Source organism: Nicotiana attenuata, unplaced genomic scaffold (genome assembly GCF_001879085.1).
Source record: "Nicotiana attenuata strain UT unplaced genomic scaffold, NIATTr2, whole genome shotgun sequence".
NCBI classification, from domain to species: Eukaryota; Viridiplantae; Streptophyta; class Magnoliopsida; order Solanales; family Solanaceae; genus Nicotiana; species Nicotiana attenuata.
The window spans coordinates 236,115-308,203 of NW_017671032.1; the positions used below are offsets into that span (position 1 = coordinate 236,115).

Sequence of the window (72,089 nt, forward strand, 5' to 3'; positions counted from 1 at the left end):
CAATACACTAGTGGAATCAAAGGAAATGACTTGAATGACGATGAAATCGAGTTAGTATAATTGAAAAAGTTTGGGGAAACACTATCAAAAGGAGCTATGATTTGGTATCAAAACATAGCTCCTAACTCTATTGACTCGTTTGCTATATTGGCGGATGCCTTCGTGAAAGCACACGTCGGGGCCATAAAGGTGGCCACAAGAAAATCAGACGTCTTCAAAATAAAACGAAGGGATGACGAGATGCTAAGGGAGTTTGTCTCCTGGTTTTAGATGGAAAGAATGGAGTTACCACCGGTCTCCGATGACTGGGCAGTTCAGGCCTTTATGCAAGGTTTGAATGAAAGAAGCTCGATTGCATCTCGAGAGCTAAAGCAGAACTTGATCGAATATCCAGCTGTGACATGGTCGGATGTGCACAATTGTTATCAGTCAAAAGTTTGGGTTGAGGACGACCAGTTGGGAGCCCCCTCGGGCTTAGTTCATCCTAATAGATTCGCAGCCAAGCCCTTGAGGGACACAGACCGGGGATCAAGATTCAACAAAGAAAGGTATCAACCGTACGTCGAAGATCGAAGGGACATTTTGAGGCGTAACATACCTCGGAACGATCGAAGAGCAGATCGACGCTAAAGTTCCCGGGGACTCGTGAGCAAAATCGGGTTTGATAGGCACTCGGGACCGGTGGAGGCACCCAGATTATTAGAATACAACTTCAGTGTCGACACCTCGGGTATTGTCTCAGTCATTCGCAAAATTAGAGATACTAGATGGCCCAAGCCTATAGAGACCGATCCTTCTCAGAGGAAACCCAACTTAATGTGTAAGTATCATGGTACTCACGGGCACAGGACCGAGGATTGCAGGTAGCTCAGAGAGGAGGTAGCCCGATTGTTCAATGAGGGGCACCTTCGAGATTCCTAAGTAATCGGGCTAAGAATCACTTCAGGAGAGAGACGCAGGTAGGAAGAATGAGCTTGAAGAACCTCAACATGTCATTCACATGATCATCGGTGGAGTCGACGTCCCACAGGGACCTATATTCAAACGTACCAAAGTATCCATCACAAGGGAAAAACGGACTCGGGATTACATACCCGAGGACACCCTCACATTCAGCGAGGAAGACATCGAGACCTTATCTCCACCTCACAATGATGCATTGGTAATTTCTATCCTTTTAAATAAAGTTCATGTTAAATGTGTCCTCATGGATCTAGGTAGTTCGGCAAATATAATTAGGTCAAGGGTCGTAGAGCAGCTTGGGCTACTCGATCAAATCATACCGGCATCTCGAGTCTTGAGTGGCTTTGACATGGCAAGTGAAACAACGAAGGGAGAAATCATCCTCCCAGTCAACGTGGCCGGAACCATACAAGATACCAAATTTCATGTCATAAAAGGTGACAAGAGGTATAATGCTTTGCTTGGAAGGCCATGGATCCATAGCATGAGAGCGCTGCCGTCGACCCTTCGTCAGATGATGAAGTTCCCAACAAAGGATGGCATGAAAACCGTATATGGAGAACAACATGTAGCTAAGGAGATGTTTGCAGTGGACGACTTGACAAACCGGAGGCCAAATAGCAATTACAGACCGTACCCTTGATTGAGCCCGAGGGATAGATGATTGATGAACTGCTGATCAAGGACGAAGAAGAAGATTTCCTCACCCCCCGAGCCTTTGTTGCCCCTGAGGAATCGGATGCGATGAAGTCCACGATCAAAGAACTATAGCAGGCTGTACTGATTGAGCATCTTCCAGAGCGAAAGGTATACCTGGGGACGGGGTTAACCCCCGAACTCAGGAAAAAACTTATTCAATTTCTTATCAATAACATCGATTGCTTCGACTGGTCCCACTTAGACATAACAGGGATCCTACCAGAAATAACTACCCATCGACTAAGTGTCGATCCCAGGTTCAAACTGGTAAAGCAAAAGAGGAGACCTCAGTCCGAGGTAAAGCATGCATTCATCAAAGAAGAGGTAACCATACTTCTAAAGATAGGATCCATTAGGGAAGTAAAATATCCCGAATGGTTAGCTAACGTAGTAGTAGTCCCTAAAAAGGGGAATAAACTTAGAATGTGTGTAGACAATAAGGATTTGAACAAAGCATGCCCTAAAGCTTCCTTCCCATTGCCCAACATTGATCGTTCGATCGATGCTATGCCCGGCCACGAGATCCTTTCTTTTCTCGATGCCTAGTCCAGGTACAACCAAATTCAAATGAACCCGGAGGACCAAGAAAAGACTTCGTTCATCATGAAGTATGGTACGTATTGTTATAATGTAATGCCCTTCGGGCTATAAAAATGCAGGAACCACATATCAACGCCTAGCTAATAAGATGTTCGAACATCAAATAGGAAAATCCATGGATGTTCATATTGATGAAATGTTAGTTATATCCCTGCACGCAGAGGGCCATTTGACCCATGTGCAGGTGACGTTCGATATCCTAAGAAAGTACAACATGAAGCTCAACCCCGAGAAATGCGCTTTTGGAGTCAGCTCAGGCAAGTTCTTGGGCTTCATGGTGTTGAACAGGGGTATCGAGATCAACCACGATAAAATCAAAGCCATCGAGGAAAACACCGTAGTCAACAATGTGAAAGATGTGCAACGGCTAATCGGACGAATAGCTGCCCTGGGATGATTTATCTCAAGGTCATCAGATCGGAGCCATCATTTCTTTTCCCTACTAAAGAAGAAGAACAACTTTGCATGGACTCCGGAGTGCCAACGAGCCTTGGAAGAGTTAAAATGGTATCTCTCGAGCCCACCCCTGTTCCATACTCCGAAGGAGGATGAAACACTCTACTTGTATGCCGTGTCTGAGGTAGTGGTAAGCGGCGTGTTGGTTCGAGAAGAGCAAGGTACGCAATTTCCTATCTATTATGTGAGCCAGACCTTAGGAGATGCTGAAACCAGGTACCCATATTTGGAAAAGTTAGCTGTTGCATTAATAAGCACATCTAGGAAATTAAAACCATATTTCAATGCCATCCTATATGTGTACTGACTACGTACCCACTTCGAAATGTCTTGCATAAACCCGAGTTATCGAGAGGATTAGCCAAATGGGCCATCGAGCTTGGAGGATATGATATCGAATATCGGCCTCGGACGGCTATCAAGTCTCAAATTTTGGCGGACTTCGTAGCCGATTTCATGCCTGCCCTCACACCCGAAGTAGAGAAGGAACTCTTGCTAAAAAAAGGGTACGTCATCAGGGGTATGGGCCCTCTTCACAGACGGTGCCTCCAATGTGAAAGGATCCGGGCTCGGCATCATTTTTAAACCACCTACGGGTAGTATCATTAGGCAGTCTATCAAAACTTCTAAGTTGACTAACAATGAGGCCATGATTGCAGGTCTCGAACTAGCCAAGGGCCTTTGGGCAGAAGTCATCGAGGCAAAGTGTGACTCCCTTTAGGTATTAAATCAAGTAAACGGGAGCTTCGAGGTTCGAGACGATCGAATGCAGAGGTACTCAGAAAAACTTCAAGTGACATTGTGCCGTTTCATGGAATGGACACTGGACCATGTACCTCGGAAGCAAAATAGCAAGGCCGATGCACTTGCAAACTTGGGGTCATCGGTAGAAGAATGTAATATCGTCCCGGGGACTCTCGTCCAACTATAGAAGTCGGTGGTCGAAGAAGGCCATGCAAAATTAATTCAACAAGTTTAACGTGGAATTGGAGAAATAAGTTCATCGACTACTTAAAGCATGGGAAGCTCCCCATGGACCCAAAAGAATCAAGAACACTTCGAGCCAAAGCAGCTCGATTCTCACTCGACGAAATTGGAACGTTGTATAAAAGAACCTTCGATGGACCACTGGAAGTGTGTTTGGGATCTGGGGACACCGATTATGTAATACGATAAATCCACGAGGGAACTTGTGGGAACCATTCTGGTGCAGACTCTCTGGTTCGCAAGGTGATCAGAGCAGGGTATTATTGGGATACCATGGAAAAGGATACCAAGGAGTTCGTTCGAAAGTGTGATAAATGCCAAAGATTTGCACCAATGATCCACCAACCCGGTGAACAACTCCATTCGGTCCTATCCCAGTGGCAATTCATGAAATGAGGGATGGACATCGCCGACCCCCTACCGATGGCACCAGGTAAAGCTATATTAATTTTGTTTATGACTGACTACTTCTCAAAATGGGTTGAAGCGCAGGCCTTCGAGAAGATAGGAGAAAAAGAAGTTATCAACTTCATATGGGACCACATTATATGTCGGTTCGGGATACCAGCTGAAATAGCATGTGACAATGAGAAACAGTTCATTGGCAGCAAAGTAACAAAATTCCTTGAGGACCATAAAATCAAAAGGATTCTATCAGCGCCTTACCACCGAAGTGCAAATGGTCAGGCCGAGTCCACAAACAAAACCATCATTCAAAACTTAAAGAAAAGCATAGATGATGCCAAAGGGAAATGGAGAGAAGTATTGCCCAAGGTGCTATGGGCATATCGAACGACGTCAAAGTTGAGCACGGGGGAGATCCCATTTTCTTTGGTGTACGGGTCTGAAGCAGTGATCCCAGTTGAAGTCGGGGAACCAAGCGTCAGATTTCAGCATGACATCGAGGACTCAAATCACGAGGCTATGAACACTCCTCTCGAGCTACTAGATGAAAAGCGTGAAGCCGCATTAATTCGAATGGCCGCGCAAAAATAAAGGATCGAAAGATATTAGAACAGAAGGACGAAACTCCGATATTTCGGAGTCGGGGACTTAGTCCTAAGGAAAGTCACTCTCAACACTCGAGACCCAGACGAAGGGAAAATAGGTCCCAATTGGGAGGACTGTACCGTGTCCTCAGAGTCGTAGGGAAAGGATCCTACAAACTTAGCACAATGGAAGGCGAGCAACTACCAAACAATTGGAACATATCATTACTAAAACGATATTACTGTTGAGGTATGAATTTCTCCCCTTTTCCGTTTGTATTTAAAGCTAACTCCTTGCAGATATTCGGTTGGAAACATCGGGGCGCCTTTCAGCTCGAAGACCTTGGGTTTTAAAGCATGTGTTGCACTCTTTTTCCCTTAGATCGGGTTTTATCCCAAGTGGGTTTTACCAGCGAGGTTTTTCATGAGGCAACACCTATATGCTACCTAAGGAACAATCGACAAGTATTCAAGGCTTTTTTTCAATCAACCTCGAATACTGGGGGGCATCACCCTCGGAGAAAGATACTTTACGCCTAAGAGGGCCTCGATAGGAGAACTTTGTAATGGGCTAAACCTTCAAATGAACCATGTCCATATAAATTATGTCACGACCCAAACTGGAGGGCCATGACTAGCACCCGACCATACTTACCGAGCACCAACATACATTTTATCTAACCTTCTTTATTATCTTTTAGGGCTGACAAGATCAATATAAATGGTAGACATGGGTCATGGACAACCAACAATAAAATATGATGGCATGAACATACATAACATGGGATGACTAGACAATCAAGAAACTATATATAAGGTACGAGCTACCACACTACCATGAGAGACTATACAACAAAAACCAGCCGACAAGGCCTACCAAACAATACATGAGTCGACACTTGTCTATGAGCCTCTAAAAGAACATAAGTGTTGCAACATAGCCGGAACAGGGCCCCGACATACCCACAATATCTATAACAAAAATGCATACCAAGACCAAGGCAAGTCCGAAGAAGGGATCTCGCCAATCACCGCTGAACTGGACAACCTACTATGGTGGGGGAGCTGCGCCTGCCTGTCTATCAGGACCTGCAGCACGACATGCAGCGTCCACAAATAAAAGGACGTCAGTACGAATAAAGTACTGAGTATGCAAGGCAGGGAACCATAAGTACGAACAGTCATGCAAGCAGGGATAGAGAATAAACAACCTGTAACATCTGGGTACCTCTAAGGGCTACTGACATGAAATGCGTGATACACATGTATACATACATAAACTTTTAAAACATACGCCTCTGTGGGCATCATCATCATCATATCGTACCCGGCCGTAATAGGCTCGGTAAAAACGTACCCGGCCACGAGGAGCTCGGTAAAACCCAACTGATCAGTGGTTGCACAATAGGTGCCGTACCCGGCCGACTATAGCGCGGCTCGGTAGAGTAAAATAGATACACATATATAATGCATGCTCGACTCATGGACTCACGTTCTAAACCTTTCGGAGTGACGTAAGGTCGGTATCGTCTGTACACGTTATTAGGACTAACTCTTCACCATGAACCTTATAAGAATGAGGAAGTACCAATAACATTGATAACGTAAGAATAAGAGAAGCAACATCAACATCAATCGTTCCATAAGAGGGGAAACAATGTAAGTACTGCTAGCTTCTAAGAGTAGAGTATCTTTGGAAGCTCGTTCATTACATTATGTACAATCGGAGTCCTGCAAAAGAAGGAAAGGGATAGCCTCACATACCTTGTATATGCTGCCCCAATCTCAAGCTATGCAATTTTCACGACTCCTTAGTCTACAATAAGAGAAACGATACTACAGTTACCATTCAAGCGTCATAACTATTATGTATCGACCACAACCTATTTTACGATGAAACGGACAGCACCTCCCCTATATATATGACTTCACACAATTCCAAAAAATCACCAAACAGCCCAAACAACATCAATAATAATCATATTGAGCCTCCCAAAACATTCCACGCACAACCAAATCACTTCATACATACGACGGCCACCGTAGTCGTGTCAAACGACCCAGAAATGTTACGAAGAACTACCATCCCACAACCCTACATCTATATGGTGTTTCTCCACACCCTTCCTCCTCCAAAACTCCACAAAACAGTATTAAAACACGCAGCCCAACAGAAACACAAAACAGTCCACAAAACAGTCCGCTACAAGTGAATAACTCGAACTCACGGCTTCCGATCACCGTCCCGTGAGTTCTTACATGTATAGAACGAATTACCATGAATTCACAGCAGAATTAATGTATGAAAGATAGCAGTAAACTCACCTTACTTGTTGGATAACTCAGCCCTTATCTTGGTTCTTCAAACTCTAGGGTTTACTCCCAATTTGAACTTGAAAGAGAGGGAAAATCAATTAGGGTTTGTGGATACTTTTTGGGAGGAAGTTTGAAGGGGTTTAGGTCTGGTTATTTGTGAAATATAATGAGGGATATATTGCATAAGATAAGCCTTTTAATCGGCTCTTTGTCTGACCCGAAATTGCCTCTTTTTGGGCTATCATTAAACCAAGTAGGTGACCCACCTACTTGTCACCTAGCAGCTTGTGCAGTCTCGCAAAAATGTCTATATCTCTCTACTCCAATGTTGTATTGATAAAAGGTTTAATGCGTTAGAAACTAGACTCATAGATTTTCAATTTGGTGGGTAGATCACCCCGTAATTCCAAGCATATTGGGAGAAAAGCTTAATAACATTTGACCTAAAGTTTAAGTAAAACTATGAACTTAAGTTGCAACAACTCTTGTCGACTTTTGTTTCATAACTCGTTTGACTTCAAGATTATGATACGGATATTTTATGATTCGTATAACTTAAAATACGACCTCTTGAGAGTATTAAGCACCCCTTGATTTACCCAAAAATACGGCTGACAACATCCTTGATTCGTTTAACTTCTAATACTTGTTAACCACCCTTATACACCTTTGTATCATTTAAGACCAATAGGATTAATCTCTTATCATCTCAAAGATAATCTTTTCATGGATTTACGTCGACGACCTTATGGCATGAACTAACGTATGTGAATATGGGTTGTAACAAATTAATCGAGCCCCGACGACAAAACTTGTACGCATGTATCAACTAGTTAATGAAGCATTATGGTTATATCACAAACACTATACGGCAAAATCGGAGGGTCCAATTTCCCGTCATCGAGGCAGTCCGGAAGATCGCCTCGAAGCCTTGAGGCTGCAAAGATGCGCTCGAGTCTTCTTCTTCGGAGCTTATCGACACCAGGTTTGAAAAAAAAATTGGCCGAGACCAGAATTAAAATGGGGAGTCCCCAAGATGCGGCTAAGTCTGATAAAGCCTAGCCGGGCTACCCTGAACCATAATCGGGTTGTCACATCCAGCAGTCCCATCTCCACACCTTTACAGCTAATGTATGCCTTACCGTATTAACTTCCCCCCTTCTATATAAAGGGGATTCTTACTATTTTGTAGACAACTGATGTTGCTCCAACTACTCTACATGAAATATATGATAACTCTCTCTCTCTCTTTTCTCTCTAATACACTCTCTCGATATTGTTGCTCTATTTTATCATCTTCATACTTATTCTTCATTTATTGCTCATCATTGGACATAAAGAGCCTCCTTTAATATTATTGCATCTGTTAGCCCTTCCCTGACTGCCCCTGATAGCTCGAGCTCGAGCTCGGGAATCGACCCCGAGGCCCTAAACCGTCTAGCTCGAGGCCCTGAACGTCTGTCTTTCGGTTCGATTACGACTTCATTTTAGCTCGCATCTCATCCTTAAACTTTACATACATAGCATCAACTGCTCCACAACTACCATAAAAATAGATCACCTATTTTTAGAGTTCCATCAACAAATTTAATTGTTATTACCATTTTCACGGTAAACAGTTTGGCGCCCACCGTGGGGCTAAAAGTAATAGTGATTATTTGCTTGCTAAGTTTCATTACACAACGCAAGTTATCTTTCACACTTTTTCTTGTCTACAATCTTCGATTTCAGGTCAAAATGTCTGGCTCAGTGAACAGAGTAGAAAACGACGACCTCGAAAATCATGGGGAGAACGGCGTGGCCGTTCCGATCGTTGGCACGCCGCCACGGAACCCCAAAAATGCACTTGCGCCGACTCCAGTGGACGAAGGCTCGCGCGACGCCCAGCAGATCAATGAAACTTCACACACCGACAAGAGCATACAACAAGGCGACAAACAGGAAGCCCAAAAAACCCCAGCTCGGGAGGGACAGGAAGTTAGCCTTCATTTAATTTTTTAAATGTTGCAGGCACAACAGTTGGCTATCGCTCAGCTGCAAAGCCACCCTAAAACTCCCAGCACCGGGAACAACTCCCCGGCCGAACAGGTACCGGAGAGATTGAGAAATAATGGTTCGATAGCCGACCCTGCTATCGTAAAAATGCTCGAGGATCTTACCAGAAGGATCGAGTCGGCCGAAAAAATGATAGCAGCCAACGACAAGAAGGTCGAAACTTACAACTCCAGGGTCGACCAAATCCCGGGCGCGCCCCCGGTCATGAAAGGCGTAGACTCGAGGAAGTTCGTGTAGCGGCCGTTCCCGGAGGAAGCAGCTCCGAAGCCCGTTCCAATAAAGTTTAGAATGCCGGAACTCCCGAAATACAACGGGACCTCAGACCCCAACGAGCACGTTACCGCCTACACGTGCGCAGTGATGGGCAACGACATAAAAGACGACGAGATCGAGTCCGTCTTGCTGAAGAAGTTCGGGGAAACATGATGTGGTACAATAATCTAGCTCCCAAATCCATAGACTCATTTGCCATGCTGCCAGACTCCTTCATAAAGGCACACGCCGGTGCCATCAAACTAGCAATGAGGAAGTCTGACATATTCAAGTTCAGGCAAAGGGAGAACGAAATGATGCGAGAGTTCGTGTCTCGCTATCAAACGGAACGAATGGAACTACGCCCGGTCTCCGACGACTGGGCGGTACAGGCCTTCACTCAAGGCCCGAACAAGCGGAGTTCAGTCGCCTCGCGACAGCTGAAAGAAAATCTGATCGAGTATCCTGCCGTAACCTGGTCGGATGTCCACAACCGATACCAATCAAAGATCAGGGCCGAGGATGATCAATTGGGAGCCCCTTCGGGCTCAGTATACTCGAATAGGCTCTTAATAATGGAGTTAAAGCCAAACAAAGAAAGGTATCAGCCATACACTGAAGACAGGAGAAACGCCCCAAGACGCAACCCGCCTTGCAACGACCGACCGGTCAACTGAGGGCAGAATCCCCGAGGGTTCATTCACAGAGCCGAATTCGGCGGAAACACGGGGCCAACAGGGGCACCACGCCTATCGCAATACAACTTCAACGTTGATGTTTCAGACATCGTGTTCGCCATCGGCAAAATCAAGGATACCAGATGGCCCATGCCTGTAATCGGATCCTTCCCAAAGAAATCATAACCTAGTATGCGAATTCCAGAACACGCATGGCCACAGAATCGAGGATTGTCACCAGCTACGAGAGGAAGTGGCCAGGTTACTCAACAAAGGTCATCTCACAGATTTCTTGAGTGGCCGAGCCAAAAATCAGTTCCGAGAAAGAGAGGCGGCCAAGAAGAATGAAGCAAATGAGCCACGACACGTTATCCACATGATATTAGGGGGCATCGACGCTCCTCAAGAACCAGTGGTGAGAAAAACAAAAATATCCATCACCAGAGAAAAGCAAACCCGAGGATACGTAGAAGATGCCCTCACATTCATCGAGGAGGACTCCGAGACCCTGTCGCAACCTCATAATGACGCACTGGTAATCTCTTTCCTCGTAAATACATTTCAAATAAAACGTGTACTCGAGGACCTAGGTAGCTCGGCCAACATTATCAGGTCGAAGGTAATAGAGCAGCTCAGACTGCTATACTAAATTGTGCCCGCCACTCGAGTCCTCAACAGATTCAACATGGCAAGCGAGACAACAAAAGGAGAGATCACTCTCCCGGTCAGCGTGGCCGGCACGACCCAAAATGTCAAATTCCATGTCATCGAAGGAGACATGAGGTACAATGCCTTGTTCGGTACCATGGATAAACAGCATGAGAGCGGTACCGTCCACCCTCCACCAGATGATGAAATTCCCAAGAAAAGAGGGGATTAAAACCGTCCACGGGGAGCAACACGCGGCAAGGGAAATGTTTGCGGTGCACGACGTGACACTGGCGCCAGTATCTCCACTCTCGAGAGTGCCTAAGGATAATAGAACTACATCTTCGGCTAAGCCCGATTGAACACAGCGAAGGACCGTGCCAAGTCCTCGCCACAAACAACAGAGGCGTACCAGACCTTGAAACGTTGCCAAACGCATCCCGCGATAAGGTATAACCATCTCCCTTTTCAGTTTATATTTATACTAATCCTTTATACAGGAACTCGGTCAAAGCAGTCAAAAACGCTCACCCAGCCCGAAGACCCTAAAAAGCATCCATTGCACTCTTTTCTTTCGACCGAGCTTTTGTCCCGAAGAGGGTTTTGCCGGGACGGTTTTTAACGAGACAACATCTATATGCTGCCTAGGGGGAATCCAACAAGTCTTCAAGACTCCTTTTGTTATCAATCACGGGCACCGAAGGACATCCTTTTTGAAGATCATCCGCTCAGAAGAGCCAAAAAATGCCAAACAGGGTCCCAATGGGAAAATGACGTACCAAACCAAACGGTCAAATGAACCGTGTCCGCGCAGCCGAGCCCTCGATGATGGAAGCACATGTAATAGTGCCGAATAATCAAAGAATGCTTTTTGCCAACATGACTCATGATCCAAAGAAAACCTAGCATTTTCGCTAGAACGATTCCTCCATCAAAGAATGTCCCGAATACCCGGAGACTGGCGTCGATAATTCGGCACCCGCATGACCTCAGGGTCGAAACTCCTAACTAGTAAGCCCTCAATGAGGCAGCACGAAAATCATGAAATATCTCCAAAAAAGAAAGCATCCCGAATACTCGGAGACTGATGCCAAAGAACTCATCATACGCACGACCTTAGGTTCAGAATCTCCAAAGTCGTAAGCTCTCAATGAGGCAATTCTGAGCTCACGAGTAAGGACCCTCGAGCCAAAACGAACTCGATGACTCGAAGACTGTCGCTAATCGCCATTCAGCGAAATACCCGAGGCTGTAAGACCCCGAGCGGGCAGACTCGATCTTGTAAAACTTACAACACAAACTGTAAGACCTCAAGCAAGGCATGAATCATACTTCTACCAAGTATCAGCAGAAATGTAAGACCACATAAGGCATGAAAGTTTTGTAAGACCTTACTACAGGCATAAAATCGATCCCGAAGTTCATGCTATATATCGAATTTGTAAGACCCCTAAAAAGGCATACCTTCGATATAGACGCCGAAACTACTATGCTCTGGACCAAAAATTGGCTGCGGCCAAACATAAAACGACTACGGTCATACAGCTGCACTAGCCAAACTAACGCGACTCGGAGACGCCAGACCGTCGCTACAAAATCATAGGCCATTACTTCGGATCTACTTCGAAAAGAACCGGTTAAACAGGCTACCCTCGACGGGCAAAAGAGCTTCAACCATGTCAGCTCCAAATCATAAGGCTTTGAGCTACTCAGCCTACGAGCCAAACCTTACGAGGTGCTCGAACATCGCCACCAGCGAGTGGAAATTGACATTCTTCCCGAACCGACGACAGGTCATCCAAAATCATTGCAAAAGTCCTTAACGAGAGGAAAATAAAGCCCACATATGCCTAAGGACAAAGCGTAAGAGCCATTGTCGCCAGCCTAACGAGCCTCAGGGCCACACATAAGCCTAAGGGCAAAGCGTAAGAGCCATTTTTGCCAGCCTAACAAGCCTCAGGGCCACACACATGCCTAAGGGCGAAGCGTAAGAGCCATTGTCGCCAGCTTACACAAAAGATCACTTCGATCGAAGGCGTAAGAGCCATTGTAGCCCGCCCAATACAAACATAAAACTTGAGGGTCAACTGAGCTCAAGTCGTAGCCCGACTTGGAGACTCGATCCAAATGAGTTAAAATGTAAAGGCCACCGTCGCCGGCCCATGCAAACATAAAAAGCTTGAGGGATATATGAGCTCGAGTCAAAACTCGACACGGAGACTCTACCCGAAATAGTTGAGCAAAAGCATAAGTGCTCAAATGCCTACTTACACCAAAGGTCGCGTCGACTAAGCGCGTAAGAGCCCCCGGGCCTGCCTAATGAGCCCCAGGGCCGTATCACGGATCTGATGATTCTCACTAACTCTAAAACCAGTCCACCTGGCCATAAGCAAAACAAAAGGGGGTACAGAAGAACTAAAAAGCCGCAAAGGGTTTTTCTTTTCAGGTACATATGCGGAAAAATACATTCTCAATGTACAAACATACTCTGAAAAGGTACTACATACGGGATGGAGAGGTCTACGCCCCATCCCCGAGAGCTACGGCCTATCGGCCTAATCTTCACTCTCCTCGGCATCGGACAGGAGTAACCGAGCATCACGCTCGTCCGCCCTCGCTCGTGCCAACTCTTCCGAGAGAACAAAACCCCTGACGCTGATTTCCTCGAGAACCTTTCTCTGAGATTTTCAATGCGCATATTCTTCGATATTCTCTCCACGATGTAGTGTCCTTCAAATGAATCGCCATCTCCTGATCGACCTTAGTACGGTTCAGTACCGCTTCGGTCCGAGCATCAACGATCTCAGCCCTAACCTTCGAGAGTTCGGATTCAAGCTTCGTTATCATATCCACTTGAACTGAAGTGTTGCCACGAGCTAAGCAGAGTTGGACCCCGAGGGACGAAAGTTTAGCCAAGGCATCTTTATCCTCTGAAGCTTGGTCCTGTGCCCGAGATCTCAGCTCGCTACAGTTATTCCTGATTCGATCGGCCTCGCCCCAAAGACGCTCCAAGTCCTCCATCTTTTCTGTTGCTGAGATAGGTGAAGAGTTAACCTTAGAAGTTAAAAAACGAAACGCATGCTCAACCAGGACGGGAAGTTACCTACTCCATCAAATAACTCTCGTAATTCAAGCTCCGATACACCTCACATCGCCAGTATGCCAACTCGGCTTCCTTCTCCTCGCAAAGGAGCCTAGGATATCTACCCTCATCCAGAGCTTTCTAAAGCCTAGCTCCATGATGGAGCAGCTCGGACCTAATCCTGTAAAAGGCCTGCAAAATGAAAAACCCGGTAAGAAAGGGAAGAGGCGAATTCAGGAGGCCTATGACGAAGCTCACCTTAAAGTGAAGTTGGAGGACTTCCTCGAAGGCCGAACACATATCTGTTGATCTAGCCCCCTCGGCTCCGGAAGAATCAACCCCGATCAAAACACGATCTTTCGGAGGAGGTATCTTTCCAAAATGAGTAACCTCAGGCGCGACAGGCTCGGGCGATGTTTCCGTCTGAAAGGCCCGGCCCCGTTTGGCCTTGCCATGAGCGCCATCACTCTGCAAGTGCATTTCCAACTTATCATTGTCATACTTTGGCTAGAAAGCCGACAACCCCTCCTCCTCTCTAGAGGGGCACAACCTCGCCTTCGGAGGCTCTCCGATACGTGTGATAGCAAGATTAATACATAAAAAGGAATAATGTATCTCCAAATAAACAAGGGACAAGGGAAAAGCAATATACGAACACACCATGATATTTTGCCTCCTAACTGCCCCGAGACGCAGCGCGCCACCTACGCTCGTCACAAGATGAATGGGTCGCCAGCTTCCGGACCCAACTAGGCAGATCACGAACCTCGCCCGGCGCCCATGAAATTGCTATAGAAAAGAAGGAAGCACGATGACAAAGCTAGCTTTCACCGTGAATAAATCTGAGAAAGCTCGGGATGCTCCACTCACGCGTGTAGTTCCATTCTTCAGGGAATGGCATAAGCTCCACGGGGATAACGTCAACCGTCCGGACCCAGACAAACCGACTAGTCGACTCCCGATATCCATCTTCATCATCATTAACAACAAAAGGCATGGACGAATGGCACCGCAAGGTTAGTAGGCCTCGGTGGTGAAAGGGCCGGTACAACCTGACGAGATGGCTGAGCGTCAATTCAAGCCACGCCTTCTCCGCAAAAAACCTCATCATCAACGCTATTCGCCAAAACAACGGGTGTACCTGCGCCAAGGTAACCCGATAATTTACACAGAAGTCGAGCACGACCATGTCGAGAGGTCCCAGTGTGAAGGGATACGTATATACGTTCAGGAATCCTTCGGCACAATCCGTGATCTCCTCGCCCGGGGAAAGCACCTGTAATGCTGCCTCCTCTCCCCATCCGCAGTCTCTCCTCACCAACTCAACGTGCTCCTCCCTTATCAAATACATATTCTTCAAGATAAAGTCCCGCGGGTCCTGAGCACTAGGAGTGGAACTCTCCCCTCTCTGCCAGGCAAACCCCGAAGTAGTAGTCATAGCTTCGGCAAGACTAGAGGAACTAAAGCGGGAACCTATACAAACACTCTGGTGCTAAGGTAACGAAGGGATCGATGCCGAAATAGAAGGAAATATCTAAAAAAATGGGATCTCCCAAGAGGTGGAAGCTACCCCATATATACGTGGAAGAAGCAACGGTCCGCCTGCCCGAGAAATGCCCCAGGAGGCCAATGACTTCGAATGCAAGTCCCAAGGTGGTACCTGACCTCGAGGACCTCCATCAACATGAAGCTAGTCTTAAAGAAGCCACAACACCATCTCCAGTCCTGAGGTGGTACCCGACCTCGAGGACCTCCATCAACATGAAGTTCGGCTTTAAGAAGCCAATGCCATCATCTCTAGTCCCGAGGTGGTACCCGACCTCGAAGACCTCCACTAAAAAGATGTTAGGCTCCGGAAAACCTCCAACACCATTGAAGAGCTCAAGATAGTGGCCGAACTCGAAGGATCCCACCGAGAAGAGGAACAGGCACTTCAAGCTCCACCCATAAAGGCTCGACCTCGGGACACCACCTAAATCCGGATAACCCCTCATCTGGAAACTATCTACAACGACTTAAAAGGTTATCTACGCCAAACTCAAAACAAGTTTCCATGTTCCCAAAGCTAACTCTCACTCAGAGACCATTCTCAAAGGTTTCGGGGCTCAAGGTATTATTTTCATGTAACCCAGTGTGAAGGTCCCGACGGCCTGAGTCTATCGGACCAATTCAAGCCTGGTCCGAGGAACAATGGAGGTGCCATTTTTTATTAACCAAAGGCCAGAAAGAATACTCACACACGGGTTAGATATCGACAATGATCAGCAGAAGCATACATTTGGAATCTCCACAATGTTAAAGGAAATGGCAAGCATCAAAGACGAAAATCAAGAAAGTGTCTTTATATTCATAAACATTTGCTTACAAAAGCCCACAAGGGGTCCTTACATATGATTACAAAGGCCCACAAGGGGTCCCCACACAGAAACAAAGAAGTGAAAGGGTATGCGCCTAAGACCTATTCTACCCTCGAATGTTCATCTTCGGTAGAAGCATCCCCGAACGCCGCCTCCTCGAACTTGCATCCTCGAAGGTGATACCTTCGGCCGCCACCTCCTCTAGGTTCCCAGCTCGATCCCTTGGAATAGCATTTCCGAGGGAAAAGATGAAGAAGAGGAAAGAGGGAGGACGCAGAAAAGGCAGAAAAAAGAGACATAGCCCGCCGAAGTCAAAGGTTGAAGATCCAACGGGCCCCAGTCTCGACAGCCAGTTGTGCATTTTATCCCTTGGGAAAATAACCCAAGGAATGAACTGCCACACCAGGCAAGGGTAGGAGAGTGAGTAGCGGTATATAATCCGAACGCTCTTCCGAGCAACGGTATATAATCTGAATGCCTGTCTAGACCAGAAGAGGACGGCCCCCTATGTATCATCGTCTTGAGTCAATGACAGCAGTAATAGATGCCGTAATAACAACACCAGTAGCATCGAGACAGTATAGTCTCGTTCGACAGGGAGAGGCTCGGGCAAGAGGCCACTACGCAGCTGATAAGAATGCTGCCACACAACCTTAAGGCCATGAGCCCCAAACATGGTGGTTAATAATGAAGGAAGATGGTGAGAAGGTAGTGAAGAGAAACGGATGAAGGGATGAAAGAAAACACTTAGCTGAAGAAATAGCACCAGAACACCCCCCATTTTTACGGGGGAGATCGCACGACCTTCGATGCCTTAGAAAGACGCATCGGCAGGCGCAATCAATGCATCCTTGAAGACCGAATCGACGGCGGTACTGTCACTTTGAAGAACGGGAATCTGCAATGCATTGAATGGCACCGAAAAGACAAGCCCGTGGGATGTCCCAATTATCGTAAAGCCTCACGTCGTAGGTTGCATCACCATTATGGCATTGTCGTAGAGAGCCCGAAGAGTCGGGTGTCGAAATCATTTCCTATCGCTTTGTTCTAGGAAACGTGGAGACTATCTATATACGGCAAAATCGAAGGGTCCAATTTTTCGTCATCGAGGATGTCCGGAAGATTGCCTCGAAGCCTCGAGGCTGCAAATATGCGCTCAAGTCTTTTTCTTCGGAGCTCGTCGACACCAAGTCTGAAGAAAATATCGGCCGAGACTAGAATAAAAATGGGGAGTCCCCAAGACGCGGCTAAGTCTGACAAAACCTAGCCGGGCTACCCTGAACCCTAATCGGGGTGTCACATCCAGCCGTCCCATCTCAACACCTTTACAGCTAATGTATGCCTTACTGTATGAACTTCCCCCTTCTATATAAAGGGGATTCCTACTATTTTTGTAGACAACTGATGTTGCAACAACTACTCTACATGAAATATATGATAACTCTCTCTCTCTTTTCTCTCTAATACACTCTCTCGATATTCTTGCTCTATTTTATCATCTTCATACTTGTTCTTCATTTATTGCTTATCATTGGCCATAAAGAGCCTCCTTTAATATTATTACATCTGTTAGCCCTTCCCCGACTGCCCCTGATAGCTCGAGCCCGAGCTCGGGAATCGACCCCGAGGCCCTAAGCCGTCTAGCTCGAGGCCCTGAATGCCTGTCTTTCGGTTCGATTACGACTTCATTTTAGCTCGCATCTCATCCTTGAACTTTTCACACATCATCAACTACTCCACAACTAGCATAAAAATAGATCACGTATTTTTAGAGTCCCATCAACTAATTTAATTGTTATTACCATTTTCACAGTAAACAACTTTGTATCTCAAAGAAGTTTGCTATCAAACGAACTCTACACTTACAATCTTATGTAAGCGGCTCTAGGGCCAAAGTACCCCGAAAATACTCGAGGACTGACGCTGTCAGTCAATACATCCGAGTCATCGACAGTTCGGACTCATAAGACCTTAAAGAGGCACCCCCTCGGAACACCCCTCGAAACAAAGGCCAATATACTCGGGGACTAACTTTACGAACAAGTTCGGAAAGTTATCGGGAAACAAGTCCAAGTGACAAACCCAAAGGCTACGGCCATACTAAAGGCTACGTCCATATTAAAGACTACGGTCACAATAAAGGATACGGCCAAATAATGCGATTCGGAGGTGTCCGATTTTCGCTATAAATTAAAGGCCTTCAAACATTGAAAAACTGGTAAAATTAGGTTATCCCCGACTAAAGCAAAATATAAAGGGCTTCGATAAATTTGGCCCCCCGAGAAATTTATGGGCTTCGATAAATTCAGCCCTCGAATAATCCAAAGGCTTCGATAATACCATCCTTCGGAAAACCCAACAGGTACAAAAACACATGTTAAGGCATAACTAAAATTCCACTAAGTCTTTTAGCCAAAATGAGGGAAAAATTTTATAGCCATTTTAGAGGCCGAAACGGCCCAACTTAAAGAGCCTACGGGCCGATGTATAAGAGCCTAAGGACTAACTTAAAAGAGCTTAAGGGCCAAAAGCTTATAAGAGTCCGAGACTTCATTCTCACTCAACTCGAACTCAAAGGCCCCATTGTTCCGAACTCGCATAAAATTAATTTCAAGATTAGGTCAAGGACCGTCTAAAACCTTACGAGGTATTACCTTGAGCAATAAAAACCTAAGGGTTTATTACAAATCTGAACCGATGCTCGAACTAAGTATTTGAATCATCGAAATTTTCCACAAACGGGGATAAAATAAAATTCAACACAAATCAAAGATAGAGAGAAAAGATACTATGTATTCATAAGGGAAAGTTACAAAACATTTACAATGCCCACAAAGGGCCCACTCTCAAAAAAGAAACCTAATCTATTTGTGGGGTCACGCCCCCGGGAGTGTCGTCTCTAGAACCAGCATCTTCAGCGGCTCTATCTTCGGGAGTTTCCTCTCCTTTGGGAGTATCTTTTTTGCCTTCCTCGTTTGCGGAGCCACTCACCACATCCTCGTCATTGGAGGAGACGAGGAACCTAGCATCGGTTTCCCGCGCCTTTGCCTAAGCTATCTCCCCGGCAAGATCGAACCATCGAGCATGGATTTCTTCAAGAGTCTCCCTATGGGCTTGGCACTTAGCCAATTCATTCCTTCGCCTCCCTCGGTTGGAGGCCTCCTTCAACTCAGCTTGAACGGTCGCAGTTTCCCTCAAGTATATACAATGGATTTATCAGCCACATCATACGTCTTCTCAGCTTCGACTTTGGCCTGTACAGCTTCAGCCTTAGCCTGTGCAGCTTCGACCCTGGCTTTAACCTGCTCAGCCTCCAACCCCTCAATTTTCCTGGCCTGAGCCAGACCCTTCGCTTTAACGCCTCGGAGCTGAGCTTCAGCCAAGGCCAGTTGGGCCGTAACAACTTCCTTGTCGGCAGCAAGTTGATCCATGTTCTTCTTCCACTGATGAAAATCAGCCCAAACTTGATCTACCTCGCCCCGGAGCTGCCCAATCATATCTAGCTTTTGCTGCAGCTGAGATATCGAAGTATTAGCCTCCAAAGTAGGGCCAAGAAGGCCGAACTTTGTTAAAATCACAATTACCTGCTCATCTAGCTCGGACTCGCTTTTTTGAGTTTTGGCCAATGCGGTTCGGAGATCCTTAAGCTCCTCTTCCTTCTGGAAATAGAGGAGCCTCAAGGCCTTCTCTTCACCTGAAACCTTCTTGAGCTCAGCCTCACATTGGCTCGCTCAGCTCTAAACTTCACAATGACCTATAAGTGAAATGGAGACATATCAGTCAAAAGAAAAGAAAGGAAGAAAAATTTATAATAAAAGGGCAAGTTCTTACCCGGAAAAGGAGATGTTGAGCCTCTTTGAAAAAGGAGGATGCATCATTAAAGTCATTGGTATGCTCAATCCCAGTATAGCAACCCTGAAAAGGATCATCCTTGATGACCTTATTTGGGTCGGGCATACGCATTGCGTTGGCTTCTTCAATTGACCCCTTAGAATAAGTTGGAAATGAAAGGGAGTGACCCGTTGTCGCGGCCCCGATATCTTCACTCGGGGCGATCTCATTATCATTGGGGGTCTTAGCATTTATCCCCTCCGGTATAGTTTTTGAAGGCGGAGGGACAATCTCGACCTCAGGGGATGCAGGGGCCTTGCCCGTTTCTTCCTTCGGGGCATCCTCACCACAGGACGAGGTTTCCGGTTCAGAAGGCTTGGAGACCTCGAGTGTCTTCCTGGTTCGAGTCACCAGCGCCGACTCTTCATCATCATTTTCTCCATTATCCCGGGAGTCATGGGCCGAGTCTGCGCCCCTTTGAGCAAATCTTTTCCGCAGCCTTCGAGCGGGGGTTTTCTTGTCTTGAGAGTCTTCGGTTTTCGAGACCCTTTTTCTTTTGTTGTCCTTCTCGGACTTTGGATTTGAAGGCTTGGTTTTTTCCCGGGCGGAGCCGGCCTCATCTCAAATGCATCACCAAGGCCTGCACATGCATAGTGCGAGTAAGTAAGAACGCCGCCAATATATGGCAAGTGTTGAAACTACTGAAAGGCACTTACCGTGGTTCTTGGCCTCCCACTGGCCGCTGATAATTCACACCACTTGCGCTTGTCGTAGGATGAAGTGGCAGCTAACTTCCGGACCCAATCCTCGATGTCGGGCACCGTTGGAGGCGCCCAAGCATTGGCTTCCAGAAGAAGGATAGCAACGTTATGAAACATAGAAGCAGAATATAAATAGCTACAGGGAATACGAACTCCACTTACGGTTAAAGTTCCACCTCTCCAGAAATGGCATTTTATCCTCGGGAATGACGTTCGAAGTTCTTACTCTAAAAAACCGGCTCATCCAACCCCGATCTTTGGGTTCGTTAGTGCTGGCAAAGAAGGATTTCGTTGTTCGCTGTTGTAACTTGATGATCCCTCGGAATAACTGGGGCCGATACAGTTGAATCAGGTGGCTGAGGGTGAAGTCCAAACCCTTGGCCTTTTCAGAAAAATATCGCAACATGACCACGATACACCAGAAGGAAGGGTGAATCTGACCGAGGGTGACTTTGTACGTTTTGTAGAAGTCGATCACTACCGGATCGAGGGGACCCAGTATGAAGGGGTAAGTGTAAACACTCAAATACCCGTCCTTGTGGGTAGTAATGCTTTCATCGGGGCTCGGGATCTGAACCTCAACCTCATCTCCCCAGCGACATTCCTCCTTTACTTCCTTGGTGAGCTGCTTCGTTGTCAAGCTAATGTATCGGGATACGTGCTCGCATCGGCCTACGACATTAGGAGGATTCTCGATACTGAAATCTTTCTTAATAATGCAATTACCGGGGGTAATTTCCTTAAGCGTTGGCGGCACCACCGGTTTGGCCGGTCGGGAGGCAGAAGAAGATGATGCTTTATCCTTTTTAGGAACCGTCTTGGAAGTTTTGGCCATGGTTATGAGCTAAGTGTTACAGGTGCACAGGGATGTGGTGTTTCCGGCTAGAGCTTGGCGTTTTTCCGGTGCTTCAAGAGGCGGACGGAATGAGTGATTGGAGAAAGCGAAAAAAATGGGAAAGGATTGAAGTAAGAGTAAAGTATTTTATTTAGAGCAATCACCTCATATTTATAGAAGGGCAGCGACGGTTCGGCGACATTGGAGGCCGACCAATACTGGCATGCATTCAATGCTTTTGGGGAAATGGACCGACGGGACGTTTAGATCACTTCGAATGCTTGCATCATGGGGATGACATAATCACTAAGGACTTCGGGAATCCAAATCGTTTCATATCATTTCATTCTAAGAAACGCGGGGACTATCTGTATACGGTAGAAATTGGAGACCTCGATTTCTAAGACTGGATTATACTCCGAGTCCGAATTCTGGAAGTTTGAAGTAAGAATCAAGCCAGGCCCGAATGAGCGCACCTCGAGAAGCAAATCAGGGTCCCGTCATGATCTACCTCAAGGGCAGTACAATTTCGAGGGCACTCAAGAAAGAGCGTGAATTTCTCAAGGACACATGGGTCATGGCATAAATTTTAGGATAAGGTTTGTAGGAAACAGTACAAGTCCGTACTAGGTCGTTATACAGTTATACCAATAGAATTCTTTACCATAATTGGAAATTTATTGTATTAGGATTTTCCCCTCGTATATAAAGGGGGCCCCTATCATATGTAAAAGGGATCAATTTCTCTGCAATAGAACATTCTGCCCTGCTTTTCTTGCTTGCCGTGCTCAACAATTGTTCTTCAGCTTTATTATCTTTACTTTATTGTTCTTAGCTCACCTCGAGGCCCCTGAGATAATCGAGCTCGAGGTCCTTATTGCTCTAACAATACCGGTTTGGTTCATCAATTCTTCTTACTTAAGCTTAATATTATTCGTATATTCACTAGTATTGAAATAAATCACATATCCTTAAAATCACAAATTATATTTAATCGTTACTCGTATTTTTCGAGGTAAACAATTTTCTTATATTCAGAAGCTGCATGGGAGATTTGAGTCATCTCGAGGTGTATAAACTTGACTAGACTGTTTCTGTCGTAAGAACTAAAACTGTTAATATCATCATATAATTAAACTCACCACCATTTGTCACGATAGCTCAGCCAATAATGTAGTAGAAATCATCGGTGTTATAGTTGGGTAAAGAGACCATATAAAAGATGAATAAGAAAAATGCTTCTTTTTCTGAAAAATATATATCTATAATTTACTACACGCTTAATGGAGAACATGGTATTTTAATAGTCACCACATAGTGTTTTGAGGCTTTGTAAGATTCTGTCAATTGGGCACAAAAAGAAAGTGATGGAAATCCAAAAAACATGCACCTGCGAGGCTGTTTCACTTACAGATTCGACACATACCTGATTAGAACTAACACTTACCTAAAGCTTACGCTCCCCTCTCATAATACCTAACATTGAGAGAACATACTTTTTGTGCTTATCCAGCTCAGATGTCCTTTTATTAGGTATTGGGAATTCATAGACCCAATTAATTCAGATTTGTCTCGACTAGGACTCTATTGGCTCAACTAATTCATATTCGTACTGGATGGCCTAGGGATAACACGCAACCCATACATAATCAAAAGGTTTTCTATTGCTAGATTTCGAACATGAGATATTTCGTTAAGGATAAAGGGAGACCAACCATCCTACGAAGTATGACATGATTGTGCATGCTTGTAGTACTAGTAGTAGAGCTAGAAAGTCAAATTTTTTCGGCAATCTCTTCTTTCTGTTTTGTAGGCACTTGATTGCCTCCACCTCCCAGAGCTTTATCAGCCATAGTTTGTGCTGATGACCCCTATGAAATGTACTAGGCAAATTTTTGCAATCTTCTTTTATTCCCTTTAGATTGGCAACCACTTAGTTCCATGAAATAACATCATAAATACTATAGTTAGCATTCAAAGGATGATAAAAGGTCAGTGAATGTTCCTTGTTTAATAAATTTCACTTACAGAAGAATGCCTTACAACACTAAGGATAGAAATTTTGAAAGGAGAACTAAGATTAAGTTGTAGTAAGATACTTTTGTTGGGAGTGTGTGAACAAAGTTCCACATGGAAAGTAGAAAAGAAAAATAAGCTACTTATAAGGAGTTAGATACTCTTAAAGGTGTGAGGCCTTTTGGGGAAAACCGTGCGTGCTTGGCCTAAAGCGGACAATTTCACACAATGTTAAGAGTATCTCTGAGCTGTTTTTGCCCAACAACTGGTATTAGAGCCAATAGTTTGGCAGGACTATGGAGATGGAGGAGTGAGGCGTGGGGGCCCGGGTTAGTACTTTTGCCCTTCTATGGGGTTTACGACCTTTACCCGTAGCTTTGAAGACACATACATAGCCTTTGGGCTTCGATGACCGCAAATACACAAGATCATACAATCTCTCACGGGGTTGTATTATGCTTACTCATTTCCTACCTTGCCTGGTACTGATATACATATGCTCGGTGAGTATGAGAGATATTTCACAATGGTTGTTTTCGTGTTGTGAGGATAACTAATATTTGCACGACGTGTGTGTCCGTGCAGTTCTATATGATATTGGCATGATGGTTGTTTCCGTGATATTTGATATGAGATTGGCACGACGTGTGTTTCCGTATAGGTGAGAGTGAGAGTTCATGGCATGATGGGTGTTTCCATGTAGGTGAGGATGAGGGTCATGCATTTTATTACGTTTATCCTTTCCTCGTATAAACATATGTGCATCTTTCCATACTCGTTGTTGTTACATCTATGCTTTCTACCTTGTTTGTTATTGCTACATCTGTGCTTTCTACCTTGTTTGTTGTTGTTACATCTATGCTTTCTGCATTGTTTGTTACTGTTGCCTTGTTGACTTGTTTGTTGGTTGTTACTATTTATGTATGGATTGCTATCATGGGAATGGGCTGCACACTGCAACGATATTATGGCCATTGCCCGGGTATCACACTGCAACAGTATTATGTTGGATTCGGTTACACGCTACAACTAGTATTATGATGGATCGAGTTGCACGCTGTAATGGTATCATGTGGGTTCGGGTTGCATGCTGCAACGGTACTATGTGGGATCGGGTTGCACACTAAAATGGTATTATATATGATTTTGTTGAGTTGAGCGAGTAACATGTAATATGCATATTTGTGCATTCATACACGCAACCTACATACTTAACACCTCTATACACTTTTTGATACATTATTACATACACATGGGACTTGTTAATGCACTGTTGAACAGTTGGGAGTGTCAGATTGATGTACAAAAAGAGTAACCCCCATACCTTGATATATCGGAATCATGTAACGGCATACGTAAAACTTATAAACAGTAATTAATATTGAATTGGAACCTTATCATGTGTATATACTCTACCCTCATGTAGGAGTATTTGAGTTAGTGCTAATGGGTGCATATCTTCTTTCGCATATGGATTTGGTGTATTCGGTACATGTTTTTGTCCTAGAAAGTTTGATGAGCATTCCGTCATCATTTTTCCCCTTAAAGTGTACCTTATTGTTGATATCCGTTCATTCTTTGACTTGTTTCTTGCTATTTTCTTCCTATTATTTTGTATGCTTATAAACTTCACATGGATAATAAGTGAGTATATTTTGTCCAAACCTCGTCATTGCTTCACCGAGTTTAGTGAAGATACTTAGTGAGTATATTGGGTTGTTCGTACTCATACTACACTTATGCACTTTGCATATAGATATCTTGGAGCTTAGCGGTTGCGACATTCGAGGATGCGCATTGGAGACTCCGGCGTTCCAGTTATTAGCTGCCATTTATTCAGGTTGCTTAGATTATTATTTTCCTGTTTTTGAATATTCAATTAGATTTGTATTTCTTCGCACCACCATTGTAAATCAAAATTGTACTGGCTCATGACTAGTACTATCAGTCCATGGGAATAGTTATATCAAATTTTAACATTCTTTTTCAATATTTATTGAATGATTTCGTCTTAGTCTATGTTATTTATTGGTTGGCTTACCTAGCAGATTGGGTTAGGTTCCATCACGACTTGGTGGGATTTTGGGTCGTAACAAAATGGTAGATTACAACTAGAACGCTAGAACATCTTCATTGCTAGCCTTCGACTTCCACAATAGCTTAGCTCCGAAATCTGCCGCAAGGTGCTAATGCATATTATGAGTATAATCGATCACATGTACTCAGTAAGAATCAAGACTAACCTCAACGAAACAAAGGCGGGATTTAGTCAAAAGATACCCACTTTATATGACATATGCACCTCATAAGCCAGTACAATAATAGAGAAATAGCTAAGACACAACCAAGGAACATCAGATATCGATAATAAGGTACTCGATATAAGAAGAATGTAATAAACATGCTTTTCCAAATAACCAAATCGAAGCATATACAAATGTACCAAATACGCATCTGAGGAAAACTTACACCAAGTAGCTTTAACTCGAATACTTCTACCTGAATGCAGAGTGTTTATGCATGATATAGACAATATTTCGCATCAATTTCGAAATAGCAACTATATGAATGATCCTACATGTGTCTAAGATGTCCATGCATGATGAAGACTCAATATATACATCAATTTGACACCTTTCAAGTGCCCAACAACCCACTAATAAGTCTCATGCATATATATATATATGATGCATGAATATGCATATGCCGATGATATGCATGTATGTTTCTACATGATTCTAGAATGCCAATGCATGCTATGACATAAATATTCACTTAAGTAATTCAAGCTTGCACCTTTATGCCCAACTAATCAACGAATACCATCACAATTTGACACTTGTTAGTGTCTACCAATTGCGCCACCAAGAGAGAAGCATGGGAGGGAGACCCTGGGAGAATGGATCTATATCCACACACTGCACAGTAAAAATCTCATGCCATAATGTCAAGATCAATAATCCCAACCATGGAATCGTGATGGCGCCTAACACAGCTGGCTAAGCAAGCCAAGACTTAGCAATAATAAGCAAAGAACCTTTAACAGTTAGCAGCATTATAATAAATATAAAGAGATAAAACTCATAAATACACAACAGGGTTACGACTCAACATTGTCTAAACCTCTTCCTGAGATTTGGTATAAAAAGTATATGAGCTACTACGAGTACTAAATATAAATTCTACAAGAAAGTTCAATACTGTCTGGTGTAATAAACACTAATTTAAGGATATTAGGGGGACTCTGTGAATAACATGCATCACCGCCTCAAGTCTCCTGAATAGCCCGACATAATCTACTCAGCGAGCGATGCTGGGACCAACACCGTTATCTATACAAAAAGTACAAAAATGCAATATGAGTAAAAATGACCCTATATACTCAATAACTATCGAGACTAACCTGGATGAGATTGTGACGAGACTATGACAAGACACTTACTATAAACTTGTATAAGTATTAACCAGAAAGTAATATCAAAATAGAGAGATGGGTTAATTCTAGTATGGCGAAACGCACAACATAACATAACATAAAAGAGAACTAAAACGTATAATTCGCCAAGGAAATATTAACACGAACAAAAAAGGATAGGCCACCAAATATTCAAGAACTAGCCTCACACTTATATATATGACAACAAAGACTTTAACAAGTCATAAACACGAGAACAATAAAAAGGTGAAACAATCTAACATACCATAGTAGAGTAAGACAGGAAACGAGTAAAGGCATAAGGCAAGTAAAGGCATGAGACAGGTAAAAGCGTGAAGCATGTAAGGCATCTATATAATAACATGTAAGATCATGTAACAAGTAAGAGAATACAATGAGTAAAGGCATGAAACAAGTAGAAGCATGTGAAAAATAAGAGATGTAACAAGTAAAAGCATATATCAGTAGAAACATGTATCAAGTAAGAGCATGTAACAAGCATAAGCATAAAACAACTAAGTACATGGTATAATTAAAGGCATGAAATACACTAGTTCACCCAACATGCATAAATCCATACATATACACTCGTCACCTTGAATATACACCATCCCTACACATAGATGACGTAGTAATTAGACCAATCACATCCTAATCCCTCAAATCGAAGTTAAACACGATAATTAGCTCTTTACGGAACAAAATCAAAAATCCAACACAACTTTTTCTTCAGAACAAGCCTCCAAACCCCTCTAATCTAGTCAAATAATACCCAAATAAGTCAAAACAAGCTTTAAAAACTAGCCTAGGATAAAAAAGTTCGATCTTTACAATATTTGGAAAAATCAATAAAAAGTCAACTCGGGCCCCTTGCTAAAAATTTGAAATTAAGACCAAATACCGATTACCCATTTATCCCCAAGTTCAAATATGTAATTTGTTTCGAGATCAAACCTCAAATCAAGATCTAAATCTCTAAAATACAAAATCCTAAATTGCTACCCAAAAACCTTATTTCTACTCTATGAAATCCCACATTTATGGATTAGATCTATGGAAAGTGATGGATTTTTTTTTCCAAATAAGTTAACGTTACTAACCCTTGAAGTAGGGAAGAAAATCTCTTCGAAAATCGCTTCCCACAATGCTTACGTCTCAAAAATTGATTAAAGTGAGTAAATCTTGAAAGCTCCTATTTTACCTAGCTGCAGATACTGAACTTACGAACTTTTGTTTGCAATTGTGCAGCTATCAAATGTGAACCTGAAGTCGCAAATGCGAAGTGCCATCGAGGCTCAGATGTTGCAAGTGAGACACAAACATCGCAATTGCGAGGATCGCAAAATCGACTCCAACTTTGCAAATTACGAAGCTGGCCCTTTCCCTTCCCATTTCACAAATTCGAGGCTTCCTGTGCAAATGTGATCCTCGCATTTGCGAGAAGTTCATCGCAATTGCAATGACTGTAGCACCAAAAACACCAAGTCTTGAAAAATCATTTTGAAACAAATCTGAAAGTCACTAGAGCCCCTCGAGCCCACTCCAAATATCCAAATAAGTATAATAACCTCATATGAACTTGCTCGTAAGCTCAAAATATCAAAATAACATCTACAATAAAAATCAAGCATCAAAACTCAACTATTACAATATTCATAACTTCATATTTTAAACTTTTCACAGTATGTGCATAAATAGCCTCATATCACTCAGGACCCCAACCAAATATGCGCACAAGACCAAAATAATCATGCGAACCTATTGAAATCGTCAAAATACCGATCCAAGGTTGTTAACAAAAAATGTTGACATTTGTCAACTCCAACCATTTTCAAGTTCAAATTTAACATTTTCTTTGAAAAATCACATTTAAATCTTTCTAAATCCATAACGGACAATGCACACAAGTCATAAATAATCAAATAAAGCTATATAAGGTTTCAGATCATGAAACGGGGAGCTAGAACTCAAAACGACCTATCAGGTCGTTACATTCTCCACCTCTAGAAGAAAATTCATCCTCAAACGAACATAGAAATGTAGTTGAACTGGCAAAAAGATGCGGATATCTACTCCGCATATCGGACTCAGACTCCCAATTAGCCTCCTCAGTCGGCTGACCTTTCCGAAGCACCTTCACGCAAGAAACATCCTTATATCTAGGGGATGTGCATTTGGATCGGATATCCGAAATCCGAATCGATCCGCTCACTTTCAGATTTTGAAATTCGGATTTTGGGTCTTTGGATCAGATTTCGCATTCTATTTATTAGGATTTTGTATACCCGGATCGGGTTCGGATTAGTATAATTTTAACTTGATCCGACCTGAAATCCGAAATTATTAGGGCATGTATAAATACTAAACTTTAACTTTGGATAGCCAGTACTTCCTTTACATTTTCCTCCAAGTTATTACCTTTACGATAGTTGAATTTAGCTACATTGGAACCATAGTACCCTCATAACTGCATAAACCTGAATTTTTCTTGATGTATTGCCTCTTCTACAAAGAAAATATAAGTATGAGTTTTGCAGCTTAATGAGAAGCATAAACACTCGAATCTCCGAAGAAATATTTTCTTAGAGATGCAATGCTGATAAAAGGGATGAAAAGCAAAGAGATGTTTCTATTAGCACAGAACACAGAAGAAGCAGATAAGGCAGATGCATTAGCCAATTAGATTAGTAATAGCCTTAAAAATACGTATAATCCGACCCGAAAATACAAAATATGTATCCGATCCAAAGTTTAAAATTCGATTTGATCTGATATTAGTTCGGATCGGATTTAGATTGTATTTTGTATAACCCGAAATCCGAAATGTGCTAAAACCGATCCGATCTCATCCATGCACAACCTTACTTAGATCTCAACTTCCAAAACTGCCGATCTGCAATAGCTACTGGCTCTTCTTCATATGACAAGTTCTTATCAAGCTGCACTATGTTGATATCCAATATATGCGACTTGTTTTCATCATACACCTGAAGCACACAAATGTGAAATATCGAATGTACCCTTGCTACGCTGGGAGGCAATGCAATCATATAATCAACCTCCCCAACTCTCTCTAACACCTCAAATAGGCCAATAAGCCTCGAGCTCAACTTGCCATTCTTCCCAAATCTCATCATAACCTTCATATGCGAAACTTTCAAAAGTACCTTCTCACCCTCCATATAAGCCACGTCATGGACCTTATTGTCCGCATAACTCTTCTACCTACTCTACATTGTCCGAAGGCTATCCTAATTGATAGGGTCAAGAGAGCCAAGCATTGAGAAGGTCCTTCAGGGACCAAGTAGACTAAGAGATGTTCTTTACTGTTTTCTTTTAGCTTAGATTAAGATTTCGATGTAATAGGGCTAAATGCCATAAGTAACTTTATTATTATCAATTTAGTAAAAGTTTGTTTTGACTCATTTTTTGGATTAATGAAATGAAGCAAGTGGTTGCATCAATTTTCTACATGTCTCTCGCTTAGGCCTACCTCAGGCATGATGATGTCCCAAATTAGGACGTGAATTATTGCATGACTTTGTGAAACATGTTTAAATATTGCGAATATTTTATGATTTCACCTTGCTAACTTGATTGCGTTTTTGCTTTTTCTTTTCTTTTTGATCATTCCCCTTCCCAAAGTTTGGTTCGTGCATACTAGTATCATCAGCATACCACACCAGATCTAGAGGATATCCACTGAGCAGCCCCAAAGGCAATGGTAAACAAAAAGGGAAGATGGATGATTTAAGTGGTATCAGGAAAGACAATGCTACTATAGCGGAAAACGTTAAAACTTTAGATGGCCGAAGTACTCCGGGACAGAATGAGTTGATCTTACGTTTGGAGCAGAAAATCCTGGAACTACAAGGTGAGCTTGAGGAGGTCCGAAATTTGGCAAACCTCTCGCTTACTCTCAATGTTCCCAACATTAACCAGCAAAACCCGACTACCCAGAACCAAACACCACCGCAAAAAATACAAAACAAACACCCACCATCAAAATCCTCCCGCACCACCCTAGTATCCTGCACCTACCCAGAACCTTAACCCACCACCAGTACCAACCCCTCAACAACACCACCATCATCCATCCCAATACTCACAAACCACTACTTATCACACTCCCCAAAATGCACCACAACCTACTCCCGATCCCAAAAACTCGACCAACAACTACCCATATACCCAAGTTCCAGGAACCCATCAAAGTCATCCTATATAGGTAGAAACCTTACCTCATAACACATAGAACACCCTATACATACCCGAATCAACCGAGAAGGACGTGCTTATTAAAAACATGGCAGAGGAACTCAAGAAGCTCACTGGTAGAGTGTAGAGTGTTGAAGGTGGTAAAGGCGTTGAAGGTCTAAACTATGAGAACCTATGTACCCAGCCGGATGTGGAACTGCAGGAAGGTTATAAACCTCCCAATTTCGAAATGTTCGATGGTACTGGTGATCCGAAGGTTCATTTGAGAACATATTGCGATAAGCTTGTAGGAGTGGGGAAAAATGAACAAATTCGCATGAAACTGTTCATGTGAAGCCTCACATGAGACACCTTGTCTTGGTATATCAGTCAAAACCCAAAGAAGATGGTTAGTTGGGTGAGTATGGCATAAGATTTCATGGATAAATTCCGGTTCATCACAAAAAATGCACCAGACGTTTTTCACATTAAAAACCTCAAGAAGAAGCCAACAGAAACCTTCTGCGAGTGTGCTACTCGTTGGAGATCAGAGGCCGCAAAGGTAAGTGTGGCACTTGAAGAAGAACAAATAATTAAGTTCTTTGTTAGAGCACAAGATCTGCAGTATTACGGAGGTTCATGGTCATTGAAAATCACATGTTCTCCGACATCATCAAGCAAGGAGAAAGAATAGATGAAGGAACTAAGAATTGGATGGTGACAAATTTCAAGGCATTGCAGGCCACAAATAAAGCTTTGCAATCAAGAGATATTTCGAAGAAGAAAGAAGTGGGTGCTGTGATGGTAGCCCAAGGCCCTAAGTCTCCCCTCATATACCAAGCACCTCTACCCACATATCAACCCTCATCGCCAAGATACCAACACCCTGCTGCCACCTACCATACCTATAATACTGAACATGCATATTACCATTCACCACCGCCCGCCCGCCAAAACTACCCGAAGCCACGTCCAAATTTTGACCGCAGACTTCCTAGATAATACACCCCAATTGCTGAAACTATAGACCAATTGTATGAGAGACTAAAGGCCGCTGGTTATGTTATTCCCTTTCTTGCTGTTGTTATGGAAAATTCCTCCCAGTGGATCAACCCCAAAAAACATGTGCTTATCATGCATGCATGAAGGGTCATACTATTGAGAAGTGTCGCATGTTGAAAGACAAGATTCAGACGCTAATCGACACTAAGGTCATACAAGCAAAGAAAGCGGCACCAAATTTTCGTATCAACCCTCTCCCGAATCATAGAGGTGAGGGAGTGAACGTGATAGAAACTGACAAAAAATGGGATCAAGAGGGGTTCATTGGACTTATTCGAGAGTGAGATGCTCCTAAAACATCTGCGTTCACCCTCACGCCAGTTGTGGTACAAACCCAGACGCCATTTGAAGTCGAGGTAACTACACCCTTCACTATGATAGTAGCTCCCACACTATCTTACAAGTCTGATGTCGTCCTGTGGGATTACGTTGCGGAGGCAAGAAGAAAGGGAAAAGCAAAAAATTGAGGAAATAGGTGTCGCGCAAGGTATGACTAAAACTGGCGAAGCTTATACACCTAAGAACCTGGGAGGAACAAGCAAGGAAGTTGCACCTAAGCCGCCTGTTGTTGAGAATGGCACTGACGATCTTTAGAGAAAGGTGCAAACAAGGGAGTACTCTGTTGTTGACCACTTGAACAAAACTCCCGCTCAGATATCCATCTTATCACTACTGCAAAACTCGGACGCACAAAGGAATGCTTTGATCAAGGTGTTGAGTGAAGCTTGTGTACCCACTAGCATCACTAGTAGAGAGATGGCTAAAATGGTCGGACATGTATTGGAAAGTTACATAATCACTTTCCATGAAGATGAATTACCACCAGAAAGACTGAGTCACAATAAGGCATTGCACATTACAGTGCAATTTTAAGATAAGTTCATCGCCAAGATCTTGATAGACGGGGGTTCGAGTCTTAAGATATGTCCACTGGCCACTCTAAAGAGACTAGGTAAAAGTCTGCATGAGATATGAACGGGAAACATGAATGTGAAGGCATTTGATGGATCTCATAGAGCCATCATTGGAGAAATCAATCTCATTCTACAGATGGGTCCGACCTGGTTTGATATCGAGTTCCAAGTGCTAGGCATATCTACTACTTACAATCTATTGTAAGGACAACTCTGGGTATATACCGCCGGGGCAGTGGCCTCAACTCTGCACCAGGCTGTGAAGTTTGAGTGGAATCATCAGGAGGTGATCATCTATGGAGATGGAAGCAACCCTATCTACACCAACCAGACCGTTGCAGTTATCGAACACAGAAGAAAGCCGGATGGAGAAACATACCATCGTATTGAACGAGTCAACGCAATTCAAGGACCAATGGTTAAGCAACAAAATAGAAAGCATACTGTTGTGGATGGGGTATGAACTCGGCAAGGGTCTCGGCAAAAAGTTTAAGGGGATGACCAAATGCATTAACCACAATATCATGGCACGACTTTTGGACTTGGATATGAATACACATGGAAAGAGTACCAGGATCGGACACCAACATGGCATGCTCCTTATTATTCACTGGAACAACCCGTACCACCTCTGCACCAGACATTCCATCAGGCTGACATGATATGGGGATCTAATAAAATGAGGTTTTGGCTGGCATGGGGAAGTTGTTTCTAGATGAAGAAAACATGGACTGTAGTGCAATTGTTGAGGGGGAGAGGAGGAAGACCTTACCATTCAAACCATGGAAGAAGGAGTTGTTCTCAAGAACTCGACCGCTACACCATCCCTGACCCGTCGAGATCCTGGATAGCTTGGAAAATAATCATGAATTATTTTCAAATAGTATTAAGCATTCGAGACATATTTCAGTATCTTGTTTTGAAATAATTACTTGAGCCATCGAGTTGTACTTGTTGAAATTTTTAAAAGTTTTATTAATGCATTACTACTTTTTATATTTATTGTTATATTTCTATATTTCTTTTCAGCATATTTATTACATATCCTCATGAACCTACAATATGACACGTATGAGACAACGCAACATAAAGACAATGATTCGGAGGATCTAGAGGATGATATAATACCTGAGGTTGCTAACGAAGTAGAGGACTTTGAAAACAAACCAAAGTCTAATTTGGAGGAAACTAAGACCGTTTACTTAGGGGATTCCGAAACGATCAAGGAAACGCGTATAAGTATTCATCTATCACCGTCGGAGAAGGAGGAGTATATCATATTCCTAAAAGAATATGAAGACATCTTTGCATGGTCCTACAACGATATGGCTGGGTTAAGCACATCCATAGTAGCTCACAAGCTACCCCTCAATCCCATGTGTCCATTGGTAAAGTAGAAGCTCAGACAATTCAAGCCAGATATGAGTTTGAAGATAAAAGAGGAGGTCACCTAGCAAATCAAAGCCAAGGTTCTCCGAGTGATCGAATAACCGACTTGGTTAGCCAACATTATGCCAGTTCCAAAGAAAGATGGGAAAGTTAGAATATCTGTCGATTACCGAGATCTAAATAGAGCGAGTCCACAAAACACAGGTTTCCATGCACTAACATTATGGCAGAATATGAAGCCTGCATCCCGGGACTCAGGTTAGCCATTGACATGAACATTCAGGAGCTACTGGTAATCGGAGATTCAGATCTGTTGGTGCACTAGGTTCTAGGAGATTGGGCTACGAAGAACACTAAAATATTTCCATATTTGCACTGTGTACAAGAGCTGATTAGGAGGTTCACAAAGATAGAGTTCAAACATGTTCCAAGGATTCAGAATGAGTTTGTAGATGCATTAGCCACTTTGTCTTCCATGATACAACACCCAGCCAAGAAGTTCATTGAACCTATCCCAATAGGAATTCCTAAGCAGCCAGCTTATTGCACTCATGTTGAAAAAGAGATTGACGGAAATCTGTGGTTCCACGACATCAAGAAGTACCTGGAAAAGGGAGAATACCCAAAGACCGCTACCCATACTCAGAAGCGCACGATTCGCAGATTAGCCGATCGCTTCTTTCAAAGTAGAGGATTTCTGTATACAAGAACTCCTGACTTGGGATTACTCCAATGTGTCGATGGCAAGGAGGCATCCAGATCGCTTGAAGAAATACATGCCGGAACTTCCGGACCCCACATGAATGGTTTCATTCTGATACTAAGAGAAGGATATTTCTGGATGACTATGTAAACGGACTGCATCAAGTATGTTCATATGTGTCACCAATGCCAGATACATGCTGACATGATACGGGTACCACCCAACGAACTTAATGCAACAAGTTTGCCCTGGCCCTCCGCTTGGGGTATGTATGTCATCAAACCAATCGAGAACGCTGCTTCAAACGAACATAGGTTCATTTTGGTGGCCATAGACTACTTCACAAAATGGGTTGAAGTCGTATCTTATAAAGCCTTACCTAAGAAGGTTGTAGCAGATTTTGCCCGGGACCGCATCGTTTGTCGATTTGGAGTACCAGAGTCAACCATTATTGACAATGCCGCTAATCTCAACAGCGATTTGATGAAATCTATGTGTGAAACATTCAAGATCAAGCATCTGAAGTCTACAGCATACAAGCCGCAAATGAATGGAGCCGTAGAAGCCGCCAACAAGAACATCAAGAAGATATTGAGGAAAAGGGTTGACAATTATAAATAATGGCACGAGAAGCTACAATTTGCTCTACTTGGGTATCGTACCACAGTTTGCACATCAACTGGAGCAACTCCCTATCTAATGGTTTATGGTACTAAAGCCGTTATTCCCGCCAAAGTGGAAATCCCTTCCTTAAGAGTTATACAAAAAGCCGAGTATGAACAACTAGCTCTCATTGACGGAAAAATAATGAACACGGTATGTCAAGGTCAACTCTACCAGAATAGAATGGCAATAGCTTTCAACAAAAAGGTCAGGATGAGGTAATTCGCGCCGAGGCAATTGGTACTAAAGCAAATCTTCCCACATCAAGATGAAGCAAAGGGGAAATTCTCAACTAACTAGCAAGGCCCTTACATGGTTCACCGGGTGTTAATAGGAGGAGCCCTTATACTTGAAGAAATGGATGGAGAGATTTGGCCAAAACCTATTAATTCAGACGCAGTCAAGAGATACTATGTTTACGATTATATTTGCACTTTATATTTGATGTAACTGAACCATGCTTGACCTGATTCCCATTTAAGAGGGGATACGTAGGCAGCCCTGTGGGTTCGGTCAAATCATAATAAAATCTTCTTTTACCCTATGGTCAGAAATTGGAGCAAGATCTCGAGTTTGCCCGATCTCATCATGATTGGAACCGCCAAGGAATGTGTTTACAGAAGTATGCATTTAAACTGGGGCAGAATTTTGAGGAGGACCCTCAAAATTCTGAAGCAAGGAAGTGCAACGTCTCAAAATACATCACAGTCACCAGTTCATCTAAATTATTTGATCTCGTGCATTATCACATGTTTCAAATAACAACACTTCTACAATATTTTGTCAAGTGCGTGCATTTTTTTCAAAAATTTTGTTTCTATGGCAGTCAGACATTACCCAGGGTGACTCAAGCAGGGCCTCAAGACAAGAGTAAAGGCAAAGCAACGAATCAAGAGCACGAACCAACCGTCCCCACACAAAACTCACGATTTTTCTTTGGATACAGGCATAATGAACATAATAGGAACGTCCGCAAATACATACGCATAATAGGATAGCAATCTTGATAACGATAAACGTCGCCAAACGTGAGCACATCAATCTAAGAAATATTTTATCCTCTCGCACTTAGTCATTGCTTTTCCCGCATAGGGCTAAACACTGCCTTAATCATTGCATAAGGCTAAGCACTGCTTTCCTTTGCATGTGACTAAACATTGTCTCTACTCCTTGCATAGGGCTAGACACTTCCCTCACCTTGCATGAGATTGAGCATTGCCTCCATTATTGCATAAGGCTAAGCATTGCCTTTCCTTGCATGAGGCTAAGCACTGCCTCCATTATTGCACAAGGCTAAGCACTGCCTTTCCAACATGAGACTAAGCATTGTCTCTACTCCTTGCATAGGGCTAAACACTGCCCTCACTATTGCATAAGGCTAAACATTGCCTCTCCTAGCATAAGACTAAGCATTGTCTCCACTCCTTCCTTAGGCTAAGCACCGCCTCCATTATTGCATAAGGCTAAACATTGCCTTCCATTGCATGAGACTAGACACTGTCTCTGCTACATTTCATAAGACTAAGCACTGTCTCCTTCCTTCAGATAGGGTTAAGCATTGCCCTCATCTCATACAAGACTAAGCCTTGTCTTGTCTCGTCCCCGCATATGACTAAGCATCACCTACTTCCTTTATCAAACGATCGATATTACAACACACTTGCATTACATGGGCTGAAACATTGCCACATTGTCCGCAAGCGTCATAGTCCAGAGGCACCATCCTCATAGCCTAAAGACACCATGCCATGGCCTGATGATCTCTCAAAATTGCATATCATTATTCAAAAGAGTCATAGTCCAGAGGCACCATCCTCATGGACCGAGGGCACCATTCCATGGCCTTTAAATCCCTTATCATACACTTTATGGCCCAGGACATCATAGTCTAAGGTCATCATCCTAAAAGTCCAAAGACAACTCTCATGGTTAAATTTTTGCAATAACCCGTATATATCCGTATGCATCGTGTTTTCAGTTTTGCAGGTAACACAGGAGGTAACCATTATACAAACAGGAGCAATTCTCGCTCCGGTTTTCGTTCACAACATTCACATCCATGACTATCTCAAACGTAACCGATAGCCATTAATTTATAGCCCTTTGTCCCATAACTGCTCAAATACTCGCCTTATACATCTATAACATTAAAAAATGAATCCATAGCTCCACTTAAAATTATCCATTACCCACGTCAATATCACATCCAAAAGATCCTTTTCGAAACATACGACAACTTTGATAATAACTCCATCGGTTTCGTTCGTCATTGGATCCAGAACTACACACGACTTGATTCCCGTAACACTAGGGATATGCAGGCAACTCAAAAACCAGGGTTTGGCCCCCATTTTATCAAAACACATCATTCGTCACTCAATTCGGACAAAATTGGTCATCATTTTCTTTAGCTGACAACTCTTCCATCATTCCTGGGTAAAGATGGGCAGTTGTTAATACCCAATTTTGCCCTCATAGTATGTATACTTTCAAAACAGCATTTTGCATCATTACATAATTTACAATAGTTATGCAAGTATTTTCTATAATGTTTTATAATTTTAAAATCTTTAAAATTAATCTTCTTGCATTTAAATTACTTGAATATTTGTTAATTACCCCTTAAATTATTTTGTGATGACTTATCTATCCAAAGTTATTATATGCATCACCATATATGTTTCAAAATATTTTACTTTATTTTATATAAGTATAATTATATTTTTAAGCTATTTATATAATTTTGCAATAATTGCCTTTATGCTCTGCATAAGTACATCATATTACATTATTTGCACCCAAATAGCATTTTTATATTTTTGTAATTTTAAATTATTATATTTAGGCATGTTACTACACAAACAGTATTTTTATTATTTGTTAATTACTTTTTATAAATATATTCATAATATTTTCATGTATTTAACTTGTAGCCTAATTTGGACTCAATTCTGGACCAAATTAATGGCACAAATGTCCAAAACCTCTAAGCCCAACATCCTTTGGCCTAGACCAAACGACCCCTCGCCCAAACCCAATCAGGACCCGTTAGAAACGACCCGCCCCATTTTCTTATAACCGTAGCCGTTGATCTCGCAAGATCAACGGCCCATAATCACCCCTCTGCTTTTAATTAACCAAACCCCTAAAACCCTAAACCATTTTCCCCTAAGTTGAAACCCAAAAACACTCTCAATCCTCCTTTTATTTCTTCTCTGAAACCCTAATGTCCGCCTCCCTTAATTCTCTGTGACTCTTAACCCAAAATGCAATAAATCCATGATTCCCTTACCTTATACGTTTTGTCAGCTTGTTACTTACGTTATTTTGGCAATACCTAGTACTTGCCTATTTTTGGGAAGTACCAGGCCTTGAGTTATGAACAACCATCCTCAATCTTCGAGACTTAGACCATATTTCATCTATATACACTCACCACTGGATTGTATGGGTCCGATTTACCAAGATCCTCAGCCAGTCTTTGATTTCCATCAAACTAGGGTTTGAAATTTCATTTTTTTCCTTTACTGGTTCTATTATCAATTGCATGTGATTCTTTTTCCTTATTTTGTGTTTGATTAATATTTTTCCATGTTAACTTGCTTGATTCTACCACTACATAACCCCTCCCCAATTTCTCCTTTGACGGACCTCATTAACTATTGTTATTACTACTATTCTCCTACTCTCACTCATTCTATATTATTCCTAGACTTTGATTTTTAGTTGGCTGAAAGCCAAGGACATCAATTCGGTTTATTAGCCTCCACTAGTGCAAGTACTGCTCGGAGCCCACTTCGAGGCTCTTGTGAACTCTGAAGCACTGGAGATTTGGGGTTTCATCGTTCTTTAGTAATCGCAGCCATTCCTCATTTTTTGTTTGCTTTGTTTGCAACTGATTAGTACTTTATACTCTCGTAATCTTACTTCCCTCTGATTTTGTTATGTGTATTAGCATTACTATGATTCCTTCGAGTTTAATTTTATGCCACTTCGTGTATAGACCTACTTGTTTTAATGCTTTCCTATAGTTTCAATTCTGTTCTAGTCTTGATTTTCACATGGTTAGCTCAGTTGATTTATAACTTGTTTGATGTTTATCGCATTTTGTTTGGATTTCTTGGAAACTATGTCATTGCTCAGAGTTGCTTCCTTCCTGTTGAATCCCTTATGCATCACATGTTGTTTCTCTGCAAATCATGTGATGACACTACCTAAATGCTTAACGTAATGTGCTCTTCCTTGATATTATTAGCCTTAATGCATGCCTGTTGTAGATGTCCAACCTGATTGATTGCTCATCTTCATGTTTAAGTGTAATTGGTTACTTAAATACTATTGCTTCTCAGGAATCCATGACTTAGAATCTCTTAGGGACCTAATGCATGCCCAAAACTTATTGGAATGTGTCTTTGCTGAGTCTTTCATGTACACCTGCTATTTCCCTTGAATCAACTTGTGATTATATGAATTCTATATGCCAATACTGTTACAGTTCAAGAGTAGTTTTATTACCTGTATGGCTGAATTTAACATCCCTTAGCTTAATCATCAGAATCATTTGGGCCTGGTATGTTAGACCTGCCTTTGGTTTTGAGGGTTCGAAGTATTTTTTCTGTACTTGGAGTTTGGGCCTACTGTCCGCATGAAGTCCTAAGCCTATTTGAAGGCCCAGATGTATTGTTGGGTTATCCTATATATGTATTTGGGCCTGTAATTATTTAAAGTGATTTCTAATAGCTTATAAAACTGAATGATGGGGGAAATTAGGAAAAAGGGAAACGGGTATGCTTTATTCTTACATAAAGTGTAGAGAACATGTCTATACGGTATATGTGCTCAATTTGTTGTTTTTGTTTAACGTTCTTTATTTCTGCACACATAGAAAACTATTCCTATAGGAATCACGCACACACCTCACTTAACTTGTCACACATGTTGGCACAAGTATTTGCTATACGTGTCTCCATGTCTACTACTGTGCACACTTAGTCAACATGCCTGTAGGATGCAATAGCACATGCGTTACTAACCTAGATACCATGTTTATAGGACTTCAAATAATCAATTGGTCAAATTGCTTATATTACTTTAGTACACCGCCAATCTAGATATCATGACTATATTATTCTAATCTTTTAATCAACTATTTATGTTGCTTTCATTACATTGCCTCGCCTAGATGACATGTCTGTAGGAATAAAGTGTTATAAAATCAACTTAATTGTCAATTGTCTGCCTAAGGTGCACGCTTATAAAATCAGTATTAGTAATCTGGTAACTCGTATCGCTTTATTCGCTCACCAATAATTAGAAGTCATGCCTATAGGACTTGCGATGCTTTAACCTGCCTATACGCTGCTTATATAATGCTAGAATCCAGAATCACCTAGAACCATGCCTATAGGACTTCAAATTTTTATTCTGAAAATATACATTGCCTGAACTACCCGCGTGCATTTGTTATTTATGCGTGGAGGCTAATTGACATTACCTGAAGTCCTATCTGTTTTGAATGTCGCTTAGTTTTATTATTTTTGAGCAACCTAAGTTGAGTCTAGAACCACCCACATAATGGTCCAAAGCCTCATGGACCATAGGCATGGGACGGGTAGCTCACACATAGGGTACGACATAGAATTGAATTAGAACGTTTTTAGGTAAACAACTTCAACATAGTAATCCAGTAGAAGGAGATGATAGTCTGTGCCTGCTGAATAATATGAGCAACTCCTACCTAAAGGAAGTTGCGAAGTATTATTCATGTTGCATGGGGTGATCCTTTAGGCTAAAAAACTTAGGAACCCCCTTTTCCTTTATGCTCGTAAAGGATTTAGTCATTGACCAACGCAGTTGTAATCCTGGTGATCTTTAAAACTTGTATCAATCATTCATATATAGTTTAATGATATTTGTCCTTACACTGGTTTATGTTATAATAGGACTTTCAACTTTCATATATTTCATTACACGCTCGCCAAGTTCAATCATGTAATCCACATAGTTTTAAAATTTGGCCGGGAACCACAGTTGTGGACCTCAAAGAGTGCCTAACACCTTCTCTTTGAGGTAATTTGAGCCCTTACCCGATCTTTGGTGGCATTGAATAGTCAGAGTTATTTGCAAAATAGGTGCCCTAACGCACCTTAAAAAATTTTTAGGTGGCGACTCTTCTCTTTTAATACCCATTTAAAAGAGTTGTCACACGTCGAAATCCACTTTCGCGATAAAATAGGGCGCGACACCACACAAGTAGTGCATCCAAATCTTGACATGCCGTACAAGTAGTGCACCAAATCTTGAGCAGCACAATGACTGCAAATTCCAAATAATGTATATGATAGTTCTTCTCGTGGGTCTTCAATTGACTATATGCGTTGGCAATCACCCAACATCCTACATCAATACTATTCGAAGCCCAAAATGTAATGCATCATAATACGCAATATGAGGACCTGAACTTGTGGGGAATACCTACACTGGAGCTGCATTCAACGCAACCTTGAGCTTCTGAAGTATCTCCTCACACTTATCAGACCATCTGAAATGAGAACCCTTTTATGTCAACTAGGTAAATGGGGCTGCAATAGATTAAAATCCCTGCACAAAGTGACGATATTAGCCTGCAAAGCCCAAGAAAGTCTAAATCCATGTAGCTGAAATGGGTCTAGGTCTAATATTAACTGCCTCAATCTTTTTAGGAACGAACTTGATAACATGAAAAGACACAACATGATCCAAGAACGAAATGGAGTCCAAAAAAGATTGAGGTTTGACTATGGTTTGACTTTATGGCTATCGGGTATGGATTTGATTTTGGGACTTGGAATAGGTACATTTTTCTAGAAATTTCTTAGGTTTGACTATGGTTTGACTTTATGGCTATCGGGTATGGATTTGATTTTGGGACTTGGAATAGGTACATTTTTCTAGTTGGAACTTGTATGCAATGTTTCGCATCATTTCGAGTTATAGGAATTGGACGCGTAGTGGTGTTTTTAGAAGTTCTTGAGCTACAATGTAAATTTCGTGTGTTTTGATGTCCGATTCGTGGTTTTAGAAGTTATTTTTGTGTTTTGATCGCGTGAACGAAATCGTACAATGTTTTTAGACTTGTATTGATGTTTGGTTTGGAGCCCCGAGGGCTCGGGTGAGTTTCCTACGCATTTAGGAGTGTTTAGAAGAGTTTTTGTTTTGCTCGTTTTTGCACAAATGCGAGTGTTTCTTTGTATTTGAAAATCCTGCATTTGCGAGGTGGGACATCGCATTTATGAGATATGCTGGGAACTATCAGGTTAACATTTTCGAACTCAGTGTACGCATTTGCGATTGGGCCTGGGCTTGGCTTGGTCGCATTTGCGATCACCATGGTTGAATATACGATATGTTCCACGTTCGCATTTGAGAACTTTTCATCTCATTTGTGATGTAAAAATGATTGTGATTGATGTCGCTTTTGCGATCATTCTTCGCATTTGCAGGGTTCGCATTTTGCGAATCCCAGGTCGCATTTGCGACAGTTGCGACTGAACATGAAAGCTAGGAGACAAGATTTTAGCCTCATTTCTCATATATTTGAACACTAGACCCGGTAGAAGGCAATTCGAATAGGGGATTTTCATCTACAATCATTGCGTAAGTATTTCTAATCAACTTCTATCTATATTTCATGATTTTATATTAGATCTAACATCAAGTTTATGAGAATCAAAGAGGAAAATTTGGGATTTTTGTCAAAGCATTGAAAAAGAAGATTCGAGTTTTGAGAGTCGATTTGGACTCGGATTTGAAAATAAAACACATATATAGACTCGTGGGATTATGGGTAGTTGGAATCTAACCTTGGACTCAGGTATTGATGGGGCGGGCCCTGGGTTGTCTTTTGTTGATATTTTGGGAATTGTATAAAGATCATACCTTTACTTATTGGGATTGTTTTCTCCTGCATTAATTGACATTATCAACTCGATTGTGGTTAGATTTGAGCCGAGCGGAGGTGTATTATAAAGGAAAAGCTATTGTTGAGTGTTGGTTTATCCTAGCGAGGTAAGTATCTTGCCTAACTTTGTATGTGGGGGGGGGGGGACTACTCTATAGGATTGGTTTGATTTCACTATTTGAATTACGTGGAAGACGTGTACATGAGGTGACGAGTGTGTACACGGACTTATATATGGAAACTTGACCTATTTAGACCCTTAAGCTTCTTATGTACATTTAATTGAAGTTACCTCATCATGTGATATCTTCCATTGTTAAATTTGCCCTTACATGCTCTATTTGAAGTTGTTAGTTCGTGTTTTGTCTTTTAATGCCAAATGTACTCTTATATGCTCTAATTGAAATAATTACCTCTTTTATTGTCATGTTTCTCTCTTTCGGAGTTGATTTATTCTTATTTGAAGTCATCATTACTTGTTATGACTTTCGTTGAGCTTATTCTCCCGTTTCATTGTATTATTGCAATTCTTGTGTTGATTACTTGTTGTACTCTCGTGTTATTGTTGCTGTTGTTGCACTCAGTGTTGTTGACCCGTGGGCTTTGTGTAGTTGAAGTATTAGAGTTGTTGGTATGGAAAAGTTGTGGCATATGGGCACATGTGGTGCAAGTTACTATTGTGTTGTTATGTATCTGGCACATGTGGAATTGTTGATATGATTGTCGGGGTGTTTGCATGTGAGTTGTCTGTGCTATTGTTATTATTTATATTTTCACGTGCGGCATGACAAGGCAAGCTATATATGTTGGGTATGCACATGCGGCGAGACAAGGCGGGATACTCATTATGTACGTATGGTGAGACAAGGGGGCATTTACTTTATTGTTGAGCATGCGGCAAGACAAGGTGGGCTATGTCGCTGATGATTTGTGATGGCCTGGGACATTGTTATTGATGATATTTGTGTGGTGGTGTGACTATCTTGTGTGAGTCATGCTTATTGACGGTTTTGTTGTGTTGTTTCCAATGTGCTATTTTGTGTCTTTAATCTTACTTGTTTAATCGAGCTATGATAGTACACTTGCACAAGCATACACCATAATCTACCACCTATACCAGTCCAGGAATATAATTCTTGATGTTCATTGATTATGTACGTGTATTCTCGTATACCTGCCTTCTGTGTGAGGACTAGACTGTTGGCACGTGAGTTGTCTTTGCGAATATGAGATACTGTTATTATTGTTACATGAGTTGTCCATGCGTATATGAGATATTTTTATTGTTGGCACGTGAGTTGTTTGTGCGGTATGAGGTTACTTTAACAGCCTTATTTTCCATTGTTAGATTGTATCAATACCTTGCACATGTTTATATTCTAGTAGGTTGTCACGACCCAAACCGATGGGCCGCGACGGGCACCCGGTGCCTTACCCAACCGAGTACCAACGTAACATATCTTTCTTATCTTACTATCATGGGTAATTGGGCCGAAAAGACCATCATGAAATAACCAGAATAAAACAAAAGGGAATACTAGACATAGGACGACCCAACATGATATAAAAACATATACATGTGACATACGGGCCTATAAGGCCGACATGATCATTTGTACAATCAAAACATAGGCCGACAAGGCCATACAAGTATCCATATACATGGCATCTGTCTACAAGCCTCTAAGAGTACATAAACATCATAAAGGTCGGGAAAGGGCCCCGCCATACCAATCAATGCATGTCAAAATCACACTGACCAAATAGGCAACTCGGGAGCAAGTGGAGTGCACCAACACCTTCTGCTGAGCCAATAGCCTACTAGGAGGACTCTCAACAAGTCTATCGGGACCTGCGGACGTGAAATGCAGCTTTCCCAGGAAAAAGGGACGTCAGTACAAATAAAGTGCCGAGTATGTAATGCATGAAAAGTAGTATATATAAGACATGAAAGAAACATGGAGTCAAGGACTTAACCTGTATGTCTGAATAGCTCTGTGAATCATGAAACATTTACAATGTCATGCATGTGCATCTAAATGTCATATCATGCATAGGTATATGCGTACATAACATCATCAAGCCTCTGAGGGCATCCCATCATATAATCTCGGCCTCTGTGGGCGAAATCATTAGCATATACCAGCTGATCAGGTGCTGGTGCGTATATAATGCCATAACCTTTCCCCATATCCCATATCCATATAATATATGCATATATAACGCCATCTAGTCATGGGTTGATGTACATGTATAAATGAATATAATGCATAATGAAGTAAGTCAATACGATCTCTCGGAATTTCATGAGACCCATGAACAGACGATATGATAGTAGGACATATGGGGAATAAAGAACATAGGCAACCCTCGTACTACTAAGAATAGAATCATTTGTGGAAGTCGCATGCTTGCTCGTTTCGATGTATCATATGGATCATGCCAAAAGGAAAGAAGTAATAGCCTTAACATACCTCAAGTTGTCAATGGAACTCAACAACAAGCTTACGACAACTAGCGCGCCAACCCTATAACAAACAACTTAGATGGCGCTAGTAAATCACGTATCTCAATGATAACTCAATTCTAAAATAAAACATGCAACATTTCCCCTGATTTTATTGCTCCCTCAAGCCTACTATAGGCGAGATAACAACACAATACAATCAGAAACTAAAAAACAACCTTACTACAATTCGTGACATTCAATACAACAAAAAACCCAAATATACCGCAACACGCTCAATCAGCAAGTTATGAATAAGCCTGAAACTGCAACAACAAGCGACCAGCTCACTACCCTACCACATGTGGCATTTCTCCACGCCCTTTTACCCTTCCAAACTCCATATATCAACAGCACAATTGGCCAACACGAGTGGACTGCAAAACAGTCCACTAAAAGTGGAATAAATCGAACTCACGACTTCCAATCATTGTCCCGTGAGTTTTAACTATTAGGAAAAGAATTTATCAACTTCCATGTTATTTAAAAGATTAAATACAGAAATTAGACATTTTCTTAACTATGAAATACCTTCCAAAACTCAAACTAGATAGAAAAAGAGAGGCGTTATAGCGATACTTACGTCGTAGGGATCGTTCTAATATTATGGCTTCTTGATTTCGTAATCGTTATGTTATGGGGGTTCTATGGCCGTGTTTACATGAAAAATAATGAAGAGAAAGCCGATTTAAAACCTATATATATCAACTATTGGAAAGTCAAATAGGTGTTAGCTTGGCACCCTAGCATTGGCCCTTCTTCCGACGCTTATATCTTTTTCCGAATCTAGTATGAACAAACAGATAATATTGTTGACTTCAATTAGGTATATAATATGTCCCAAAAAGACCTCATATAACAAACGAAATGTATTGCTCAAAAAGTTTAGCGACACACCTACTTGTCACCTATGCAATTTGCGCAGTCTTGCAAAATTGCAAATTTCTCTCTACTCCGATGTCGTATCGATGAACGGAAATAAGTTAGAAACTAGACTTATAGATCTTCAATTTGATATATGGATCATCCCATAATTCCAAGTATATTGGTAGAAACACTCTACTACGTTTAACCTAGTTTTCAGCACATTTATGAATGTAACTCGTGATGACCTTTGCCAACTTTTTTTCCACGACTCGCTTGTACTTCAAAACATAACACGCGACTATCATAAGCCTAAAATAACTCATAATATAACGTTCGTATCACGTTAAGAACCCTAGTCTAACCTCAAAGTTGATGTTATAACATTCCAAACATATCACCTTTTGACGAAACTTATTTTTCGTTTAGCTTCTAAGCTTTCCAACCCTCTTGGTATTTGTTATTTATGATCTTAAAGATTTGTAACCTCCAAGATAATATGATTAACTTACATTATGTACTATAAAAGAAGATCTCATTTATGAGCTTACATCAATTGACTTATGAATACTCTCACATATGAAGATATGGGGTGTAACAGTTCTCACGACCCGAGTTCTCCATCCGTGAACTGTCGTGACGGCACCTAGTCTCTACGACTAGGTAAACCTAAAACATGCGGAAAATGAAACAACAATGCGATGCTAACAATTAACAGGTATTATAATAAAGAAGTTTAAAATACCGCTTGGCATATACATTAATAACACTCTCAAACCGAACATAGCACTCCCAAAACCCGGAATCTCACGAATCACAAGCTAAAGAAGTACATAATGTTTCTAACTCCAAAATTCTAATAACGAAGAAAATACAGGAAGTCTATAATCTGAAGGGAGAATAGAGAGGGACTTCTAGGCCTGCGGACGCGGCAGATATACCTCGAAGTCTCTGGATCGCCTCGCCTCATAGTATGGCTGAGTAGAAGAACCTGGATCTACACACGAAAAACATGTGCAGGAAAGGGCATGAGTACACCATAGCGATACCCACTAAGTGCCAAGTCTAACCTCGGTCGAGTAGTGACGAGATCAGGTCAGGACCCTACCGGTTATACATATAGAACAAGGTAAAATAGTATGAATGTACAATAGGATCTCCCGGAAGACAGTTCCGTGGTCCCGTAGTCCAAATCGTAAATGTGCAGGGGGATCTCCTGGGATACCGTCCCGTAGTCCCAAATATAAATGTACTATAGGATCTCGCGGAATATAGTTACGTAGTTCTAAAGTAAACATGAAGGAGGATCTCACGGAATACCGTTCTGTAGTTCCAAAGTAAATACACAACCAAATCAATATACACAACCGTCTCAGCCAAAAGGTCTACAGTTCCATTCACTCACGAGATCACTCGTCCAAAAATTATTCAATTCCGACACCTAAAGCCCTATCAAAACCCAAAAACTCGATTGGGGAACTTTTCCCCCAAATTCCCATTTTTCCACTAAAATTCCTTGATTAGATTGAGAAAATTTCTAGAGATCGATGAAATATAAACGAAATAGGGTTAGGAATTGTTACCTACTAATTTCCTCTTCAAAAACTTCACAAAATCGCCTTCTCCCGAGCAAAAAATCTAATTTGATGTTATGAACTTCAAACCCTTGAAATTTCCTTTTTCTGCCCAGCGATGTCCGCATCTGCGCTCCCAGAACTGCACCTGCGGTCCCGCTTCTGCGGCTAGGGCTCCGCATATGCGGAATTTCATTAATTCCCTAAGCACCGCACCTGCGCACAATTCTTTGCAGATGCGGTTGCGCTTCTGCGGTTCTTGAGTCACATCTGCGACAATTGGTCCTCTTGCATCTGATCATACCTGCGAACTCCTTCCTTGCTTCAGAGGGGCCGCACCTACGGGCTCCCTACCGCAGGTGCAAAAATACCAGAAGCAACTACCTTCAGAATTGCCTAAGTCCACATTCTCATCCGTTAAGCATCCGAAACTCACCCGAGGCCGCCAGGACCTCAACCAAAGCTAAGACATCATACGAACTTAGTCGAGACCTCAAATCACATCAAACAATGCTAAAACCGCGAATCACCCTCCAATCCAAACCTAATGAACTTGAATTTCCAAAATCTACATCTGATGCCGAAACCAACCAAACCACGTCCGATTCACCCCAAATTTTTGCACACAAGTCATATTCAACACTACAGAACTACTCCAACTTTTGGAATCATATTCCGACCCCGATATCAAAAATTTCACTATCGGTCTGAAACTCCAAAAATTCAACTTTCGCCTTTTCAAGCCTAAATAAGTTATGGACCTCAAAAAAAATAATCCGGACATGCCCCTAAGCCCGAAATCACCCAACGAAGTTAACGGAATCGACGGAATTCCATTCTGTAGCCGTGTTCACACCGTTCCAACTACAGTCCAAAATTTAAGTCTTAAGCTCACATTTAGGGACTAAGTGTCCCAAAACACTCCGAAACTCAAAATGAATCATCCCAGAAAACCACATTAGCAGAAATAGACATGGGGAAAGCAGGTAATAGGGGTTTGCATCGTAAATTCTCAAATCGACTGGCCGGGTGGTTACATCCTCCCCCTCTTAAAACATTCGTTCGTCCTCGAACGAGCATAGAGACATACTTGAAGTGGTGAAAAGATGAGGGTAACGACTAAGCCTATCCTGCTCAGTCTCCCAAGTCGCCTCCTCGATCGGCTGACCCCGCCACTGAACCTTTACTGATGTAATTCTCTTTGACCTCAGCTTTCGAACCTTCCTGGATATAGCCACTGGCTCCACAACATAAGATAGATCCTTTTCCAACTGGACTGAACTGAAATCCAGCACGTGAGACGGATCGCTGTGATATCTCTGGAGCATCGAAACATGAAATATCGGATGAACTCCTGCTAAGCTGGAAGGTCAAGCAAGCTCATAAGCAACCTCCCCAACACGTCTCAACACCTCGAAGGGACCAATAAACCTCGGGCTCAACTTGACCTTCTTTCCAAATCTCATAAGCCCTTCATAGGAGAAACCCGTAGTAAGACCCGCTTTCCAACCATAAACGAAACATGGCAAACCTTCCGGTCTGCATAACTCTTTTGTCTTGACTAGGTTGTGCGATGTCTATCATGAGTAACCTTACCTTCTCCAAAGCGTCTTGAACCAAGTGTGTGCCCAATAATCTAGCCTTGCTCGACTCGAACCAACCCATCGGGGTTCTACTCCGCCTTCCATACAGAGCCTTATACGGTACCATCTGAATGCTGGACTGATAATTGGTGTTGTAGGCAAACTCCGCAAGCGGCAAGAACTGATCCCATGAACCTCCAAACTCCATCACATACACACGGAGCATATCCTCAAGAATCTGAAGAGTGCGCTCGGACTGCCCGTCCATCTGGGGATGAAATGGTGTACTCAACTCTACTCGAGTAGCCAAAACATGCTGTACGGCTCTCCAGAGCCGTGATGTGAACTGGGCACCTCTATCTGAAATGATGGATATTGGAATACCATGCAGACGAATAATCTCCCGGATATAAATCTCCGCCAATTGCTCCGAAGAATAGGTAGTACACACAATAATGAAGTGTACGGACTTGGTCAGCCGATCCACAATCACCCAAATGGCATCGAACTTCCTCAAAGTCTGTGGGTAACAACTACAAAGTCCATGGTGATCCGCTCCACTTCGACTCTAGAATCTCTCTCTGCTGAAGCAAGCCACCAGGTCTCTGATTCTCACACTTTACCTATTGATAAATGAGGCATCGAGCTATGGTCAACTCACGAATAGCGTGAACTGTGAGCCTCCCCTAGAATCAACTCACGAAGCCCATCAACATTAGGTACACATATCCACCCCTGCATCCTCAATACACCGTCATCACCTATGGTCACATCTCTGGAATCATCATGCAGAACCTTGCCCTTGAGGACAAGCAAATGAGGGTCGTCACACTGACGCTCTCTGATACGATCAAACAAGGAAGACCAAGAAACCACACTGTTTACCGTGAAAATGGTAATAACAATTAAATTTGTTGATGGGACTCTAAGAATACGTGATCTATTTTTATGCTAGTCGAGGAACAATTGATACTGTGAATGCATAGTTTGAAGGTGAGACGTGAGCTAAAATAAAGCAGTAATCGAACCGAGAGATAGCCATTCAGGGCCTCGAGCTAATCGATTTGGGGCCTCGAGGTCGAGTCTCGAACTCGGGCTCGAGCTATCTGGGTAAATCGGGGAAGGGCTAACAGATGTAGTAATATTAAAGGAGGCTCTTTATAGCCAATGATAAGCAATAAATGAGCAATGAATGTGGAATAAGTATTAATATAATAAGATATAATAAACAATGTCGAGAGAGTATCTTAGAGAGAAAGAGACAGAGTTATCATATATTTCATATAGAGCCTTTGGAGCAATATTTGTTGCCTAAAAAATAATTAGAATACCCTTTATATAGAAGGGGAGAAGTTTAGACGGTAAGGCACACATTAGCTGTAAAGGTGTGGAGATAGGACAGCTGAAATGACGCCTCGAGTAGGGCTTAGAATAGCCCGGCTATGCTTTGCCACACTTAGCCATGACAGATTTAGTCGTGTCTTGGGAACTCCTATTTTTGCTTTAGACCCGATCAATATCCTCTCAAAGCCGAGTGTCGATGGACTCCGAGGGAGAAGACTCGAGCGCATCTTTGCAGCCTCGAGGCGTCGAGGCAATCTTCCAAAATGCCTCGATGACGGGAAATCGGGCCCTCTGATTTTGCCGTATACAGATAGTCTCCGCGTTTCCTAGCTCGAAGTGATAGGAAACGGATTTGACCACCAACTCTTTGTGTTTCCTGTGCCGATGTCATATTGGTGACGCAACCTATGACGTGAGCCTTTGCGACAGTCGGGAAACCCCTTGGACTTGTCTTTTCGACGCCATTGAATGCACTGTCGATTCTCGTTCTTCAAAGTTGCAGTACCGCCGTCAAGTCGGTTTTCAAGAATGCATTGATTGCGATTGCCGATCCGTCTTCCAAAGGCATCGAAGACCGTGTGATCGCTCCCTCTAAAAGGGCGCGTTTTGATGCTATTTCTTCAGCTAAGTATCTTCCTTTTTTCTTTTTTCCGTCTCTCTTCACTTATCTTTTCACCATCTTTTTTTGTTGTTAACTGCCATATTTGGGGTTCATGGCCCTAAGGCTGTATGGCAGCATTCTTATCAGCTGCGTAGTGGCCTTTTGCCCGAGCTTCTTCATGCTGAACAAGATTATACTGTCTCGATATTGCTGCTGTTGTTGACTCGAGATGATGATACATGGGGGGCCGTGTTCTTCCAGCTTTAGAAAGTCATTTGGACTATACATCGCTGCTCACTCTCCTACCCTGGCCTGGTGTGGCACTTCATTCCTTGGGTTTTTTTCCCAAGGGATAAATTGGCACAAGCGGATGTCGAAACTGGGGCCCGCCGGATCTTCAGCCTTTGGCTTCGGCGGGCTATGTCTCTTTTTTCTGCCTCTTCTACGTCCTCCCTCTCTCTTCTTCTTCGTCTTTTCCCTCGGATATGCTATTCCATGGGATTGAGCTGGGAACCTAGAGGAGGTGGAGGTCGAAGGTATCACTTTTGAGGACGCAAGATCGAGGAGGCAACGCTTCGGGGATACTGCTACCGGAGATTAACCTTCGAGGGTAGACTAGGTTTACGCTTCGCATATCCCCTTTTGCTTTTTGCTTATGTGTAGAGACCCTTTGTATGCCTTTGTAATCATATATAAGGACCTCTCGAGGGCCGGTGTAAGCAAATTTCCATAAATGTAAAGATATTTTTTGACTTTTGTCTTTGATGTTTGCCATATTCCTTTTAATTTTGCGGGGATCCTGAATATGTGCTTCTACTGACGATTATCGAGATCTAGCTCGAACGCGAGTATTTTTCTCGGCTTTGTTTGATAGAAATGTCTCCTTTCTGAGCCCACCATTGTTCCTCGGACAAAGCTTGAAGTGGTCCGATAGGGCCGGGCCGTCGGGACCCTCAAATCACATGGAGATAGCACTTTGAGACTTAAAGCTTTTTGAGAGCGGTGTCTGAGTTAGGGTCGGCTTCGGATACCTGGAGATTTGCTTTGAACATGGCATGGATAACCTTTTAAGTCGTTGTAGATAGATCCTAGATGATGGGTTACCCGGATTTAGGCAGTGTCCTGAGGTCGAGCCTCTATGGGCGGAGCTCGAAGTGCCTGTTCCTCCTCTTGGTGGGAACCCTTCGAGTTCGGCTACTATCTCGAACCCCGTAACGGTGCTGGAGGTTTTCTGGAGCCTATCTTCTTTTTTGATGGAGGTCCTCAAGGTCGAGTACTGCCTCGTAACTGGCATTCGAAGTCATTGGCCTCCCGGGGCATATCTCGGGCAGGCGGGTCGTTGTTGTTTCCATGTATATATGGGGTTGCTTCCATTTCTTGGGAGATACCACCTTTTTTAGATAGTTGTCTTCTCATTTCTGCATTGAGTCCTTCGTTACCGTAGCATCGGAGTGTTTGCGTGGGTCCCTGCTTTTGCCCTTTCAGTATTGCCGTAGTCATGACTGCTACTTCGGAGTTTGCCTGTCAAAGAGAGGAGTGTTCTGCTCCCAGTGCTCAGGATCCGCGAGAGTTTATCTTGAAGACTATGTCTTTGATAGGATAGGAGCTCCTTGAGTTGGTGAGGAGAGACTGCGGATGGGGAGAGGAGGTAGCGCTACAGGTGCTTTCCCCAGATGAGGGTATCGCTAACCCTGCCGATGGATTCCTGAATGTATATACGTATCCCTTCACACTGGACCTCTTGACAGGGTCGTGCTCGACTCTTGTGTGAAATATCGGGTTACCTTAGCCCAGGTACACTCGTCATTTTGGCGAACACTGTTGATGATGAGGTTTTTTGCGGAGAAGGCGGGGCTTAAATTCACGTTCAGCCATCTCGTCAGGCTTTACCGGCCCTTTTACCACCGAGGTCTGCTAACCTTGTGGTGTCGTTCGTCTACGCCTTTTGTTATTGATAATGATGAAGGCGGAGATCGGGATTGGGCTAGCCGGTTCGTCCGGGTCCGGACGACAGACGTTTTCGCCATGGAGTTTATGCCATTCCTTGAAGAATGGAACATTATGCGTGAGTGGAGCGTCCTGTGCTTTCTCAGATTTGTTCATGTTGAAAGTTAGTCGTCATCGTGTTTCCTTCTTTTCTGCAGCGATTTCATAGGCGTCGGGCGAAGTTCCTGATCTGCCTGGTTGGGTCCGGAAGCTGGCAACCCACTCGACTTGCGACGAGCGGCATCTCGGGGTAGATGGGAAGCAAAACGTCATGGTGCATGTGTATATTGCTTTTCCCTTGTCCCTTGTTTATTTGGAGAGACATTCTCCCTTTTTATGTATTAATCTTGCTGCAGGTATAGGAGAGCCTCCGAAGGCGAGGCTGTGCCCCTTCAGAGAGGAGAAGGGGTCATCGGCTTTCGAACCGAAGGATGTCAATAGCAAGCTGGAAATGTACATACAGGGAGATGGCACTTGTGGCAGGGCAGAACGGGGCCAGGCCTCCGAGACGGAAATATCGCCCGGGTCTGTCGCGCCCGAGGTTTCCGTTTCTGGAAAGATAGCTACTCCGAGAAATCATGTTTCAACCAGGGTCGATTCTTCCGGGGCAGAGGGAGCTAGATCGACAGATGTGTGCTCGGCCTTCGAGGAAGTCTTCCGACTTCACTTTGAGGTGGTCTTCGTCATAGGCCCCCTGAATCCGCATCTTCCCTTTCTTACTGGGTTTTTCATTTTGCAGGCCTTTGACAGGCTTAGGTCCGAGCTACTCCGCCATGGAGCTAGGCTCCGGAAAGCTCTGGATGAGGGTAGATCCCTTAGGCTCCTTTGCGAGGAGAAAGAAGCCGAGTTGGCGTACTGGCGATGCGAGGTGTATTGGAGCTTGAATTACGAGAGCTATGTGATGGAGCAGTTAACTTCCCGTCCTGGTTGAGTATGCATTCTGCTTTTTAGCTTCTAAGGTTAACTCTCCGCCTACCTCAGCTGCAGAAAAAGATGGAGGCCATGGAGCGTCTTAGGGGCGAGGCCGATCGAATCAAGTTTTATGCTTGTATTTGGCGGGCGACAATGGCTCTTACGCCTTCGATCGAAGTGATCTTTTATGTAAGCTGGCGACAATGGCTCTTACGCTTCGCCCTTAGGCGTGTGTGTGGCCCTGAGACTCGTTAGGCTGGCGACAATGGCTCTTACGCTTCGTCTTTAGGCGTTTGTGTGGCCCTGAGGCTCGTTAGGCTGGTGACAATGGCTCTTACGCTTTGCCCTTAGGCATATGTGTGGCTCTGAGGCTCGTTAGGCTGGCGACAATGGCTCTTACGCTTTGCCCTTAGGCGTATGTAGGCTTTATTTTCCTCTCGTTAAGGATTTTTGCAATGATTTTGCCTGACCTGTCGTCAGTTCGGGAAGAACCTCGATTTCCAGTCATTAGCGGCGATGTTCGAGCACCTCGTAAGGTTTGGCTCGTAGGTTGAGTAGCTCGAAGCCTTATGATTTGGAGCTGACATGGTCGAAGCTCTTTTGCCTGTTGAGGGTAGCCTGTTTAACCGGTCCTTTTCGAAGTAGATTCGAAGTAATGGCCTATGATTTTGTAGCGACGGTCGGGTGTCCCCGAGTCGCGTTAGTTCGGCTGGTGCAGGCGTATGACCGTAGTCATTTATGTTTGGCCGGAGCCATTTTTTGGTCCCGAGTATAGTAGTTTAGGCCTCTAAATCGAGGGTATGCCTTTTTAGGGGTCTTACAAATTCGATATGTAGCCTGAACTTCGAGATTGATGTTATGCCTGAAATAAGGTCTTACAAAACTTTCATGCCTTTTGAGGTCTTATAGTTTTTGCTGATACTTAGTGAAAGTATGATTCATGCCTTGCTTGAAGGTCTTAGAGTTTGCGTTGTTATTTTGCGGGAGCTTTACAAGACCGAGTCTACCCGCTTGGGGTCTTACGGCCTCGGGTTTTTTGCTGAATGGCGATTGGCGATAGTCTCCGAGTCATCAAGTTCGTTTTGGCTTGAGAGTCGTTACTCGTGAGCCTGGGATTGCCTCATTAAGGGCTTACGACTTTGGAGATTCCGACCTTGCGGTCGTGCGTACGTGGAGCTCTTTGGCACCAGTCTTTGAGTATTCGGGAAGCTTTCTTTTTGGAGATAGTTAATGATCTTCGTGTTGCCTCGTTGAGGGCATATTTAGACTGGAGTTTCGAACCTGAGGTCATGCGGGTGCCGAATTATCGACGCCAATCTTCGAGTATTCGGGATGTTTTCTGATGGAGTAATCGTTCTGGCGTAACGCTGGGTTTTTCTTGGAGCATGAGTCATGTTGGCAAAAAGCATTCTTTGATTGTTTGACATTAGTAGATGTGCCTCCGCCATCGGGGCGCGGTTGTGCGGACACGGTTCATTCGACAGTTTGGTCCGGTACATCATTTCCTCATTGGGACCTTGTTTGGCATTTCTTGGTTCTTATGAGCGGATGATCTTCCGAAAGGATGTCCTTCGGCGTTCGTGATTGATAGCAAAAAGAAGCCTTGAAGACTTGTTGGATTCCCTTTAGGCAGCATATAGGTGTTTCCTCGTTATAAACCTTGCCGGCAAAACCCTCTTCGGGACAAAAGCTCGGTCAAAGGAAAAGAGTGCAACAGATGCTTTTGAAACCTTAAGGGGTCTTCGGGCCGGGTATGCGCTTATGACCGCTTTGATCGAGTGCCTGTATAAAGGATTAGTATAAAATATAAATCGAAATGGAGATGGTTATACCTTATCGTGGGACGCGTTTGGCGATGTTTCGAGGTCTGGTACGGCTCCGTTGTTTGTGGTGAGGACTCGGTACGGTCCTCCACTGTGTTCAATCGGGCTTAGCCGAAGATGTAGTTTGATTATCCTTAGGCTTTCTGGAGAGTGGAGATATTGGCTCCGGTGTCACACCGTGCATCGCAAACATTTCCCTTGCAGCGTGCTGCTCCTCGTGGACGGTTTTAATCCCGTCTATTGTCGGGAATTTCATCATCTGGTGGAGGGTGGACGGTACCTCTCTCATGCAGTGTATCCACGGTCGTCCGAACAAGGTGTTGTACCTCATGTCTCCTTCGATGACATGGAATTTGACGTTTTGGGTCGTGCCGACCATGCTAACCGGGAGAGTGATCTCTCCTTTTGTTGTCTCGCTTGCCATGATGAATCCGTTGAGGACTCGAGTGGCGGGCACGATTTGGTCTAGCAGTCCGAGCTGCTCTATTAGCTTCGACCTGATAATGTTGGCCGAGATACCTAGATCCACGAGTACACATTTTATTTGAAACATACTTACAAGGAAAGAGATTACCAGTGCGTCGTTATGAGGTTGGGACAGGGTCTCCGCATCCTCCTCGTTGAATGTGAGGGCAACTTCGGGTACGTATACCTGGGTTTGCTTTTCTGTAGTGATGGATATTTTTGTCCTTCTCATCACGGGTTCCTGAGGAGCATCGACGCCCCCTAATATAATGTGGATAACATGTCGTGGATCGTTTGCTTCATTCTTCTTGGCCGCCTCTCTTTCTCGGAACTAGTTCTTGGCTCGGTCACTCAAGAATTCTATGAGATGACCTCTGCCGAGTAACCTGGCCACCTCATCTCATAGCTGGTGACAATCCTCGGTCCTGTGCCATGTGTGTTGTGGAATTCGCATACCAGGTTATGATTCCTTTGATAAAGATCCGATAGTACAGGCCTGGGCCATCTGGTATCCTTGATTTTGCCGATGGAGAACACGATGTCTGATATGTCAACGTGGAAGTTGTACTCCGATAGACGTGTTGCCCCTGTTGGTCTTATTTTTCCATCAAATCTGGCTCTGTGATTAACCCTCGGGGGTTCTGCCCTCAGTTGACCGATCGGTCGTTGCGAGGCGGGATGCGTCTCCGGGCGTTTCTCCTGTCTTCGGTGTATGGTTGATACCTTTCTTTGTTCGGCTTCGACTCTTTTGCTAAGAGCCTGTTTGGATATACTGAGCCCGAAGGGGCTCCCAATTGATCATCCTCGACCCTGATCTTTGACTGGTATCGATTATGGACATCTGACCAGGTTACGGCAGGATACTCGATCAGATTTTCTTTTAGCTGCCGCGAGGCCACAGAACTCCGCTCGTTCAGGCTTTGAGTGAAGGCCTGTACCGCCCAGTCGTCGAAGACCGGGGGTAGTCCCATTCGTTCTGTTTGAAAGCGAGACACGAACTCTCGCAGCATTTCGTTCTCCCTTCCCCTGATTTTGAATACGTCGGACTTCCTTGTTGCTACTTCGATGGCACCAGCGTGTACCTTTATGAAGGAGTGCGCCAATATGGCAAATGAGTCTATGGAGTTGGGAGCTAGATTATGGTACCACATCATGGCCCCTTTGAGAGTGTTTCCCCGAACATCTTCAGTAAGGCGGACTTGATCTCGTCGTCTTTTATGTCGTTGCCTTTTACTGCGCATGCATAGACGGTGACGTGCTCGTTGGGGTCTGAGGTCTCGTTATACTTCGGGAGTTCCGGCTTTCTGAACTTATTTGGGATGGGTTTCGGATCTGATTCCTCTAGGAACGGCCCCTGCACGAACTTCCTCGAGTCTGCGCCATTCAGGACCAGGGGCGCGCCCGGGATTTGGTCGACCCTAGAGTTATAAGTTTCGACTTTCTTGTCGTTGGAAGCTATCATCTTCTCGCCCGACTCGATCCTTCTATTAAGATCCTCGAGCATTTTTACGATATCAGGATAGGTCGTCGAACCATTATTGCTCAGTCTCTCCGGTACTTGTTCGGCCGGGGGAGTTGTTCCTGGTGCTATGGTGCTGGGAGTTTTTGTATGGCTTTGTAGCTGAGCGATAGCTAGCTGTTGTGCCTGCAACATTTTAAAGATAACATGAAGGCTAACTTCCTGTTCTTCCCGAGCTGGGGTTTTTTGGGCTTCCTGTTGGTCGTCTTGTTGTACTCTTCTGCCGGTGCGTGAGGTTTTGTCGATATGTTGTGCGTCTTGTGAACCCGCGTCCGCTGGGATTGGTCCAGGCGGGTCATCAGGTTTCAGTGGTGGAACACCGACGATCGGAACTGCTACACCGTTTCCTCCGTGGTTTTTGAGGTTGTTATTTTCTACTCTGTTCACTGAGCCAGACATTTTGACCTGCAACCGAAGATCTTGGACAAGAAGAAGTGTAAAAGATAACTTGCATTGTGTGACAAAACTAGCAAGACAATAATCACTATTATTTTTAGCCCCACGGTGGGCGCCAAACTGTTTACCGTGAAAATGGTAATAACAATTAAATTTGTTGATGGGACTCTAAAAATACGTGATCTATTTTTATGCTAGTCGTGGAGCAGTTGATACTGTGAATGCATTGTTTGAAGGTGAGGCGCGAGCTAAAATAAAGCAGTAATCGAACCGAGAGATAGCCGTTCTGGGCCTCGAGCTGATCGATTTGGGCCCTCGAGTATGAAAATAATAAGATATAATCAACAATGTTGAGAGAGTATCTTAGAGAGAAAGAGAGAGAGTTATCATATATTTCATATAGAGCCTTTGGAGCAACATCAGCTGCCTACAAAATAATTAGAATCCCCTTTATATAGAAGGGGAGAAGTTTAGACGGTAAGGCACACATTAGCTGTAAAGGTGTGGAGATGGGACGGCTAAAATGACGCCTTGAGTAGGGCTCAGAATAGTCAGGCTATGCTTTGCCAGACTTAGCCGTGACAGATTTAGCCGTGTCTTGGGAACTCCTATTTCTGCTTTAGCCCCGATCAATATCCTCTCAAGGCCGAGTGCCGATGGACTCCGGGGGAGAAGACTAGAGCGCATCTTTGTAGCCTCGAGGCTTCGAGGCGATCTTATGAAATGCCTCGATGACGGGAAATCGGGCCCTCCGGTTTTGCCGTATACACACACAAGCTAGGACCCGACTGGGCTCCGAAATATCCAATCTCACAAACTGGTTGGCTAAGGCCTGGACATCCATCACCATGGGCCTCTCTGCTGCTGGTAGATAAGCCAAAATCCCCAACTCTCCACTCTGCGACTCAAAGCATCGGCAACCACATTGGCCTTTTCCGGGTGGTATAAGATAGTGATGTCATAATCCTTAAGCAGCTCTAACCATCACCTCTGATGCAAATTAAGGTCCTTCTGCTTGAACAGATGCTACAATCTTCAATGATAAGAATAGATCCCATAAGGAACACCGTACAAATAATGACGCCAGATCTTCAAGGCGTGAACAAAAGCAGCAAACTCGAGATCATGGACAGGATACTTCTTCTCATGCACCTTCAGTTGTCTGGACGCGTAGGCAATCACCCTACCGTCCTGCATCAATATCCCTCCGAGGCCAATCCTTTAGGCATCACAATAGATAGTATAAGACCCCGAACATGTAGGCAATATCAATACTGGGGCTGTAGTCAAGGCTAAGTTTAGCTTCAGAAAGCTCTCCTCACACTTTTCCGTCTACCTGAACGGAGCACCCTTCTGGGTCAGCCTGGTCATAGGTGTTGCAATACATGAAAATCCCTCAACAAATCGACGGTAATAACCCGCCAAGCCAAGAAAACTACGAATCTCTGTAGCTAAGGATGGTCTCGGCCAACTCTACACTGCTTCCACTTTCTTCGGATCTATCTTGATCCCTTCACTCGATAATACGTGACCCAAGAATGCCACGGAATCCAACCAGAACTCACATTTCGAGAACTTCGAATATAATTTCTTTTCCCTCAGGGTCTGAAGCACTGTCCTCAGGTGCTGCTCATGATCATCCCGACTCCGGGAGTACACCAGAATGTCATCAATAAAGACGATGACGAACGAGTTGAGATATGGCCTGAATACACTGTGCATCAAATGCATAAATGCTACTGGAGCATTGGTCAGCCCAAATGACATAACAAGAAACTAGTAATGACCATAATGAGTCTTGAAGGCAGTCTTCGGGATATCTGGCTCCCGAATCTTCAACTGGTGATAACCTGAACGCAAGTCAATCTTAGAAAATATTCGAGCACCCTGTATTTGATCGAACAGGTCATCAATACAAAGCAATGGTTATTGGTTCTTCATTATAACTTTGTGCAACTAGCGATAATTAATGAACATATGCATAGAACCATACTTTTTCTTCACAAACAAGACATGAGCACCCCAAGGTGACACACTGGGCCGAATAAAGCCTATATCAAGCAATTCCTGTAACTGTTCCTTCAACTCCTTCAACTTAGGAGGAGCAATACGATGAGGAGGAATAGAAATGGGCTGAGTTCCCGGGAACAAATCAGCTGGAAACACATCAGTGAAATCCTGTACTACTGGGACTTAATCAACTGTAGGGGTATCAATACTGACATCTCTCACATAAGCTAGATACGCGTCACACCTCTTCTCAACCATCCGCTGAGTTTTATGAAATGAAATAACTCTACTGGGAGTGTAGTCTAAAGTACCCCTCCATACTAATCGCGATACACCTGGCATAGCCAACGTCAGGGTCTTGGCGTGACAATCAAGAATAGCATAATGGGTTGACAAACAGTCCATGCCCAAGATAACATCAAAATCTACCATGCCGAGCAATAATAAATTGGCTATGGTCTCAAAACTACAAAGGGCAATCAAACACGACCGATAAACGCGGTCTACAACAAGAGAATCTCCCACGGGAGTAGAAATATAAACAAGAGAACTCAAAGAATCCCGATATACGCACAAATGTAGGGCAAAAAAAGAGGACACATAAGAATAAGTGGATCCTGGATCGAATAAAACCGATGCATCTCTATGACAAACCGGAACAATACATGTGATGACAGAATCGGAGGTAACAACCTCAATACGGGTAGGAAGGGCATAGTATTTGGCCTGGTCTCCCACTCTAGGGCGACCTCTACCTCCCCGACCTCCACCTCTAGCTAGCTGAGCAGGTGGATAGCAATTGATGCTGTAATCATAGCATGGGAACTCTGAGGAGCACGTTGTGGCTGAGAAGACTGTGGAGGTGCACCCCTCCTAAGTCTAGGTCAATCCCTCACCACATGGCGTGTATCACCACACTCAAAACAATCTTTGGGAGGGCGCAACGGCTGTGACTGGCTCGGGCTAGGTCTGCTGGACTGGCCACTGGAAGCACCCCGTGCAGGAGACGCACAAGATACTAGAGGTTCATAATAAGGCTCCTAAGGTCTAGGAGGAGCTGGAATACCACTGGCTGCTGGAAGAGCTTAATGAACGGGGCGACTCAAATAACCCCTACCATGACGAACTGCAGCTGGGGCACGAGCACACTCATGAACTGTGCAAGGGTCTCCTAGAGAGCTGGAATAGTAACAGCAGTAGGCGTATCACGCGTCTGGGCTCCGGCTGGAGCTGCTGGTGGCTCCTCTGTAGCAGCTCGCGCGGGTGCTTTGGTTGCACCACGTGCGCATCCTCAGCCTCTACCCGGGTCCCGGCCTCTAGGGGCTCTAGCAGGGGGCGCGGGTGCCCGGTCATCTCTGGTAGCATGTGTCCTCACCATCTGTAAGAGAATAGAAGACAGAGGTTTAGAATTTCGATATCAATAATATCGCACGACAAGGAATCAAATTAGTGGAATTTTCCTAACAGTTACATAGCCTCTCGAAGATAAGTACAGACGTCTCCGTATCGATTCGCGAGACTCTAATAAACCGGCTTGTGATTCATGACTCCTATGAACCTAGAGCTCTGATACCAACTTGTCAGGACCCGAGTTCTCCCCCCGTGAACTGTCGTGAAGGCACCTAGTCTTTACGACTAGGTAAGCCTAACTACCTTCGGAAAATAAAATAAAGATGCGAAGCTAACAATTAATAGGTATTACAATAAAGGAGTGTAAAATGCCACTTGGCATGTACACTAATAACACTCTCAAACTGAATAAAGCACTCACAAAACCCGAAATCTCATGAATCACAAGCTAAAGAAGTACATAATGTTTCTAACTCCAGAAGTCTAATAACGAAGAAAATATAGGAAGTCTACAATCTGAAGGGAGAATAGAGAGGGACTTCTAGGTCTGCGGACGCGGCAGATATACCTCGAAGTCTCTAGATCGCCTCGCCTCATAGTATGGTTGAGTAGAAGAACCTGGATCTGCACACGAAAAACATGTGCAGGAAAGGGCATGAGTACACCATAGCGATACCCACTAAGTGCCAAGCCTAACCTCGATCGAGTAGTGACGAGATCAGGTCAGGACCATACCGGTTCTACATATAGAACAAGGTAAAACAGTATGAAATAAGGCATTATAGTTAAAAATACTAACAGTCAAAGAAAAATGGAATCATATAAAGAATAACTTAGTACACAGAGATAGCAACAAGGGATCTCCAAGGATAACGTCTTGCAGTCCCAAAAGTAAATGTACAGAGGATTTCCCAGGATACCGTCTCGTTGTCCAAATCGTAAATGTGCAGGTGGATATCCCGGATACCGTCCAGTAGTCCAGAATATAAATGTACAGGGGGATCTCCCGGAATACCGTTCCGTAGTCCTAAAGTAAACATGTAGGGAGATCTCCCGGAATACCGTTCCATAGTCCCAAATTAAATACACAACTAAGTCCATATACACAATAGTCTCAGCATGGAGGTCTACAGTTCTATTCAAGTTCGTATCAAAGAAACAGGTAATTCCTGCCCTAAGCATGCTACACAGAATCGAAGTAAGCAGTTAAAACAGATAAAATAGTTAAGGCACATAAGCATGCTTTCTTAAGCTAAGCGGGAATATACATGAACTAGTATTTCGCAATTCAAGGAAAAACACAAATATTTACTTAATGAAAATGCGGGTTTTCAATAAGTAGCACGTGTACGCACTCGTCACCTCACATACACGACATTGGTATAAGAATAGTACCAAAATCATAAGGGGAGTTCCCCCACACAAGGTTAGGCAAGCCACTTACCTCGAAACAGCTCAAAAATCAATCCGATATCACGCTCTTGCCACGAGTATCCAACCCCGAGTGGACCAAATATAATTAAATCAGTTACATAACATAAATATAGCTACAAGCAACTAATTTAACTAATGAAATTAAAGCTAAGGCGAGAAAATGGGAAAATGCCCAAAATTCCTACCCGGGCCCACGTCTCGGAATCGGGTAAAAGTTAAAAATTTAAAACACCCATTCACTCAAGAGATCACTCGTCCAAAAATTATTCAATTCCGACACCTAAAACCCAATCAAAACCCAAAAACCCGATTGGGGAACTTTTCCCCCAAATTCCCATTTTTCCACTCAAATTCCTTGATTAGATTGAGAAAATTACTAAAGATTGATGAAATACAAAAGAAATAGGGTTAGGAATCGTTACCCACTGATTTCCTCTTCAAAAACCTCACAAAATCGCCTTCTCCCGAGCTGAAAATCAAATTTGATGTTATGAACATCAACTTGATATTTCCTTTTCCTGCTAGTGATGTCCGCATCTGCACTCCTAGGACTGCACCTGCGCTCCCCCTTTCTACAGTTAGGGCTCCGCATCTGCGGAATTTCATTAATTTCCTAAGCACCGCACATGCGCTCAATTCTTCGCAGATGCGGTTCCGTTTCTGCAGCTCTTGAGTCACATCTGTGACAACTGGTCCTCTTGCCTCAGACCGCACCTACGACCTCCTTCCTCGTTTCTGCGGGGCCGCACCTGTGGGCTCCCCACCGCAGGTGCAACAATACCAGAAGCAACCAACTTTAGAATTGCCTAAGTCCACATTCTTATCCATTAAGCATCCGAAACTCACCCGAAGCCCCCGGGACCTCAACCAAACTTATCAACCAATCCTAAAACATCATACGAACTTAGTCGAGCCCTCTTATTGCATCAAACAATGCTAAAACCAAGAATCACCCTCCAATCCAACCCTAATGAACTTGAATTTACAAAAATCTACATCCGACGCCGAAACCAACCAAACCACGTCCAGTTGAGCCCAAATTTGGCACACAAGTCATATTCAACACTACGGACCTACTACAACTTCTAGAATCAGATTCCGACTCCGATATCAAAAATTCCACTATCCATCCGAAACTCCAAAAATTCATCTTTCCCCATTTCAAGCCTAAATAAGCTACGGACCTCCAAAACATGATCTGGATACGCCCTTAAGCCCGAAATCACCCAATGGAGCTAATGAAATTGACGGAATTCCATTCCAGATCCGTCTTCACACTATTCCAACTACAATCCAAACTTTAAGTCTTAAGCTCACATTTAGGGACTAAGTGTCCCAAAACACTCCGAAATTCAAACTGAACCATCCCAGCAAACCACATTAGCAGAAATAGACACGGGGAAGCAGTTAATAGGGGTTTCAGGCGTAAATTCTCAAACGACAGGCCGGGTCGTTACATCAGTTGTATGCTGCCAAACCACCCAGAATGAGCATGATGACATGCTAATACCACTAGAAAGTAATGTAAAAACACCCAAACATTATCAAAACATAAACATAGAACAAGGACAGGAATTGTATTTAAGGATACGTGCATTAGTCAGGTGCTTTCCTTTTGCTATCCTAACCCTCATGTTAGGTAATTGTGCCCTGTCTAAATTTATTAGTCTCCTCCCTGCACTAGGAAATTCGGAGAAAGAGTGAAAAGTGATTGTACATGCAAAAGAAAAAACAAGGTTAGCTAAATAGTACGCCAATGTATTGCCCTCCCTTACAACATGTTGAAAGATCACATTGAATTGCTCCTTCATCCCCTTGATCTTATTCACCTCCTTTCCTATACACCATGGAGTCTCCCATTCACCCTCCATGATCCTCTTCATCACTAACTTATCAGTCTTAATAATTAGAGGGTGAAGCTACTAATCAACACAAAAGCTTGTCCTTCAACAATTGCCTTTGCTTTTTCCACAATATTAGTAGTCTCTCCTATCTCTAATGCCTTAGCATATACCAAATCTCTCACACAAAAGCCATAGGAGCTTGGTCCATGATTTCCTCTTGATGCACCATCTGTGTTGCACTTAAACCATCCTTCATAAGGTGAGTGCCAGGCTATTCTCTTGGTCACAACATAAGGTTTATAACCTTTAAAAAATATGATCATGTATGTCCATAGTAACGGGAAATTTGTCAACCAAGGGTACCTTACCTTTGCTAGATAGTATAGTGTCTTGTTCACCTCATGAATCACCCTATTATAAGACACTGCACCTCCATTCTTCATGGTGTTTCTCCTCTTCCAAAGTTCCCATGTTATCACTGCTGGGGCTGCCTGGAACAAGGACTTGAGTTTGGGACAACATTCAACTTTCCACCATGCTCTTATAACTTGATGAACCTGCACTAGGTTAACAACTATACTTGCTGCTTGTGCAAAAGTTCTCCACACCCTATCTGTTGCAGAACTTGTTAGGAAAAGATAATGAAAAGAATCCTCCTGAGATTGAACACAACTCTAGCATTTAGACACCACCATATAACCATTCTTACTCCACAAATAATCAGTAGATATATTGACTTTTCATAATCTCCATAGAAAGAAGGATATTTTAAAACACAACCCTTTAGTCCATAACAACTTATATTTTGCATTTACAGGTGCCCTATGCCTCAAGATTTTCCATGCACTGCTTATTGAGAATCTTCCTGAAGCTGTAGGCATCCACATAGGTGTTTCCTAATACTCATCACTATTTCAAAATGTACCTCATGTCTTATATGATCTGCAATATCTATTTGGAAAATATTGCTCTAATAGCTGCTCATATAGTAATCTTCCTCTCTCAGCTCGACAACTTCTTGAAGTTCTTCGTTGATATGAAAATCTGGAGGTACAACATGATCGATGCACCTAGACCAGTCAAGTTCTCATGCCATACATTGGTAGATCATTTATTCATCTCCCATAATATCTCATGTTCCACTTCTTCCCTTGCCTCCAACATTTTTTTCCAAACATGTGAGCCTTCACTAAATTGAAATACAGTAGGAAGTTCCTTCTTGCAATACTAATTCTACATAAAATTAGAGCATAATGATTTAGTATTCCTGAACTTCCACCTAAGCTTGGAAAATAATGCTTTAGAGACATCAAAAAGAGATCTAAACCGCACCCCACCGTCCTCCTTTGACAGGCATAAGTTTTGCCATTTAGTCCAGTGTCTATTTCTTCCTTTATCTTTGTTGCTCCAGAAAAACGTAGCAAATGTCTTATGTAACTTCTCAAGGATATTGTCAGATGGATCTAAGACTAAAAGTATGTGAGTAGGTATACTTGTAGTACACTGGAGATCAAAGTAGCTTTGTCTCCATAAGACGGTAATTTACCCTTCCATGAATGTAGTTTAGCCTTCACCTTCTTTATATGATCATTGTAGTAATCCTTTTTTCCTCTTGTATAAAAAATTGGGCAGCCAAGATAAGTAAAAGAAAACTCACCCCTTATGAAACCAATGATGGCTCCTACTGTATTGAACAAGGCTCCAGCAGCATTGGCATGCATATAAAATGAATTTTTTGCCTTGTTAATTAATTGACTAGACGTGCGCTCATACTTAGACAAAACCTCACCTAGCTTTTGTAAAGAGTATGGATCAGCAGAAGCAAAAATGATAGTGTCATCAGCATAGGCTAAGTGATTCAATGGATCAGTCTACTTAGGCATGCCATAGCCTTTAAACCTCTTGTCTTCAAATAGTTTATTCAAAGATCTAGACAATACCTCCGCTGATAATATGAACAAGGCTGGTGATAGAGGATCTCCTTGATTAACTCCTCTAGTTGAGTGAAAGAAGCTTGAAGCTTGGCTATTGATCAATTCTAAGTACCAATTATCAGCATTAAGATTCCACACTATGTTGATGAAACATTTGGCAAATTCCATTCTCCTCAACACATGCATCAAATACTTCCAGGACACCCTATCATATGCCTTTGCCATATCAAGTTTGATTACTATATTGGCAGATTTACCCCTTAATCTTATGTCAATGACAATCTCCTGTGTTAAAAAAATGTTCCCAAAGATACTTCTCCCCTTAACAAATCCTGGTTGATTATATGAGGTCAAAGAAGGCAGAATCTACTCTAACCTATCATGAACCACTCTGGAAATCACCTTGTTTATAAAGTTCCTCAAACTTATTGGTATGACATCTGAGAATGTTTTGACCATGGGTTTATTTGGCAGCAACACAAGGTTCGTATGTGTTATAGATTTTGGCAAAGAGCATCCTCCATAAAACAGTTTCAGCATGTTGTGTATATCTTCCCCTACTATGTCCCAGCATTCTTGAAAGAATATGCCAATGAATCCATCCGGACCACTTGCACTCTCACCACTCAGTGAAAAAATAGTTGCATTTACCTCTTCTCTAGTAGGAGTTCTACAAAGCTCTAAGTTTTGCTCAATAAACACCATAGTAGGAACATTGCTTAGAAGTTCAATGTTTGTAGGATCAGTTTCTTATGTCAACTGTTTCTGGAAAAATTCAACTACTGCCTTAGCCATTAGATCTTGTGAATCAATCCATGCACCATCACTATTCTGAATTCTCTTCAATTGTAGCTTCTGCCTTTTACCATTGGCATGGTTTTAAAAAAATCTTGTATTTCTATCCCCTTCTGCAAACCATGACATGCCTGCTTTATATTTCCAGTACTGCTCTTCAATGCCCAAGTACTTCATTAACTCAACTTGAGCTTTTTGAAGTACTATACTATTCTCCACATTTGGCTCTTCTTCAAACGACATTTCCTTCACTCTAACCACATCTTCCCTAATTGCGAGTTGCTTGAAGATATCCCCATAAGTAATCTTGCTCTATTTAGAAAAAGCAATTTTAATCCTCTTTAGCTTTTGCTTGAACATAAGGAAAGGATCTCCAATGAAATCAAAAATCCAATTCGGCCTAACCACCTCCATTAAAGTATCACGTTTAGTCCAAAAAATCAAGAACTTGAATGTTTTAACAAATTGCAAATCCTGATCACCACAAGTCATCAAAAGTTGAGCATGATCTGAACCTGGTCTAATGAGATGCTCTCTTTCTATATTAGGGAACAAAGTCTAGAAAGGTAAATTAAAAAAAATTCTGTCCAATCGTTTGAAAATACATTCTGCATTTCGCCTCTCACTCTACTAAGTGAAGGAGCTGTCTTTATATCCAAGTTCAAACAATCCACATGAATTAACACAAAAGGCAAAATCTTGCTATTCTAGGGGGTATACTGGCAATCCTCCTATCTTCTCTTCTTCACTAAGAACCACATTAAAATCTCCTCCAACCACCCAAGGGAGTTCCATGTCACTAGCAAGGTAGCATAGATTGTCTCACAATTCTAATCTTTGCAGTGATGAGCATTTTGCATATATAAAAGTCATGATAATGTGTTTACCAATATCTTGATGATACACCTTGATAGTCAGCTATTTCTCCATATCAATCAACAAATCCCACTCCACAATAACATCAAATAATAACCATACTTTTCAATTGGCATTTGATATTGTAGCTTCCATACCTAGCCTCCTCCTGTAGTTCTGAATATACCTTGGCTTTTCAAAGGTTCCATAAGAGCTGCAATGAAAAAACCATGTTGCCTTCGCATGTTGATGACTCTCTAAAAGGCCTGTTGAGTCTTAACAGACCTTATATTCCATATTGATGTTTTAACCATCATTTAGTCATTGAGGCTGCCCTATCGGGTAGTATTTTTGTAGGTGGCTGTGGTTCCTTATTTTGTGTTTGCTTCATACCTTACTTTCCTTCCCTAGCTAGAATTATAAAGTTCCCAGCAGTTAACTCATCATCACCTTCATCTTCTACTTGTTATTGCTCCACTAATGCATTATGAATGTCCACAGGTAGAACATTGTATGTAATAATATCATGTAACAACTTATTGGAAGATTTGAATGGTACATTGATCAGAATTTGCATTGCGGATTTGAATTTGCATTGACTAACTAAATTACTACGATACTAATAAGCAAATAAGAGAATAAGATTACAAGTAGAGAAACTAAGCACGTAGGAGTGAATTCAATATGATGGGGATATTCCGGGGTTATGGGATTAATGTTTCTCCTATTGCGTTCTTCCAGTTGATTTACTCACTTGATTTATCTAATTTGTTGATTAGCGGGGTTTATTATGCTCGCAAAGTTCTTTCGCTCACCTATTCAATCCAACCTAAGACTATATGTCTTTTGAATCAGAATTAACAAGAACGTATGTGTATATCCAGCAAAAATAACGAAGTAAGGCAACTAGAATATGTCTATTCTAATGCGAATCTATTCTTCGATTCCCGGATTCAAGAACCTACTCTATTCAATTTTATATGCAATCTATAGTTTCAACTCGAAAGTTCAACTATAAATTCGTAGATAGTACTCTATTGTTATGTAAGGCCCTGTAATATTTCGAAAATAGTTTTCAGGACCCGGTATGGGCACTTTGAATTTCTAGTGATGTCTTTTGGGCTAACTAATTCCCTGAACTTTCATGGATTTTATGCATCAAGTCTTCAAGCCTTTTTATGACTCCTTTGTAATAGTGTTTATTGACGATATCCTTGTACATTCACGAAGTCGAGAGGACCATGCCGATCATCTCAGGGCAGTTCTACAGACTCTATATCAGCACCAGTTGTATGCAAAGTAATTGAAATGTGAATTTTGGCTAGAATCTGTCGCATTCTTGGGTCAAGTCGTCTCTAGAGAAGGAATTAAGGTTGATCCTCAGAAAATCGCAGCTGTGAATAATTGGCCTAGGCTTACAACTCCAACAGAGATTCATAGTTTCTTGGGATTAGCGTGGTATTTACAGGAAGTCTGCGAAGGGGTTCTCTGCCCTTTCCTCTCCGTTGACTAAATTGACGCAGATGGCGAGTAAGTTTCAATGGTCTGATGCTTGTGAAAAGAGATTCCAGGAGCTAAAATCAAGACTGACTACGATGTCGGTGTTGACCCTATCAGAGGGTACAGATGGGTTTGTGGTATATTGTGATGCTTCAAGGATCGGGTTTGGGTGTGTATTAATGCAACATGGAAAGGTTATAGCTTATGCTTCTAGGCAACTCAAGAATCACAAAACAAATTATCCAACACATGACTTAGAACTTGCGGCGGCGGTTTTTGCATTAAAGATTTGGCTTCTTTATTTGTACGGGGTCCATGTGGATATATTCACGGATCATAAGAGCCTTCAATATATTTTCAAACAGAAAGAATTGAATTTGAGGTAGAGAAGATGGCTGGAGTTATATTACGACATCGATGTTCTATATCACCCGAGAAAAGCCAATGTTGTTGCGGATGATATTAGACGGAAATCTATGGGTAGTTTGGCTCACTTTGAGGCATATCAAAGGCCGTTGGCCAAGTAGGTTCATCGGTTGGCTAGTTTGGGAGTTCGTCTTGCGAACTCTAGTGAAGGAGGGGTAATTGTGCAAAATAGGGCTGATTCATCGCTTGTCGTGAGAGTCATAGAGAAGCAATACAACGATCCATTGTTGGTACAATTGAAGGATGGAATTCATAAACATAAGAAAATAGATTTTTCTCTTGGCATGGATGATGGTACACTAACGTACCAAGGGTATCTATGTGTTCCAAATGTAGATGGTCTCCGGAAAAGAATCATGACCGAGGCGCACACTACTAGGTATTTCGTGCACCCGAGGTCTAAAAAGATGTATCATGATCTCAAGGAAGTCTATTGGTGGAATGACACGAAGAGAAATGCGACGGACTTTGTGGCAAGATGCCGAGTTCTCGGCACGTAGAAGCTGAACACCATTATCCCGGTAGATTGGCACAGAATATA

General features: G+C 42.9%; 1 protein-coding gene across 1 annotated transcript; it reads right to left on the minus strand.

The window, feature by feature from the left end:
* Positions 1 to 29,821: 29,821 nt before the first annotated feature.
* On the minus strand, positions 29,822 to 30,142 carry LOC109205394. The gene has a single exon (XM_019368104.1). The coding sequence runs from the start codon at positions 30,140 to 30,142 to the stop codon at positions 29,822 to 29,824; it is 321 nt and encodes a 106-aa protein (XP_019223649.1).
* Between the last annotated feature and the right edge of the window lie 41,947 nt (positions 30,143 to 72,089).

What these genes read in the sequence shown, in the direction of transcription:
- LOC109205394 (XM_019368104.1), bottom strand. Translation starts at nt 30,142, where the DNA reads ATGGAGGGTGAGAAGGTACTTTTGAAAGTTTCGCATATGAAGGTTATG.